The sequence below is a fragment of the Rhagoletis zephyria genome, unplaced genomic scaffold (genome assembly GCF_001687245.7).
Source record: "Rhagoletis zephyria isolate East Lansing unplaced genomic scaffold, Rhagoletis_zephyria_1.1 Rzeph_scaffold_01401, whole genome shotgun sequence".
NCBI classification, from domain to species: domain Eukaryota; kingdom Metazoa; phylum Arthropoda; class Insecta; order Diptera; family Tephritidae; genus Rhagoletis; species Rhagoletis zephyria.
This window is the reverse complement of record NW_016158485.1, coordinates 9888-80597: the sequence shown is the minus strand read 5'-3', so window position 1 is coordinate 80597 and position 70710 is coordinate 9888. Positions and strand designations below refer to the sequence as shown.

At 34.0% G+C, this 70710-nt stretch overlaps 8 protein-coding genes and 1 long non-coding RNA gene across 14 annotated transcripts in view; 6 read left to right on the top strand and 3 right to left on the bottom strand.

Moving 5' to 3' along the window:
• Positions 1 to 5467, top strand: part of LOC108363874 (protein late bloomer) — a 9144-nt gene extending 3677 nt beyond the window's left edge. For all 4 annotated transcript variants that reach the window (XM_017617388.1, XM_017617391.1, XM_017617390.1 and 1 more), the window contains exons 3-6: positions 4152 to 4310; positions 4385 to 4540; positions 4631 to 4828; positions 4909 to 5467. In XM_017617388.1, the coding sequence (XP_017472877.1) occupies positions 4152 to 4310; positions 4385 to 4540; positions 4631 to 4828; positions 4909 to 4980 (585 nt within the window). In that variant the 3' untranslated portion in view covers positions 4981 to 5467. The remainder of the gene's footprint in view (positions 1 to 4151; positions 4311 to 4384; positions 4541 to 4630; positions 4829 to 4908) is intronic.
• A 9289-nt stretch (positions 5468 to 14756) lies between these two features.
• lbm (late bloomer) lies at positions 14757 to 25795 on the top strand. The gene is made up of 4 exons (XM_017617392.1): positions 14757 to 15538; positions 23989 to 24147; positions 25067 to 25402; positions 25476 to 25795. The coding sequence occupies exons 1-4, from the start codon at positions 15479 to 15481 to the stop codon at positions 25545 to 25547; spliced, it is 627 nt and encodes a 208-aa protein (XP_017472881.1). The 5' UTR covers positions 14757 to 15478; the 3' UTR covers positions 25548 to 25795.
• A 9886-nt stretch (positions 25796 to 35681) lies between these two features.
• Tsp42En (Tetraspanin 42En) lies at positions 35682 to 39069 on the top strand. Its single transcript, XM_017617385.1, has 5 exons — positions 35682 to 36273; positions 36353 to 36526; positions 37726 to 37881; positions 37981 to 38175; positions 38800 to 39069. Exons 1-5 carry the CDS (start codon positions 36214 to 36216, stop codon positions 38878 to 38880), a joined length of 666 nt encoding a protein of 221 aa, XP_017472874.1. The 5' UTR covers positions 35682 to 36213; the 3' UTR covers positions 38881 to 39069.
• A 2156-nt stretch (positions 39070 to 41225) lies between these two features.
• Positions 41226 to 47859, top strand: LOC108363870 (protein late bloomer-like). The gene is made up of 5 exons (XM_017617384.1): positions 41226 to 41596; positions 46275 to 46448; positions 46523 to 46678; positions 46781 to 46978; positions 47547 to 47859. Exons 1-5 carry the CDS (start codon positions 41525 to 41527, stop codon positions 47616 to 47618), a joined length of 672 nt encoding a protein of 223 aa, XP_017472873.1. The 5' UTR covers positions 41226 to 41524; the 3' UTR covers positions 47619 to 47859.
• A 1768-nt stretch (positions 47860 to 49627) lies between these two features.
• Positions 49628 to 50243, top strand: LOC108363873 (uncharacterized). Its single transcript, XM_017617386.1, has 2 exons — positions 49628 to 49875; positions 49948 to 50243. Exons 1-2 carry the CDS (start codon positions 49789 to 49791, stop codon positions 50209 to 50211), a joined length of 351 nt encoding a protein of 116 aa, XP_017472875.1. The 5' UTR covers positions 49628 to 49788; the 3' UTR covers positions 50212 to 50243.
• A 2240-nt stretch (positions 50244 to 52483) lies between these two features.
• On the bottom strand, positions 52484 to 55289 carry LOC108363869 (uncharacterized). Its single transcript, XM_017617383.1, has 5 exons — positions 55039 to 55289; positions 54865 to 54978; positions 54550 to 54776; positions 52747 to 52857; positions 52484 to 52680 (listed from the first exon to the last, which is right to left on the bottom strand). The coding sequence occupies exons 1-5, from the start codon at positions 55150 to 55152 to the stop codon at positions 52512 to 52514; spliced, it is 735 nt and encodes a 244-aa protein (XP_017472872.1). The 5' UTR covers positions 55153 to 55289; the 3' UTR covers positions 52484 to 52511.
• Positions 55290 to 59377: 4088 nt separating this feature from the next.
• LOC108363885 (uncharacterized) lies at positions 59378 to 61825 on the bottom strand. The gene is made up of 5 exons (XM_017617408.1): positions 61811 to 61825; positions 61653 to 61766; positions 61311 to 61588; positions 59909 to 60019; positions 59378 to 59840 (listed from the first exon to the last, which is right to left on the bottom strand). Exons 1-5 carry the CDS (start codon positions 61823 to 61825, stop codon positions 59672 to 59674), a joined length of 687 nt encoding a protein of 228 aa, XP_017472897.1. The 3' UTR covers positions 59378 to 59671.
• Positions 61826 to 62468: 643 nt separating this feature from the next.
• Tfb1 (transcription factor B1) lies at positions 62469 to 65560 on the bottom strand. Of its 3 annotated transcripts, none has more exons than XM_017617380.1 (6): positions 65452 to 65560; positions 64915 to 65181; positions 64509 to 64847; positions 63449 to 64441; positions 63200 to 63375; positions 62469 to 63117 (listed from the first exon to the last, which is right to left on the bottom strand). In XM_017617380.1, the coding sequence occupies exons 2-6, from the start codon at positions 65066 to 65068 to the stop codon at positions 62992 to 62994; spliced, it is 1788 nt and encodes a 595-aa protein (XP_017472869.1). In that variant the 5' UTR covers positions 65069 to 65181; positions 65452 to 65560; the 3' UTR covers positions 62469 to 62991. The 3 variants fall into 3 exon arrangements, with proteins under 3 accessions (XP_017472869.1, XP_017472870.1, XP_017472871.1); XM_017617381.1 differs by having other exon boundaries at positions 62861 to 63117; positions 65448 to 65531; XM_017617382.1 differs by lacking the exon at positions 65452 to 65560 and having other exon boundaries at positions 62861 to 63117; positions 64509 to 64842; positions 64915 to 65002.
• Positions 65561 to 69755: 4195 nt separating this feature from the next.
• LOC108363867 (uncharacterized) overlaps positions 69756 to 70710 on the top strand; it is a 1725-nt gene continuing 770 nt past the window's right edge. The window contains exon 1 of the long non-coding RNA XR_001847667.1: positions 69756 to 70710. This exon is cut by the window's right edge and continues 31 nt beyond it. This is a non-coding gene — a long non-coding RNA (uncharacterized LOC108363867).

Sequence of the window (70710 nt, the reverse complement as noted above, 5' to 3'; positions counted from 1 at the left end):
GGCTCGATATGTATGTATGTGTGCGCTGATAAATTTTTAAGCTCAACAAAATACTTACTCGCATATAAATCATAGATACTTGCTCAGTAAAATGTATGCCCACTACCCTGCTGATTCATTTATTTAGTTAATATTTTTAAAACTAACACACAATTTTCATATTTTCAACATTCATATTTACATTTATACGTATGTATTATGTATAGCCGCCTGCCCCCCATCTATTTTACAAACCAAACGACCTACCCCACACATGAGTGAAGCGACACGACATGGCCCAAAGTCATTAAGACCTTGGCGCGTTATATGTGCGCCTGTTTATGCATAAGTTGATGTATGTAGGCTCCCATAGCAAACATTTGTGGTGTTATTAACTTACTTAACTGAAGTGGAAATGATATCATCTGGATTAACTAACTACAAACATACTTATATACATATGTACTTATGTCTTTCTAGTAAACGCTAACCTAGCATAAAAGTCAATGGGCTTCCATCCCTGCGAGCTTAATCTGCAGTTTATAGTTGGCTTAGTTCAGCTATAACTTTTTAATATTTCTTTTCATTTTTGTGTGCATCTCTTTTCAATTCAGTTTTTTTTTAGTCTCAATTTCTTGTTGTTCCTGCGGTTACTGTCAACATCTTCTTGCGTATAGCCATGTCGATCATGTTGGTTACCTATGGCGTTAACTTCATTAACACCATTAGCTGTTGCTGTCATTTTGCCTCAAGTAATAAAATATAGGCATAAATATGTTTATGTGCATTGTGCGCATAGGTACATACATACAAACATATGTATGTATGTACGCACATTAGGGGGCTCTATTTTTGTTAATTGTTTTAGAGTAATTAAATTTATACCATATCCGGCCTTGGAGGCCAAGAGGTCAAAATGGAGGCTGGACTAAAAGAAGAACCTTAATTACACTTTTAACTAGTAGTAGGCATCTTTTAGGAAGCTAAAGCTTTTAGTGTATATATTTACAGCTTTGTACCGTACTATGGAGACATTCTTCAGGGCTGCAGTCGTCATATACGATATCGCATTACTCGTCAAGTAAAAACACATTTTTCGGATCATGACATACGTGAACGTACTTTTTATCCCATTCAGCTTATACGACTGACGGTATCACGTAATTGTCTTTCGTATGGTTTTCGATGCGTGAACGGATGTTACGATTCGAGCCCAATTTTCTGAACTAATTTGCACTCGGATATATGTCTCAGTCGATTTATTGACTCTGTTGTTAACTTTTGTGGTTATTAAAGAGCTTCGGTGATAGAATTTTAGTATTCGAATCAGCCAAAGCAGTTACTCGGTTCAGGTGAAATGTAAATTTATGCACTTACATAAGTGTTAATGTGCAAAAATAGCGCGAATTTGGTGGAAAATTTTCTATACATTCACTCTTTTATGTTGAAAAACTAAGTCTGCAGAAATACATACATACATACATAAATCGCTTTGCAGGTATTTAACTACCGCGGTATGCCGCGGTGGTAGTCACTTCTATTTTGATCCCATGAGTCAAGGTATGAGTACTACATCTCAAAAATTGAAATTATTTGTTGCCAACGAAATAAATTTTCAGCTACGCGTAATAACCCGAGTACCTACACTTTTTTTCTAAGTCATTTCATATTCCCAGCATTGTTTAGATCACAGCCGGCAAATAGCTACTTATTAAGAATGAAACGAATATTAAAGCGTATGGCACGCCAATCAACAATAAAGGCGCCGCCGCAGCCACTCATTTCTCAATCAGAAATATAAGCTTCAATTAAACCTTAGAAACTTGAATGCTGCCAACAGATTCTTGAATCAATTACACCGTTTATAGTAGTTTATAAAGCTAATAAAGTATGAGCATTGCTAAGCTTGATTATCTCAGCGGTATGAGACAATCTCAAGCATGCAATGAAGTGAGTGGCGCGCGCGTGTGTGAATTAATTTTCGACGACGCCACAGAGGGCTGCTGATTCACTGATTCATGCAACACACGGCAAGAGCAGAGGCTTGGCCAAAGACATTTGAGCTGGACGCAAGCAAGTTTCCATGTTTGCGGCGCGCTTAGGCTGGACAATACACTGGCTGACTGAGTGACGTGACTAATCGAGCAACTAATGTGATTGCACACGACTGTACAATGTCCGACTATTGCCTAACTGCCGCGCTCATATTAAGTTACATGTAATGTGCACGCAAGATGTTATATGTATTTTTGAAAAATAAAGTAAAATAGCAAAAAAGAAAAAATGGCGACATATTGCCAAGTTTGCGCTTACATGTGCCAAATTAAAATACCAAGCGACAGTGTGGGGGTTGTTGAAGCAGGGCTGTATGTACATATGTATGTTATCTTTATTTGGGGGCGTATGTCAGGCATTTGTTATAATTGTAAGCAGACAATGTGATAATTGCAATGACGATATTGAATAATTGATTATGCATAAATACATAGTAATGAGTACACTTAGTTATGGACAGGCAATTAGGCAGGCGTAGAAGTTTTAGAAAACATGCGTACATACATATGTACATATGTATGTATGTACATTAGATTACATTAAAAAAAAAAAAAAAAAAAAACGACCGGAATACTCGTAAAACTTCCTTAGCAGAAGGTGTTTTTGGTGAGCTTTAATTCACTGACATTAGAGTGGTACGTTAGTGTGATAAAAACAGAGATCTGGTGGGTAAGCACTAGAACGGCGTATTTGAGATCAATGAACTTTGGCAGACAGGTTTTGTCTCCTCGAGAAAAAACATTAATATCTATGTACGTACATACATATATTATATTTTACGACCCGAGTGTAAATGCCGAAGATATGACGTAAAATCTTAAAAAGCGACCCCTACGTTCAACCAAAAAACATATTTTTTCCCCAAATTTCGTTGCAAGATTTGTACATTAGGGTGCAACACTCGCCATAAAAAAAAATCGGTACAGTTTTTTCATCGGAAATATACAATTTATTATAGTTATAATACTTCCGCCTAAATATTTCGGAAACATTTGAAATTTACTTGAGCTGAACTTATTTCAAAATATGTACCAACAAATTTAGTTTTTAAAAATATTTTTTTCCAAAAAATTAGCTCATATAGTAAAAGAATTTAAGCTTAAAAGATCTGTATAAAATGTTTAAAAATTTTATCAGCGGAATCAAAATAATGCGAGTGTGGGAGGTATTTTCAAATCAATCTAGCGTTAATTTTTTTTTAATATTTTTTTCGGTGATCCACCCTAATGTACCCACATATGTAAATGCGCGTTTCAAATGCGGAGGCGTAATTTCAGTTCATGCAACCAGCAACTCTCAAACATACTTTTGTAGTTTGTAATTTTCCAGGAATCTTTATTTTATGACTTCGCACGTTAGCAAAAAAAATTCAAATTCAAATTTAAAGAAAGCTGTCACATCATCTATTTTACTAGGAATCTAATTATGAATAATTCTATACATCAAGCGTGAAAGCCAAAGGCCTATTAACTACTTAAGATGCTGAGAGTGCTTTGTGAATACAAAAGAAATAACACTTTGCTAAATGAGCTTGGGTGTATTCAAAAGTATGTTAAATTATGATTACCTAATACATAATCATAATGACTAATAATTAAAGCATGCTTTTTTTATGAAAAACGTTTAATGATTAAATGCCATTATTTGCATCTTTTTAATAAGTAATAATTAATTACTTTCAAAAAAAAAAAAAATTTTTATTAAATTACTAATTTATTATTTTTTGATTACTTTGAATTATTTTTGATGTTTTTAATTACATATATGGTTAATATAATTATTTAATTATTTTAAATTATTTTTGATTTTTTTTTAGTTGCATGATTAATATAATTATTTGATTATCTTTTATTATTTTCAATTATTTTTGGTTTTGTTTTAAGTTTTATGATTTATTTCAACTTGTGAATATTACATTGCCATAATACACATACCTATGTCTATAGGCAAGATCTGCTCCAATGTTTCCTCTACAAAATTCTTTCTGAAAGAATTATTGAATAGCGAAGACAGTTGACTATGTCTGTGTGAAATCATACCTTCATTATGATCCTTGTTTTAAACGTGCTAATGAAATCAAATTCAAAATTAATCAAACAATTTTTCACTATTTCCAGATCCTGGGTATCTTGGTGATACTTTTCGGTGGCCTCGGTTGGGGTGCAATGCCACAGAGTTATGCCATTGGCATAATTTGTTTGGGTGGTGTCATTTTGTTTATATCCTTTTTCGGCTGCTTTGGCACAATACGCGAATCGACGCGCCTACTATGGACGGTAACTAATTTTATTTAAAATAATTTTCTGAAAAGAACAAGAAAATTAATTTTCAAATTCCTCTTTTTTTTCAGTATGCTATTTGTCTGCTTGTACTACTTGTCCTCATTGTTGTTTTCATTTGCCTGAGTTCGCGTGATGTCTTCAAACGTTACGCTATGGAGGGTGTAGAGGCGCAATGGCGTAAGGAGTTGATGCAGCCGGGCTCCATGGACACCGTACAGATGGTGGTAAGTGTTGATTAAGTATTGTATTTTGAGTCAAATTAAGGACCGGATTTGGAAATTACATTGTAATGTTTTTTGCTTCGCACTCAAAAGTACGCCTGTTGTGGCCTCAACTCAGCTGAAGACTACATACGCATTGCGCGCGCACCACCGGCAAGCTGTTGCAACGATGGCAACTGCATCAATCCTTTGAATCTCCATCTAACTGGTTGTCTGCCGAAAGTGGAGGAAGCTTTCGTTGATGAGGCAATCCTAACAACCTACTATGAATATGGTCTATTGGGCTTTGATGTGAGTGCGAAAGCTTTTGTGATGTTAGAATTTTAGTTTTAATCAACTTATACATATTTTTGTATTTGTAATATTTACAGTTTCTCATTCTGCTTTTGACCGTCATACTGGCAATCCACTACCAAAATCGTAAAAGGAGATTTAGCTATTAAATTTTTTTTTGGTAAAATTTGAGAGGCTTTAAAACTTTTTTTAGTCGCGGCGTGTAAGCTTTCAAGTGTGCAGCTTTTATTTTATTAATGGCAAACGATTTTATTATTATTAAATATTTTTAATTTATTGCAATTAAAGTTTTATAAAAAACACAATCAACTTTAGTATCTATGTAAGTTTCGTCAGCCTTAGTGCATATGTAGCTTTCATTGAATGCTGTTACGCAATGTCACGTGTACCTCCATGTAAATCGAATAATTGTTTTATTGTAATTAGATATATATACATATATACTTATATATACATATACATACTCGTATTTAGTTAATTCTATAAATGAAGTTAAAACGTAGATATATTTATTGAACACTAACTTTAATTTGCATTAAGTAAAAGAAAGAAGTGTATTATTGTAAAAAAATGCATGGACGTGGGAATGACTTTGGTACTTACTTAAAACAAATAAAAGACAAAAGTTGTAAAAGTGTGTTTCGGTAATTATTGCGGATCTCATTTAGAGGTCTGCACACATATGTGGCGAGAAAGTAGTGAATTCGACTTACATTTTTTTGAATGATTACATTAATCGAAATTTGTTCAGAGCTTTCGCCAAAGCTTTAATTTTTCAAAGCTTTCCAACTACCACATTTGTAAAGCCTGTTCTTGAAACTACAAGAAATTGTTGATTTATCTCGTATTTAGAATGGTAAGATCCTCGCTGGAACACAAAATTATGGTTTCTTATACTTAGATCAAAAATTTTGTAGGGGTTACTTTGCCCACTTTGGCCATACTCTCAGGCAAATGGGTTAGAAGTCAGTCTAGCGTACACCCGTGGAAAATATTAATATATAGATTTATATATGTAGATGGCATTTAAAGGTCTAGGAAATAACAAATCTCGATTCTCCACAAATTTCTGTAGTAGCTATTTAGAGGAGAATGAGGACCTAACTTCTTAATTGCTAAGGATTCGTAGCTGAAAATAAACCTAGTATAAGTAAAATTCATGAAACTCGGTTTGTAAACTTTGAAGAGGCTTTAAGTATTTTTTCGCAGGCTTAAAAGCCGTTCTACCCTTTGAGTCCTTGTCAGCTTTTTTGAAGCAGATGGAAACGAAGACTAGTTGGTGTATTTGGTTTGATTTATTTCGTTAATAATTTCGACCTTGTCAAAATTACGAAACTATTCCCTCGAATCTTTTTCGTCTAGTAATTTGTAAGTTAATTTTACACATGTTGCCTAATTACATCTTTGGCTGAGATAAGATCTTGATTTTTCGTTTGAATTATTACAAAAAGATAAAAAGGTATGATAAAGATATCTACATATATATGTACACAGATGGAATGGTAAAACGAAGGTCACTACATCAGCTACAGTAGAAACTCGATTCTTACACGCAATGAAAACCGCGCTCGGTGCAAGTTTCGAAGTTACAAACAAATGTTTTTTTTTTGTTTAATATTTGCAATATTTTTCAAGTAAAAATTAAAAAAATTAGTAAGTTCTGTATAAGGTTTAAAGTATGACTTATGTGGTTTTAATGAAAGCATGAACCATATTTTTTATAAAAAAATATTAATAAAATTTTAACTTGAAAAACATTGCAAATATTAAAGAAAAAACTCCATGCACTCACTTTTGATTGCCATTGTAAGCTCTGATACAAATTCCTCTTGGACAAAAGTGACACAACTCAAAATTAGACGTTCTTCCGAGACTACGAAAAACTATTTCTTAGCACATGCCAATCATATGGACAACGAAGACTTTACCTAAGGTTATTTCAACAAATTACGACAAGAACTTGCTCCAGCTTTCGCTAAAAGGTAAAAAAAAGCTCTGCGACATTTTTGGTGCATAATTTAAAAAACGCCAAATTTTGAGTTGTATCGCTTTTGAAGATCTTGTGGGATATGTATCAAGATATAAACTTTATCCTGTGGAGACGGCCAGTAAGGAAGCGATGCTTTGCTTTGCCCATTCCAGGCAAATACTTAAAGCTGATGCAACCTTCTATGCATGTTATCCAAAATATTATTTTATTTTTGCCTCACACATTATCTAGCCTCCAACAGCCGTACTTTACTACTCATATTTGTAATTGTTTTTTTTTTTTTTAAGGTTTTAATTAGAAATATTTTGTTTGGTCATTATCAGACATTCTGTGCAAAAATCATAATTAATGAAAAACAGCATTACAATATCAGCATAGTTTTCTACAGTCGTACTACAAAATTAGAACCTAATGATAAAGAATGATTCATTTTGGTGGCGATCAATTTTTAAATGTTAAAGCAAATATGTATTCAAAGAAATCGGTTCAGTTAAAAGCTTGCGTTCATATCTGTGAATATTTTAAAGAACAACTTAAGTCGAGATTTGCCGTTTTCGATTTTAATCGCTATAAATACCTATAGTTTATGATGTCTTTTCGACACAAGTTTAATAAAAATTTAAAAATTAAAAAAATAAATAAATTAAGTTATTTCACCCTCAAACTAAAACTTATAAATTTACATACATATGTTACATATGTTTTGGTTGTGAAAAAACCGCGTCAATCACCCTAATTGGAGTGTATGTATGTATGTGATATGCGATATTCTCGTGGATAGTAACATTAGATATTTTATGAATAATTAAGAGCTGAGAACTCCAAAATGGAATACAGTGGACACTCAGAATTCTTAAGTTCGAAAACCATAATTGTCCAGAAAGCTTTAGCAACTTTTTCCTTGCATGTAGCTTTCAAAACTCTTAGGGCTGGTTTCTCCAACTCAACTTAACTTAGTTAAGCCAATTTTCTTGACTTAGTCAAGAAGAAGCTGTGTAAAACGTAGGCTAACTTTTGACTTAAGTCCGAAAAGTGGCTAAACTAAGTAAAGTTGAGTTGGAGAAACCAGCCCTTAAGGTTTGACTTACGTAAGTTTTCTGAATACTTCTTGAATGAAATGAAGAAAGCAATTAATAAAAGAAATGAAATATATGTAAAGGTGGTTTAATTGATATTGAGGGAAAACAACAAAAAATTACAAGCATCGGAGGTAGAAGTGATAGTTTTTTCGGTTCAAAATTTGGCATTTTTGGAATTAGGCACTAAAAACGTACACAGAGCTTTTATTTATTTACCTTTCAGCAAAAGCTGGAGCAAACTTTTGTGTTGCCCATATAATTAGCATGTGCTACGAAATAGTTTTCTGCATTTTCTGACAAGCCTGTAGTTTAGAGTTGTGTCACTTTTGAAGATCGTGTTCGATATGTATGTACATATGTATTTCCGCCACTATTCACTTCACTAAATATGTTTACCGATAAAATGTGACCAAAAAATTCTAAAGGCCACCAACCTTAATATTGCACAGATTTATGCTTTAACAAACGTTTGAGTGAAACCATATACACACATGTTTGCTTCTGTAAATAAGTAAGTGTAAATATCGCACACGATCTTCAAAAGTGACACAATTCAAAATTTGGCATTTTTGAAATTAGACATAGTTTTTCGCTTTTTCTGACAAACGTGTAATTTTGAGTTGTGTCACTTTTGAAGATCGTGTGCGATATGTATCCGCATTAATTTTTACGCTATCTTCTAATTACTTCATTAGGCCGTCTAATGACACCTTCCAACTTTTATTAATGACTTTTCATGGCCTTCATAAATTTTTTCATATGCCATAATTTGCGTGATAATGGAGAATGGTATATTTACATATGTATATTTATTTATGTTTGCGAGTGTAAATATGTATAGTGTAGTACATACATACATACATATCAAAATTACTAATTTGTGATTCATTAATTAAAAAAGCTCATTTGAGTGCTTTCTGCGTATAGCTTTTTCCTTTAGATGCTTTTAATTAACTTTTCATTCCATTCAGTGTTGCCGGTTTTGCGCTTTTCATATCGAAATTGATAGGATTCCTCTTGTTTGGCTGGTAGTTTAAGGGCCAGTTTCTCAATGTTTGGTTAACACTAACTGCAGGTTAAACATCGTTATCGCCATGATGGACTCCATAGCATATAACGGAGTTGAAAACCTCGGTAACGATCTTTAACCTGTTCTAAAAACCCCTATCTCAACATATTTTTAATATATTTTCAGCTGAGATAGGGCGTTTTCGAACCAAATTCAGAGATAGGGCGTTCTTCAACCAAATTCTTAAGTAGGGCGTTATTGAACAGTTTTCTGACATAGGGCATTTTTGAACTGGCTGCCGAGATAGGTCGATCTTCCACTCAGGTGCGTTTTCTGAAAGTTTGAGTCATACTTGTCGGTACTTTGATGTCTTATACTATGTTTACGTTGAGCCATTAACTTTTTTTTGGCAATTTTGGAGTTTAATGCTAAACTCCACTCTTAAGCTCGAAGTTTACCATAGAAACAATTTTCGCTAAACTCTCCTTAAACACCACTTTTATTTGGAGTTTATAGGAATGCAACCCTTTTTTTTACTGAATTTGGTTTGTGTCTTTGATAATCCAAACCTGAAATCAACTTGCCGACAGTTAAGCTGCAGTGCGCGCGAGTGACGAAAGCAGCCACAGTAGCATGCTGAAATACTTAAACGCTGTCTGTATATGCAGAATTTTGTCGATTACTGGAGCCCTCAGTGTCGCTTACTACAGTGTTGCCACTCTTCAATGCCTTTTCATAAACTTACCTTTTCAACTACAATTTTTCGTGTTATAATAGATCTGTAGCTAAATATAGACTACTTAGTTTTCAACAAAAAACCTTATTCAAAAGGAAATTTCAAATATCTTACACGTAATTTGAATAGGAAATTATAACTTTTTTAACATGTGCAAAACTGACGATGTGGCAACCATCTATAGAAGGAAGAAATCAGCTGACAGGAAAAATCTAAATTCCGCAGACAACTACAGAAAAATTCTGCGGTGTTGAGTTTTCATTTACATGGCGCTCTGGTAAGACAGATCGTAGTCAGCTGATTCGGGTTTATGTACCGGTAGCTTTATGTTCTTAACTAATTTCAGCTTTAGCCTGCTCCCGTACTGCAGTATTTAAGCAGAAATAGTCCCAGGTCGTTCCGTGCACATAAGCTCAGACTATCAGAAATCTAGCTAAGCAAAAACCAAAAAATGTGGCTCGATAGAACTTTTTATGCTAATTTCAACCCTATCAAAATTATCTGGCGGAAGAAGATATCAATGGATAAAGTTAAATTTTTTGATTTTTTTAAGTATTAATATCTTCTCAAACTACCAGCAAAAAACAAAAGCAATAGCTGTTTCACTAAACAGAGATTGTTTGAAAAATAAGCTTCGCATTGAATTTATACTTCTTTGAGTGAGAAGATGGTGAATTTGGAAGACATAGATTTAGTATTTTCCTTAACTCAAGGCTTTACACGCCTACAAAACGTGACCTATTGATTGATGGCTGGACTGCCATATCTAACAAAAGTCGGATAACATGATGAGTTAAAACATAGAATAAATTTAAAAAAGTAAGAATAAAGTTGATTGAATTCCATGGGGCGGACCAAATTCTTTAGCTCTCAGGGGTGTTTACACTTTATTTTTGGTAGGTTTGCAAATCTTTTGGTAGTTATTTTGGTGGGAAAATTATATGTCTGAGCGGCAACACTGATTCAATTACAAAAATTTGCGCATATGTGTGGGTGTAGAACAGCGGTATTGTTGTATGGCACGCGGCCAATGTAGTTTCTAACATATGGTTCCCGTTGTTTATTGTTATTGTTTTTTTTTTTTGTTTAGTTGTTTTGCTGCTATGATTGCTTTTTTCTGCAGCTGCATCTCCATATAGTGGCTATTGAACTCGTTTATTTGGATCTTTATTGCTGCGCTCATCGAATTTTGTTTATAAGTTTCACTTTCGATTTCATTAACTTATTTTCATTCGTTTTAAAAAGCTTTCAAATAAAATATGAAATATAAGACATATGTACATACACATCCTATGTACATTTACATAGACGTATGTATATTTACACATGTACATTAGGATGCTTCAATAAAAAAGAGTTCCGTTTTTTCCACCGGAATTCCAAAATTTTTAATATTTCGCCAAAATATTTCGGAAAAATATTAGGAATTTGTGCAGACCTTTTGACCTAAAGCTCTTCTCTCATATTAGATAATTTTTTGTAAAAAAATATTTTTTAAACAAATTTTATTTTTATGTATATTAAAAACTCGATTTTTGCAGGAATTATTATTATTGTTGCGGATAGGGCATGGTGCCTTTAAGGTATTGTACATATATAAATACATGGATTTCTATGTATGTATGCAACATATGTACAATTTTTTGTCCCCATAAACATTTACCCTTTTAGAAAAAATATCAGTTATGCTAAAATTGTATCACCCAACTTGTATAGAATACAATATACTTAGTTGAAAATAAATCTTCCATAACATCGTTTTGAAGCCTACAACAGTAACCGCAGGAATTTCCTGTATGTAAATTAATATCTCAAACTGCATTTGCCTCTGGGCTTTTTTAAACTGAATTTTACTACACCAACGCTTGTTTGCCGCTTAAAATTGTAGAAACGTATTTTTATTTGTCTCTACATCTATGTATGTAGTTAGTACACTAGGGTGGTCGATTTGATTTTTTAAACATTTTCCATAAAATTTTTTTAAACGCGGTGCATGTTTCAAGCTCTACCTTTTGATTTTTTTTAACTTTCAAAAGCAAAAAGTTTTGTTTTTCTTTACGAATATGAATAGGAATACGTAGGAGATCGTTAGGTTAGGCCGGCCAGTCCGTAAAGGTCTTAGATGTGCCAGAAGAACAGGTGATAAAAGGAAAGAAAATTTGTCTATTAACATTTTTTCTAACTTTTTCCTCAAAAGACGTGTGGAGCTTAAGCCTGTTTACAGTTTTTATACGATTTAGTTTGTCTAGTTTTTTTTTTTTTTAACTAGTTTTGGAATGTCTATTGAATGACCAATGACCCTAGTGAATATATGTATGCACATTTTTGTTTACATGTTCATTAGAACATCCATTAAAATATTTTATGTAAATTTTTCTTAATCACAGTTTCGAAGAAATTCTGACTTAACTTCCGCCTCGTTCTGAAAGTTTACTCTGTACAAAAACTAAACCAATTTTCTTAATTATCACTAAATGTACGTTAGTACTGCAATATGACCCAGTCATTACAAGGCATAACAGATATCAAGTCAAGTCATGCGATCGCTGTCACATCGCCTTGTTCCAACAATCCATTCACTTATTATCATTTTATCTTAGCTCACATTGTGATATATGAAAAAAAAAAATATTTTTAAATAGTCAGGTAAAGAATTTGAGTAAATCACATCACATCATGTCAAAACGCATCACATCAATTTATATCAGTAATAGCTCACGTATGTATATGTCTCGTATTTTGTAAGGAGGTGATTTTAAGGTAGTCGAAATAACAAATATATACTGTAAATTTTGAAGTGTTCTACAATTTACGACATTATGGGAACACAATTCATATTATTCAGAAGAAATAATATCATACAGGAGTCATATCATTTCATCGTTTCACATAATATTGGCTATATTTATTCCTGCAAAATGGTATGGCAAGGACTAATTACACTCGATTACATCCTCGAACTTCGTCATGCTAATTTAAAAGCTTAAAAAAATAAAATTAAGTAAAAGGTCATTTTGGATACCTATTCCACCTTGTGAACCAAAATAATGCACTGAATTTTTTTTTAATAATTTTTGGAATTAATCCTATCTGTGAATCACAGTTTTACTATATATATTTGGCACGGAGTAATAGTGGAAAAATTTAGGGAAATGATATCACATAAAGATACACATCACATTATTTCATTTCATTGTATATCACACCAAACAAAAATATACATCGTGCGACAAAAGTCTACGTACAGATAATTTTTCGATATCGGGCAGTATGCAAATCTCAAGAGAAGCAAAAACTCCATATAAAATGACGTACAAGAAATTACTAAGAAATTTTCTTTTGTAAAATTTAAGGCCGTACGCAGTTCTTAAGAAATTTGCTGTTTTCTGTTTTCAGCACAAATATATGCCCGTTCCACTATTTCTTGAGGAAAGAATGATGCAACAGACTGTGAAGTATCAGATGTCAAAATTCCTTGGACACACACACACACGAAATAATGGCGATTTTTTTCTTGACCGTTTTCTTGAGAAATACATACTGGCCTTATGAAGGCAAGGTTTTTACCGCACTCTTTGAAAACTGCAGATAAAGTAAATATTGAAATATGGCTGGCAAAAGAAAGAGTTTTAAGAAGGCTTACAGTCGAAAATATATTTGTGAGAGGTTTCCACCCACTGGATAATTTTGATTTAATTGATAAGATAAATTTAATATTGCAAAGGGATTTAGGAAAGTTTATTGTCAAAAATATTTTTGAGGAGGGTTGCCACGTGTTTGTAAAATTTTATTAAATTATTAAATTGATAAGATAAAAGTAATATTACAAAACGGGTATCAAACCAAAGAGGTTTAAGAAAGTTTACTGCCGAAAATATTTTTGTAGCGGTTTGCCACCTATTAGAAAAATTGTTTTAAAGTAAAGTGATAACATAAGGTAAGTACTGAATTGATACACCTTTGAAGAAAGTGTTAAAAGGTTATAAATTAAATTTCCACGGTTAAATACATTCGAAAATATTTCTCCTAACACCCGTATTCATAAGAAATAAAGTACACATGTTTCATAGATCGAAAACTCTATTTTATTTTTTATGTATGAAGCCATAAGAGTTTTGGGAGGGAGTAAAAGCCGAACAATTTTGAATATATAGTCTTGTAGCCCATTAAAGTGCAAGTTTTAAGTTGCTATTGGCAAGTTTTTTTTTGTTGACATTGTTATTTAGCTTTATACTACGCCCCATAAACACAAAATGACACTGTTATGTACAGGTGAGATGATATCAAGTCGCATCATGGCATCACAATCACATCGTATGATTTCACTTAATCTTACTGCCTCTCATAGTTGACATCATCGCTCATGCCATCACATTGTGAATAGGCAAGACATTAGGTTGAGGGAATCAGATATGAATGTCACACATAAATCATATCATTCAATATCAGAACATATTATATAAAATCACACCGATTTATGTACTCAAGTCGCGATGAATTGTGCACATCTCAATATCTTTTTTTAAGTACAAGTTTTTAGAGCTACTGTAAAGTATTTCCTGCTGGGTCTTCTCAAAAGCGTAATTGAACCGGTCTCATAGCAACCTTTGTATTAAAAACAATAACAAAAACTTAAAGACGAAACCAATAACAAATGTACATACATATGCAGCATAAATATGTATAACTACACATTTGTACGTACAATCATACATAAGTACAAATTTATTCCATAGAAAGATTCAAAGCAGCTGTGAGCATAATTAACTAAACGCTATTCCCCGCTATAGCTTAGCCCCTACAATGAAGGTGTTGCCCAACACGATGAGCAAGCGGTGTGCATTAACCAAAAAAAAAAAGGCGGCATCTGGTCAGAGTCACAAAGCCAAAGTGACGTCATCGTTATACGCATGGAAGTATGTAATCGTAATATACCCACCCTAGCGAGGAGCCACTGGCGACTTCGATGCTGACAGCGACAACGCAGCCGCATTGCTTTTAGAAAAAAATTAAGTTCGGCGACAAGTGCCATAGGGAAATCAACAACAATGCGACGAACAGCGAAGTGACAAACAACAGCGACGCCGACTTCAGTGAAGCAAATTCGTGAGCTTTTCTGTCAGTCTGCAGTTGAACGTGTAACGTGAAAGTTTTAAGATATTTTTTACAAGTGTGGAGGAAAAAGTAGCGAAGAGATAAGTGAAAACTACCCTCGAGTGGTAAAAAAAAATAATATAATGTTTTTACTAATTTTTTATAAAATATTTTTATAAATGCGAAATAAAAATATTAAATTTTTCACGTAAAATATACAACAAATAAACCTAAAAACTTAAATAAATAGTGCATAAATTATTGGAAGACCGCTTGTGTGTTGTTTTGTATATCGTCGCACACAGCTAATGAAGAGATTGCCAAAAACGCCTACGCAATCGTCAAGTTAATTTCATTTCCACCGGACGTCTGCTGGCAATTATTGCAGAAAAAAAAAAATAAAAAAAAACAAAACAAAAAATCAAAAAAATATTAATTGAAAATATTAGCGGTGAATTTTATGAGATTCTTCATTGAACAAACAAACATATTTGCGTTATTTGCTGCATAATTTTGTAGACAGCAAGTGGCGTTGTAAACAATTTTGCTGTAGTGACGTTGGAGAATTCAAAAATTTTATTGCCAGTATTTATGAGAAATTAACAGCTGTTAACTGCTTGCAGTGAGGGCATAAATACAAAGTGTGCTGGAAAACCGACGAAAAAAATTTGAAAACACAAAAATAGAGACTAACTAAAAATATTGAAACCACCTCAAGATACAAAAAAAAAACGTAAAAATGGGTTGTGCTACTACCACCGTAAAAATATCTTCAATTCTCTTCAATACCCTTTTGGCGGTAAGTTTACAATTATTTGCTTTCATGTTGTTTTTTTCCTTTCCTTGACTGGTGAGATACTGCTTGTCATTGTGCGTTGGTGGTGGTTGTTATGATGTCATGGTCACTTCAATGAATACAGCGAAAAAAAAATAAAAAATAAAAAAATAAGTAAAAAATGTGTGAATGGAAAAGACAACATTGAAATTTTTAGTCAATACTGCGTAAACCAGTATGCGATTGGTTATGGAGTTATTAAATGTTTGTGTGTCATACTTGCGCGTTTTTTGCTATTAAGTTAGTACTAAAGTTTGAAAGAAAGGTACTAAGGCCTTAGCCATACTAAAGGCTGGCTTTCACTATGACATTTGTCGTCAAATAAGTGAAAACACATTTATAGACTCTACAAGGTGTTGTATAGGTCGTATATTCGTAACATTACTAACATATATGTAGTTGTGAAACCTTGCCATCTACAACTATACGACAATATACATACAACACGTTGTGACCTTTAAACCTGAAATGTCTAAACGAGGAAAGCCGCCTATCGAAAAATATTTTAAAGAGCAAAATATTTATACGAGCAATAGAAGCCAAATCAACAAATATTTAGAATTTTTGCATGTCTGTCCGTCTGTCTGTCTATATGTATGTTTGTACGCGCATCAATTGAAAACTAATGCATGAAATTGAATGGAGTGGTCAGCGATGTATTGCTAGAGGTCTAACTTAAAATATAAAAAGAAGAAAAATTAGAGAGTTACCACCTTTTTGAAAAAATCAGTTTAAGTAAATTGACAAAATAAAGTAAATATGTATTGCAATATGGCTGTCAAAAGGAATAGGTTTAAGACGGCTTAAATCCGAAAATACTTTTGTGGAAGGTTGCCACCTGTTTGAAAATTTTTATTAAATTTAATTGATAAGATAAATTAAAAATTGCAATATGGGTATGAAACTGAAAAGGTTTATTTTTGAGGAGAGTTGCCACCTGTTTAAAATTTTTTATTTAATTAAATTGATAAAATAAATGAAATACCTATTGCAATGCGGGTATCATGGGCCTATAACATCTTCTTTTGGTACTTAGAAACATCGGACCAAAGTTTTAATAACATTTCATGTTCATACAAGGCATAAGAATAGAAACAAGTAAATTTCGCGTTTTAAATATAAAAGATTGAGAAGTGAAAAATGATTTTTTTCAGTCAGTTTCCATATTAAATTCGATAAAATTATAAATTTTGTACATAAATATTTTAACAAAATAATATAAAATAAAATCCGCAACTTGTAACTGTTGTTTCTGGAAGTGGTTGCCGAAAGTGGCAAAAAGGTCTTTCTGACTGTTCACACGTGGAAATAAAACTTCTATTTTTTCAATTTGACTGCGAACTGCGTGGAAAAGTTGGAAATATTGCCACGTCTGACATGCTCTTACGTAAGTTCCAGCATTAAATAATATATACAATAACGGTTTCAAATACAGATATGATAAGTTCAATAAGTTATGTATGTATATCACAGTGGCGGATTCAGCGGGGAGGTTTTTGGGTGTTAAATTACGTGTCAGTCAGTGACGCACCCACGGGGGTGTTTTAGCACCCAAATAAGTGGAATCAGAAGTTCCTCCCTTATATCTTTGAGCGCTATTTTATATCAAATATTATACTTATATTTATATTTTACATGAACTCCTATGCATATCAAAGGTTTACCTGAGCAAAAGGTTAAAATGCTTAAAAACTTTAACAAAAAATCACCTCACATTTTTATAGCGTCACATTCATTTAGTTTCAAGGCCCCGCTTTGTATCTGACTTAGTTATAAATACATACATATATATGAGTTGAGTGTTTGCATAATAAAAAAATTTTAAATAAATTAGCATAAAATTGTAGATGAATCACGTTGTTGTGTTTTTTCACTAAAGATCTTCAAATACATAAATATACTATGTACCAGGGATGAAAAAGTAGGTACAATTGTACCTTTTTCCGACGTTTGATGGTACATAGGTACAGTCACTAGATTTTAGGTACTATCATCTTTTGATCAGATGCATTGATGCAGTTTTTTTCCTTTACCGTGCTAATATATTTACTTGTAGGTACGGGAGAAGTTTCGCTTTCATTTTGAAGAATAAACAATTCTAGATAAAAGTGGTCAAAAGGAAGACATAAAAAAACCATTATCTTAAACATTTTACATTGCATTTAGAGCAGGCACTACGAAAAATTAACACTTTACTTAGCTTCGTAATTTTTTCTATTAATTTTAACGCTTATTTTCACTAAGTCAAATTCAGTGGCATTTGCGGTCAAATGAGTGAAATGGGACTAAAAACTGGCTTTGGTTTGATTTAGATCAGAATAGGCCTCCATTGTCAAATGGGACTAAAAAATGGTCTTTGGTTTGATTTAGATCAGAATAGGCCTTCAGGCGTGTACATGCGCTGCTAAGGCGGCTATTTGTAAGTTTTTGGCCCATAATATCATCGATAAAGGAAAGAAAGTCAAAAAATTTTGTTGTCAAAATATTACATTGTGAAAACTAGCCTTTATTCATCCATACAGCCCAGTGACTAGGATGTCTTCAAATTTCATATTTTTAGATGAGAACTACAGCTATTTGACCCATACTCGCTTTTTGATTTCTGGAAATATATTTAAAATGCTTTCGATGTTACTTACGGCACATTGATTATATTCTCTAGATTTGCTGCACCTATTAAAAGGAATCGGATAAATTAGCAGACTTCCTGTTGTTTTATAAAAAGCTGGATAAAGAAGTATACTTCACAAAGTGTGTTTTTTGTCTTTTTCGCCAATATTTTTCAGTAGTCAAAATTAGACAAAAACAATGCTTCTCCGATTTCCATTAGACTATAGTCTATAGATATAGGCTCATGTTTAAAGTACATATATCTTTTGTGTTAATGTTTTAAATAAAATTTATAAAAAAAACTACAAATGAATGATGTAACTTTTTTTATGTACAATCTGTCTCATTTAGGTACATTTATTTTGTGATATTTGGTACAATCTGAAATTTCCATTTTTCATCCCTGCTATGTACATATGTGCATTTGTACTGCATGTACATTAGACTGTGCCACTTTACAAGCAAGTAAAAAGAGTTAGCTGTACTGTAGATCCCTGAGTCGAGAGTACTATTTTTGAGGATAATTTCGAAAATCTTTTTTTTCTGGCCGAATAATCCAAAAACTTCCCCCGCAAAAGGTTAGTAATTTTTGGCCAGTTTATTTGCTGACATTAGGGTGTTACGTTAGGGTGGTAAAAACTGAGATCTAATGGGTCGAACAGGGCACTTGAGGTTATAAAATATTGTTGCAAAATTAGCAGAAACATCGATGCATCACACTGTACGATCCGACTGTAAATGCCGAAAATGCGATGAAAAATGTAAAAAGGTGTCCCCCACGTTTATCTTAACAATTTTTTTCTTCGAAATTGCCTTGCAAAAATATTTCCGACTCGTTTTTTTCTGATACGGTCTAATGTAAACACATATTATATGTATCCAAACATACATGCTTATAAAAATTTTTGTTTTCAATGATTTTGCGGTAATATTATTCGGTATAATCTGATGTGATTTTTTTTCACAATGTGTTCATTGTCTCATTGGCGGGTATTCTAAATAATGCATAGTTTTGTATTTCTGTACCTACTGTTACACTGTTAACTGTTGCTGTGGTTGCTGTACTTCGATGAAGCATACCACATATGTACATATATTGAAGCACCCCTGCAGGAAATGTATTCAACTATAAGCTAACTTTAAGTAGATTAGAAAGGAGCTAAAAGTCACTATTATTTGTAGATTTTCTTTGACGAAAGCTAACTATATTTCTATGGCGACGGCCGCGAAATAGTCAAGGATGGTTACGTCTGTATTAGATGTAGCCAAGGGTGGTTACCCCTGCATTTGATGTAACTGACTTGTAACTAACTACTTTTGGACATAAAATATCAATAGGAAAAACAAACTATTTTTATTTTTTATTTTTTTTTATTGCATTTCATATTTGTTTACATATTCTGCTGTAGGTGGTCCCATATTCGAACTCCGTCAGACATAACTTCAAAATGAAATGAAAAAAAAAGCATTTGCGAAGTGCAGGATATTTAAATAGCAACGTGTTTAAAGAAAACAGTCTCCTGCATTACTTGTCAACAAGTTTCAAGTTAGCTTTTTGTAGCTAACTTTCTAGTTATATATTTTATAGAAATCATGCAAAAAAGCTAACTACAAGTGGGTTATTTTATATCAATTGATAATTTTTTTCTGCAGTGGCATATGTACATGTTTTACATACATATATGTAGCTAACTATCTATGCATATACATATGTGCATAGACAAACAATCAAACGTATTCACTCAAAATCCGTCACAACAAACTAACCACCCAAGTCACTTGTTAATGTCAGCCTGTATAAACCAACATGTTAACTACACCACCGTTGACCTATTTACCGCTTCGAGCCGGTATAATGTGTCCAAGTAAATAAAAAAAAAAAAATATGAAAATGTTGACTTTGGCGCCTCCCATTCCATGAACTTACTGAACACTCCCGTACATACATACATATATTGTTTTTCTATGTGTTTTAGCCGTATTACTCTCTTCATCGTTCTACGGATATGCTTCCCTATTGCGCAGTTATCCATTATATTCGATCCATGGAAAATTCATTGCTATAGATACATATGTATGCACATTAGGGTGGTCCAAAAACAGTAAAGTCGGAATTGTAATGGAAATAATGATTTTTAATCACCATCTATACCATTTCTACGAAAAATTGTTTTTTCCATATAAAATATGTACATGGAAAACTTTTAGCGCTTTGAGCGACCTCTAAATATATTTTTGATTTCAAAATAAAAAAATAAGGGTATACTTTTTTTTGGTATAGAACTATCCTAAGGGGTGAGAGCATAAATTTCCGACTTTCCTGTTTCCCCCCACATGCAATTTTGGACCACCCTAATGTACATACATATCTGTATGTATTCATATATCTATGCGTGTTTGAGGAAAATTCCGCCATGCCAGTTAACTAAATGAATTTTCTTGTTGAATTTCCTTTGTAAAAAAATTAAATTTCATATTGCTTTTCACACGCTCTCTTTAAATTCATACATTTATTATTAACAAGCATTTTCAATTGCTCTAATTTGCAGTTATTTTAAGTACTCGTATGAATTGTGCAGCTGCTTCCATTTTGTTTGTGCCTGTAGTATTTATTAGGGCAATGTGTTGGCTTTCTTGTCGACATTTTTAATTAAGCTTTCTTTGTTCAAAAGAAATTTAATAATATAATAGCTCGTAAAAGCCTTTTCTTATACGTGTGTATGTTCATAAATATATGTACATATGTATGTAAAAGTGTAGGGTTAAACATTTCTTGCAATAATTTGATCGCATACATGTAGAGCTTTGGTGAATTAAGGTGACGATATGTAGTTAGAAGCATGGTAATGAAAAAAGAAGTAAATTGTTTCTTATTGAATGTCATTCATAACCTTAAAGCTGGTACATATTCAGTAAGTCAGTCTTATTCCAGTCACTAAATTTGAGACAGTAACAGGACAATTCTGGCAACTGTCTTTCAATTCCCCACAGTCTCTCGAAAGACAAAACTCTTCCCCAAGACAATTGTAAATTCTGGCAACTATCTTGAAAGCTCTTTACTGTCTTTCGAAAGGCTAATTGAAAAATCTGCTAACGAGGAGGTCTTAGCTTTATGCTGTTCGCCTTTGAGCAATAAGCTTTTTAAAAATTAAATGAAATAAATAAAATATATATATTTTTCTTTTTAAAACAATAAAATTTAATAAATAAAAAAATTCAACTAGAAAAGGGAAACAATTTTATTAAAAAAGGAAATAAAACTTCAATTAGATTAAAAACATTTTTATTAGCAAAAACAAAATAACAACAATTAACAAAAATGAATGAGTTTCCATAAATTAAAGTAATTAAAAAAAATATATTTTTCGTTTTGAAAACAATAAAACTAAAAATTAAACGAAAATGAAATTAACAAAAGAATAACAAATTGAATTAAAAAAAAAAAATAAATAAAATAACGTTCTAAAAAGTAAATGAAATTAAGAGAAAATATTTTTCTTTTTTACACAATAAAAGATAACAAGTAATTTTTAAGCAAACAACTAAATCGACTTCAATTCTCACATAAAAATTTGAGATTATCGTTAGTTTTGTCACGATCCAATGATCGGATTTAAGCCAAATTAGTATGGGAGGCAACACCTTTCCTTTAAAAAAAGAATTATAGAAATCGGTTATCGCGGTCCAAAGTTATGCGGTAACATATATAAAAAAAAATATTCCGAGGAATTGATAACCTTCCTTTTTTGTGAAGTCGGTTAATAATTAAAAGAAAATTAAGTAAATAAGTTCCAAAAAAAAATTTTTGAAAAAAGATAAAAAACTTAGTTCATAAAAATTAACTGAAAAAAATATTCTTCTTAAATCATAACAAAACATTAAATAAAAAACTTAGAAAAGAAAAAAATACATTAAATAAGTTTCTAAAAATTAAATTAAATTTTAAAATATTTTTTTTTATTTATCTTTTTTTAACCAAAAAATACATTAACTAAGTTTCTAAAAATTAAATTAAATTATTTTTTAAATTTAAGTTAATTTTTGAAACTTATTTAATGTATTTTTTTCTTTTTTAAAAATAAAAAATTGGAAAAGTTATATTAAAAATGAAAAAATGTAGACTAAGAAAAAGAAAAGTAATCCGCTTCTCCAGAACTCGAACCCGAATTTGTCGATCGGTACGCCTGTACTTTGCCCACTCCGCCATTGCGGTAAATGGCAGACAAGTGCTCTCTCTCAGAGTAGCTTTTCACCACGAGTGGTAAATGAGACAGCCGAGTGAGCAAAGCACTAGCATGTCATTCGAGAGATCCGAGGTCGAATGCTGGCGCAGCGGATTTTTAAATTATTTATTTTTATTTAACTTGTATTCTTTTATAATTTTATTTTCCTAATTTTTTTATTTTATTGGTTTAAAAAAATATATTTTTAAAATTTCAATATTTTGACACATGCTGCAAGTAAATGTCAACCCTGCGATGAAATATGAATATTAGGTATGCTTCCGTACAACTCATTATCCCCTCACCCACATGCAAGTTACAGACCGTTTTCGAATTTTTCGATATATTTGCAGCGTGCAAGTAGCACGTGTGGTCCTAAAGTAAAATTCATCACATACTTACTGCCGGTTTCGCAAAAGCAATTTAAGCAATCTTACGTAAAAACAATTCTGAAAGCAGTTTATAAGCAAACTTAATCCGATACATCAAATTAGTTGACAAGTTAGTTGGCTGGTTGGTAGTCATTTGATTGAGTGCCGAATAAACATTTAAGTAGAGTTTAAATGCCGCAAACTTAAATCAATTTAGGGCCCCAACGAAAAAATATAACTTAACTTAATGACACTACCCCAAATTTGAATAAAACAACCTTGTATGTCGCACTCACATTTAATTGAATTCTTTTTCCATCTTCGGTGGCCGCTATAAAATATCGAACGTGCTTTTCTTTTTTTATTTCTCGAAAGATCTTACCACGTCAACGTAACAATGTGGATGATAGAACTAATCAGCTATTAAATCCGCAAAACAATGAATTGAATAAAAAATTAAATGCGTGCGCGCTAGTTTAAAAACTAGTTCAGCAAGTAGAGCGAGCAAAAAATTATGTCACATACAGCGCTGGTCATATCTATAGCACCCCCATTTCAAAGTGATATTGTTTGCCACTTATGTTTAATTATTTATTTTTGAGAATTTTCAATTAAAATGTAGTTAATTTCTAACAAAACTCATTTAAACCCAAGTTTTAAACTTTTTAAAAGACCGCAAAAAGTGCAATAAATTTTCACCCAAATTTCAAACTTTTTTCGCAGAAGTGCTAGAATTGCTTGAGACTTGCACATTATTAGACTAAAATTGAATGGGCTATAAATCTGTATACTCACAAAAATTCTAGCTCTTCTAAGAAACAAGTTTGAAATTTGAATGAAAATGTGTAGCAGTTTTTTGCGGTATTTTAAAAAGTTTAAAACTTGGGTTTATATGAGTTTTGTTAGAGAATGAACTGTATTTTAATTGAAAACTCTTAAAAATAAATAATTAAACATAAGTGGCAAACAATATCACTTTGAAATGGAGGTGCTATTATATTGGCCAATACTGTATTTAAGAAACAAAGATATTCATTTACATTTTTGTATATTTTTTAGCATAGAAACAAATAAAATATTAAAGCCATTAACATGACATACCACTCACTACGCATGTATTCAGAGCGTTATCGAATATATATTTTTTTAAATTTTAATTTTAAACTTACATTCAATCAAATTAAGCTAATTTTATTTTTTTTCCTTACAGCTTTTTGCCATTGCCGCCATTGTATTGATCGCCGTTTATCCTGGGGCAGTACCAGATGACTGGGATACAGCGGCCTTTATCATATTTGGATTGGTCATTTTATTCGCTATCATCGGTTGCGTGGCGGCGTTGCGCGAGTCTATCTGCCTCACTGTGACAGTAAGTAAAAAAAAAAAATTGTGTTTGGATCCCACGCGCGACTGAAGCGATAATTATTCTTCATACTACACTTATGTATAGCTCACCATATTATATGAGTAGTTTTCTGCATAATAATGAAAAATTATCTTAATCTCAATTGTAATCGTAATCTTAATCTGAAGCTATCTCAGTCCCAATCTCAACCTCAATATCTTAATCTCAATCTTTAACTTAATTTTAATCTAAATCGTAGTCTTAACCTCAATCTTTGAATCCTTAACTTAATCTTCATCTTAGTATTAACTTAACTTAACTTAACTTAATCTTAATCTTAGTATTAATCTTAATCTCAATGTCAATTTTAGCCTCAATCTAATCTTAGTATAAATCTTAGTCTTAATACTAATCTTAATCCTAATCGTAATTTTAATCTTATTCATCATTTTAATCTTAATCGTAATTTTAAACTAATCGTCATCTTATTCTTAATTTAAATCTAAATCTTAATCCTTATCCCAATTCCAATTTTACCCTCAACTTAAATTTGATCAAATCGAAAAGTTAATCTTAATCTTAATCGGAATCTGAATCTTAATCTCAATCGCAATCGTAGCCCCGACCTCAATCTGAATATCAATCGAAATCTTAATGTAAATTTTAGTGTAAATCTTAATCCACAATATATTAGTCTTAAGCTAAATCGCAATCTTCATCTTAATACCAATTCCAATCTCAATCTTAGAATTAACCTCAATTTGAATCTCAATAGAAATCTTAATCTTAGTGTAAATCTTAGTATTAATGTTAATCTTAATCTTCTTAATATAAATAGAGCCCAACAAACCCTGCCATCCGATCGCAAAGTTTCACTTAAAAAAAATATTATTAAATTATCAAAAATTCCCTGGGTTAAAATTTAAATGTTGTCTCATTTCAGTGCGCTGTTTTCTTGTTGCTGCTAGCTATTCTACAAATCGCTGTCACCATTATCATTCTTAATGACCGTCAAACGCAAAGTGGCATTGCCATAGTGGAAGATGCTTGGGATCACGACAAGATCGAGGCCTTGCAAGCGAAATATGAATGTTGCGGCAAAGATAGTTCACAAGATTACATTTTGCTGAATCGTCAAATACCGCTCAGCTGCTATGAGGATCAAACTGAGGATGCCAATAAAATGTACACCGAAGGTTGCAGCGCCAAATTGCAGCGATACTATGACAGTGAGACAGCGAGTATTGCCACTGTCTCGTGGGTGGTTACGGCTCTTGAGGTGAGCAAGAATTTTTGGTTATACAATTGAAAATATATGTATGTATAAAACTATATTTTATTTATTTCGACAGATACTCGGCTTCTTATTAGCCGTCTTTTTAGTCATCAATTTCCGTAACAAACAGCGTCGTATGCAGTTCTAGAGCTGCATTGTTGGCCGTCGTTCAGTACAAATTTATGCTTAACGTCTCGAATAATGTTGAATGCTATGCTGCGGAAAAAAATACTCGTACTCTGTCTGCTTGATGTAGTAGTTATTCATGGAACATACCTTTTCATTTGTGCAATTATTGTAATTTATTTGTTGTATATGTATTTATTATGTCTATTTGATATTTACTGAAGTCACCGCAGCGAAGCGTAATCGATTAAAGTCAAAGTGAGTTTAAGATAATATTTATGTTGGGGTGTTCTTCTGCTTCTAATAGGGACTACGAAATGTACTATCTTTGTAAAGTACACGAATGGCTTTCACCCAGATACATAGAAGATGTTGAACAAAGATGAGAAAGCTTCAGGGACATTTCCTAGAGTTATTAACTCTCAAACCAGCAGCTTTGAAATAGTGATCCGAAATGGTTGGGAATTTTTTGCATAACTTGGGCATGATAAATAGACTCAATGTCGTCATCTATGTATATACCATTTTGTCGCTTCGTTTGACTTTCAGGTGAGATAAAAGAAACAGTGCCTCCAGGCACTGTTATCGGTTAAAGCAAAAAGTTTAACAGAACAACGGAATCTAGAAAAATGTATTACTTTTTTGTGTCATACTCCAAAAAGCAAATTTTTTGCCGCAGATCAGTTAAATGTAAATTGCATACTTCGCAAATATATTGAGTTTACGACTTTTTACAAAATTTGCCACTTTCTCCAGCCATTTAGGAAGTTGATTGTTACCGTTGAAACGAACGTTATCAACAGGATATACAGATTCTTTGCCAACACTCACAGCTGCAGGTAACGATTCATCTTGTTGAGTAGAAGGTTGACTTGTTGAAGATGGGCGACCAACCGAACGCGTCTGAGTGTAGTTCACAAGACCTGCAGCGACCTATTCTCAGAATTCAGGTATCAATGAAATGATAAGGAAGGTGGTCATTGCATCCATCTTCATCTCGTAACGACAAGAATTTTTTATCGCTTCAAACCGTTTCAATGGCATTATTTTGCGAATGGGTTCGAATGCATTCTTGATCAAATAGCTCTCTGAATTCGGGTAGCGATAAACCGACACGTATAAATGAATGCCAATGTACAGGCAGGTATCATCGACATTCGTATTGAATCCTGATATCCTGATTTATATCCTGAATTAGAGCACACCGGTTCGTCTCTTGAACAATAGTTTTAATTACGTCTTTAGAGAAAAAATATAGAAATAATTGCGACGGCGTTGAGAGCGCTTCTATATGCTCAGGTAATAAAGCGGAGCCACGAAATGCCACCTCATTTATATGAAGTTTAAGGTTTGTTTTGCGCCAGATCACTTTGCTGAGTTCAGCAGAATCTTTGTTTATTGATTCAATGCCTGCAATAAAAAATCCAAACGATCAGTACTTAAAAAAACAATTTCCAAAGATGGGAGAGAAATTCTTACTTCCATTAAAACCACCATTGGTTGGTACAACTGCTGGACCGGTAGCTTCGGCTATTGGTAATGGCGAACCGACTCTTGTTTTGAACTGGAGTGACAGTCAATTCCATGAAAGTCGATGGAATCGCATCGGTCGATGAAATGATTTCTTCACCGACAGTGACAGTCTCTTTGATTGCAGAAGTGTTCAATGAATCGTTGGCTGCATCGGTGATAAACAACTCCAATCCCGAAGGCACTGCAATATGAAATGTTCGTCATCTGGACTTATTTCCTCTGGCTGGTAGTTTCGATAAATAGAGACATTTTCGTTGCTTGAATCTTCTTCACTACTAGTCTCCACAGAATCAATAAATTCAAGGATTTCTTCTCCTGATAACTTCGACAATTTCACACGCGACATCATGAGACGATTTTCATATATTGTTATTTACACACTTTATGAAAAACAGGTGAAAAATTTATAAAAATTATTTGCATTACCGGGAAAAAGCACCATAAATAAAACGCAATAGAAAAATAAAAATTAGGTTTTTCGCTATAGAACATAAAATCCAACTATTTTCAACACCGTAGTTATTAAATCATACAGCCTATGACTAACTCTTTACGGGAATTAAATTCTTGAGTTAAAAGATCGTCTCCAAAATAAAAATTTGCGATGCTGAAAATCAGAAATTTCTTAATACGAAAATGCGACCTCATCTACCTATTCACAAAAAAACGGATTACAAACGGCCCGTCGCATTACATTCTAATTTGAGAAAGAAATGTCATCAGAAATATGATCAAGAGCGTTGAACTCACTTGCGTAATGAAAAATTATGTATTCATATGCAAAATGTGATTTTTGTGATCCTTGCCTTGAGGCACTCTTAACGGTTAGAGGGTTAAGGCTTTACCAATTGGGTCTGGTCGATGTTGGCAGTTTATGGCGATCATGTTGTTTTGGAGCGTCTGCAAGTTAAACGACTGAGTAACGTGTCCAAATGAAAAAAGGAACTGTATTATCAAAATAAGTGGTTGCTTTACTTCAGTCACGATCGTTCTTTAAAGTCGACTGTCCAAAATTTCATTGCCAAATTTTAGTCTGAAAGAAGGAAGCATCCAAGGCGCGCACAATATTCGGCCATTCACAGCAGTATAGGATCTAAAGGGCCCAGAAGAAACTTAATTTTTGGAAGTTTGTTTCATTTATTTCTGCTTTTTTTAATTTAATTTTTTATTAAAAATATCGTTGTTATATTTCAATTAATTTATGGAGACTTATTTTTTTCTTCTTTTAATAATTATTTTTTTCTATTTTTAGTGTTTAATTTTCTTTAAATTTTTAAATTGTTTGTTCAAAAAAGAAACATTTTTTTTTTTTAATTCTTAGAATTTTATTTTCTTCTTTAAATTTAATTTGGATATCTTGTTTTAATGTAATTTTCGTAATTTTTTTTTTATTTTACTGATCTAAAAAAGAAAAATATGTTTGCTGTATGTAATTTAATTTTTAGAATACTTTTTAATTTCTAGAAAATTTTTCTCCTTCTTCTTTATTGGCGCTGTAACCGCCTAAGCGATTTTGGCCGAGTCCAAAACAGCCCGCCAGTCATTTCTCTTCTGTGCCAACTGACGCCAATTGGAAATGCCAAGTGAAGCCAAGTTCTTTTCCACCTGGTCTTTCCAACGCAGAGGAGGCCTTCCTCTTCCTATGTTACCAGCATCGTGGCCCGCGTTGAATACTTTTAGAGCAGGAGCGTTTCTGTCCATTCGAACGGAGCCGCTGAATTTTAATTCGCTGCGCTATGTCTATATCGTTGTAAAGTTCATACAGCTCACCGTTAAATCGTCTGCGGTATTCGCCATCGCCAACGCGTCCGCTTCATCAGACNGGTCTTTCCAACGCAGAGGAGGCCTTCCTCTTCCTATGTTACCAGCATCGTGGCCCGCGTTGAATACTTTTAGAGCAGGAGCGTTTCTGTCCATTCGAACGGAGCCGCTGAATTTTAATTCGCTGCGCTATGTCTATATCGTTGTAAAGTTCATACAGCTCACCGTTAAATCGTCTGCGGTATTCGCCATCGCCAACGCGTCCGCTTCATCAGACGGTTTCATTGTCCATGCCTCCGCGCCATACACCAGCACAGGCATGATGAGTGACTTATAGAGTGTGATCTTTGTACGACGAGAGATCTTTTAATTAGTCTTTCGAAAGACAGTACAGAGCTTTTAAGATAGTTGCCAGAGTTGACTTTTGTCTTTCGGAAGAGTGTGGTGAGTTGAAAGGCAGTTGCCGAACTGCCCTGTAAATCTGTTTAATGTAAACAAAAGGTCGTTTTGCGAAAAATCATATGTGTTTAGCTTGAAACAAAGGCGATATGGTTTATGATTTTCTCAATTTAGCATTATTAACTGCCCGGTACATGAACCCATTAATGTGGCGTATACGCCCACGCCTTTTTACATTGAAACCGGTGACGTTTTAGTGTGGTTTTTTGCAGATTTTTACTTAGCAAACCCACGCAAGTACGATTTTAGATTAAATTTATGTATTTTGGGTGCAAAAAAATGTGTAAGTAAATTTGAATAGTCGCAGAGTTTATAAACAAACAAACAAATCAGTCAACACTGTCGCCTAAAGCACATGAGAAATACCTGAATTGAGTAGGAGAAGAGAAATGCTAAATTTTCCACTGTTTAATGATTGAGATTGATTTTGTTTATTTTTTCTCCTAGGCAGGGCCATCAGTAGAAAATGCGGGTCCTTTAGTAAATACCTGTTTGATTTTCAAAAGGATTTCCAAAGATGCGCTCCCTACATATGTATGTATGTACATGATTTCTTGATTAAAAAACTTTATATTAGGAGACAACTGTTTCTGCTATACTGTTGTACAACACAACTAATTCGGTTTAATTTTAGTCAAAATGCGTTCTGAAATTTAATAAGAATGTAACTATGATTTCAGAATATTGTTGTTAACTACAAGGAGAAACTGATGACGATGAATTTAGAAAAAGGATAATAGTAGGAGATCCGACAAGGGTACGACCTTCACCCATATGTTTAATGGATGCAATTTAACGTGTTGGGAAATATTTCGCGAGTGGGTTGGCTAAAACAATCCTGGCCATGATATTTTTAATTAAATATTCAAAAATTATTATTTTTTTTTTGATTTTGCACTTATTTGTTAAATTTTATACAAAATAGATTTCATCCATTAAACAGATGGGTGAAGGTCGTGCCCTTGTCGGGTCTTAGACTTAAAGTAAACATTTTTTAATTGTATCGCCAAAGATTGTATTTTCTGATGAAAAGTTTAATACCTCAGTGGGCTCTCAACCGAGTTTTGTAGATAGGCTTTCGCTTTACTCGTTATTAAATATACTCGTTGAATCATTTCAGAACTAGTATCGTTGCTGTACAAAATAGTGCGGAAAAACAACACCAAAGTCGAAAGAAGTTATACATTCGGTTTTCTGGGAAAAACACACAGATCCGTTAAGTTTTTAACCGCCTTCCGAGGAGGAGGTTATCAGTTCGTCGGAATATTCTTTTTTTTTACGTATGTTGCCGCACAACTTTGGACCACGTCAACCGATTTCGATAATTCTTTTTGCATCGGAAAGGTAGTGTCTCAGATCTGGGTTAGATCCGATGATTGGATCATGAGTTATATATAAACATACATACAATATATATATAAATATATATATTTTTATACGAGAATTGAAGTCGGTTTTTTTTTTTGCTAAAAATTACTTGTTTTAAATTCTTGTTGTTTAAGACGGATAATATGCGCCTTGGATGCATTTATTAAATGAAAGGAGAATCCGAATAAACTCATAAAGGCTTTCTGTGTTTACATACATACATAATTCGTTCTTTTACATCATGCATTAAACGAGTTCATGAAAATTTTGCCCTTAGCTAAGTACATATATAAAGGGAAACCAAAATAATAAATATTTTCTCTTCCTTAAAAACAAAATCCAAACTTAATCCAGAAATGCAAGAAATTATTCGCAATCAATCAAACGAGAATTTTCTGGTGCCAGCGATGTCACTTGTTGCTGTCACTTGCAAAGGATAAACCTGCCTACCGGTGTAAATAATTGCCGTTGGAACTGAGTACATAAAATAAACAAAATATAAAGATTTGTTTATACAACAATAGGCAGATGTAGTTGCTAAGTTCGCAAGTGGAAATACATACATATGTTTTTTGCACAACTTGCCACAAGCAAACTAGTTCACCGTATGCAAGTACTTCACCTCGGTATGGATGTGTATATGTATGTACTCAGTCTCGTTGTATTGAAAACAGTCACCAGCTACTTGTTGATTATACAATGCATCTGTTGGCGAGCGCGATGACGCACGTTCACCTTGAACTTTTGCTTTGTGCGCTTGGTTATGTGTGGTCATACGTTGCTAAATATGTACGAGCAAGTGTAGATAGATGCTCATCTTTATGAATGGCCCACATAAATTGTAAACAGCATCGCATTGTCGCAACGCTGATCAAGTGATGAACAGAAAGAAGCCAGTCAGACAGACGGCGGGCGCATGGTCTCCATGTTCTAAATTGAATTAAATTCAAATAAATTGTTGTAGTTATAATTAGGCATTTTATTGTATGTCTTTGTGCGCTTTTATTGACTGTTGCGCGGGCGGGAGATGTTACAGCTTGCGTGGCTAGTGGCCATGTGAAAGCTATTTAATAGAGATTAAATATATATTTATAAAAAGAGAACTATAAGTGCATAAGTGCTAGTTAACAAATGAATGTTGCAGTGGCAAGAAATCTGACTAATTAGTCATATTAGAATTATAATTCGTTATGAAATTACATGTACATATGTACGTACATACAGGAGAAAAAAATCTAACAGGAAAATGTGCTGAGCTTATTCAAACTCATTATCCTTCTTTTAGCAGCAATAAGTACCTGAAGTGATGTTAAGTCGTACCACATATTTGTCTCTTTACTAACCTAAGGATCTCTTTTGACGGTCAACAGTTCACTACCGGCCAGAATAGCTTTGCAACTTTGAATTTCGCGAGTTTCATCCAACGCTCGTTGAGATAATTTCAAGTCCATCTGTCGGTCGATCTATATGGTCATAAGAATCCATAACCATAACTAAACAAATTCGGAAGTACTGCTGGAAAATTGGTGGAAATTTTTTAATCAGACCGATTTTGAACAGAAACTCCCTGGTAGTGTCAAACAGCTTTTTCGAAGTTCGAGTTTCCTCCTCCCAAGTTTTCGGGGAAAATTCTACTCCCTGGTAGTTAATTGTTGGAGAATATTAAGAATTAGGCTGAATACCTTCCCCGTCACTACCATTCGAAATATAGATACGTTAATAAATTTACACTGAATTCCTGAACCGAAGCAGATGGAGCAGTCCAATAATCCCAACTACGTTCGGATGCCAATTTCAAGTAAGGCTGAACTACCTGCACATTTTAATAAAGTACGTTTCGTAATTATAGCACATCAATGAAATCGTTGTTCTGTCGCCATATAAATTGCACTGGGAAGTTAATAAATTCAAACTCTCCCTTCCAGTCCCCGATAAAAGAATTTCATTATACAACTTAATGATACCCCTATTCTGCTGCAGTGATTTTCGTTGCATAATTATAGGACAACTAAAATTTTGTGTAAAAATGGGCAAGAGAAATTTTGAAGACGTATAATTAGAACAGTTTCGAAATCTTTAAGATTAGACTTTACAAAGGTGGAATTATAAGAACAATGAAATTTTTGACAAATATTTATAGCAGGAGTTGTACGTAAATAATTAAATTAAATATGATGACGAAGATAAGAAGAAATTGCCTCCATTTGGTTCAAATAAGTGACGGAACTTCACAAAATATAGAAGCCTTAGGGAACTATCTTAAGGAACTGTCTTAGTTTTGACATGAACAAAGAAACTTGTCTCATTTTAGTAACAATTCGAAAGATTTCTTTGAGTCTAACTTAACTTAAATTAATACTAATATACCTGAAATTGTTTTTCTACAGACTATAACTTCAAATTGAAAAAATGGTTGAAAGGAGTACCTTTTGAATGATGCATTGTATCGCACATAACTCAAGTAATAATATCCTACTAATATTATAAATGTGAAAATTTGCGAGTGAGTATATTTGTTGCTCCTTCATGCTAAATCGGCTTGAAGTATTTAAATGAAATGTGGTACACAATTACGAGAATTGCTAACTTTTCAAAAGTTAAAATCAATTAAAATAAGTTAAATAAAACATCACAAGATTGTGTGGGTGTCAAACGAAAGGGACTCTAAATTGATTTACTTTGAAATAACTTTGAGTAGGGTTGCCATCTGTTCAAAGTATTCACATCAATTTAATTAACAAGTTAAATGCAATATATTTATCTGCATATCAACCTAGAGAGGTTTAGAAAAGCTTCATTTCGAAAATACTTTTTGAGAGTGTTGACACCGGCTTTGGAGTTTAAAATTAATTTAATCGACAAGTTGAACGAAATATTTTATATGTGAATCAAATAAACCAACAGAGGTCTAAGGAAGCTTAAATTCGAAAATATTTCTGAAGAGGGTTGCCACCTTTTTGGAAATTAAAGACAAGTTAAAGTAAATATTTTTAAATGGATATCAAACGAGAGCGATTTCAGAGAGGTTTATTTCGGAAATATTTTTGACAAAGGGTGCAACCTGGTTAAAAAATCAAAATCCACTTCTTTGACAAGAAAAATGAAACCTTTAATATGGATGTCAAACGTGTAAGGTTGACGAAAGGTTTATTTCAAAAATATTTTTGAAAACGGTTGTCGCCTGTTTAGAAATTAAAAATTAATTTTATTAAGTAAACTGAAATATTTTAATAAGGGTGTCGAATGAATAAGCTTTATTTCTAAAGATAAGTTGAAGCTTTATTTTTAAAATATTTTTGAAGGGTTGCAGTAGTTTAAAAGTTCCAGTTTTAATTAATGAGAGATTAAATGAAACATTACAGTGCGGGTATCTAAAGGAAGAGCATAAAGAAAAATTGTTTCCAAAATATTTTGAAGAAGAACTCTAAGTATTTTAAAAATAAAATTTTACTTAGTCATTTAGTTAATAGATCGTACTAAGTAAGTACCATTATTTATACTAAATTTGTTTGAAAGAATGGTTTTGGTTATGGTGATGTAAGGGTAGGTTTTCAAACCCATTGCGCCGCGACCAAATTTGATCAATTGTGCACCCTATTTCAACTTTAGTTGTTTAGTATACACAAGAATTGTATTAAGGCCTGCTGCGAAATCTGCATTGGGTCGATATCGCTGAGCATATAGTCTTTTAAAAATCTGGCACAGCGGTGAGCTAGTGTTGGGCAGGTGGTAATGAGGTGTTCCATTGATTCCTCTTCTTCACCACAGAACCTGCAGATGTCTGTACAACAGAGGTCAAGCATATACATATACTTGTTGCACATATAGTGGCCTGTTCAGTGTGCTCCACACAGTGTTTTTAGGTTTTTCCTTCTTAGCTTGTGCGCTGATTGAGCTCTTTTTTCACTGAACCAAAGGAATTTCTAACTTATCCCAATAGCTAGCAGTGCAGGATATTACCCTCTTGTTGAGGTCCTTCTTAATATCACTTTTAGCTTGGAAAAAATTCTATAAGAGAGTTGTCACATTCCTAAAATTTATTCTTTCAACTTTTTCCGTTTATATTCAAATTTTTTCCATTAAAGTTAGATAAAAAAAAATTTAGCGGTGATATGAAACCAAAATTATATTCTTATATTTAAAGGCCACCTACGAAAGATAGGTCGTTCTTTATGCTGAAACGGATAAATTAGCTAAAATTTAACACAATAATTCCCAGGAAAGGCAAATATTGCGTCTCTATAGCATTCGTTACAACAGACAGAGGTGCAGCTGTAACCCTTAACAGCTTAAATATCACAGTATATTTCATAAGAAAATGTTTTAAATGCATTTCAATTATTAATAGCTTTCGAAAACGCAACAATTTCCATGTATGTTTCAATTTATGTATGTTGGAAAAGTCTCCTCGAAAATTTAACTTCCTTATCTTTTGCTGTAGGACAGCTCAACTATTATTGAAAAATCACAAAAATAAATTAAATTGTGTGTTTTAGCTTTACTTGTCCTTAAATTTCTTAGTATTAATTAAATCGGCCAGATTTTTAAAATATCCCATGCTTCACGTATCTCATTTGAAATACTTGCGAGTTCGCCATGCGCAACTGCCATGAAAATATCATAGAAAGAAAAATAAAAATATTTTGATAGCAGTATGTATTAGAGTAAAGCAAACCAAAAAAAAAAAGCTCGCTGGCGAAGGCACCACCAGCAAGGCAAATATGACATCCACCAAATGGCTTAAAGCTTAAACTATGACATCATCTAGCAAAGCAAAAATATTTATCCCTAATGCATAAGCATGTGTTTGTAAACACTTGTATGTACATAGAGGTGTGTATTCGTGAAAGGACATCAACAACAACTATCGAAAGGAAATACGAGGACAACGAAAACAACAAAAGGCAATCATGGTATGTATGAATGTAAGTTGGGTCAGCATTGAAAATAAGGGCTTGACTGGAGCCCGTTGAGTGGGTGTGTTGGCCGACACGAAAATGCGTAGTTACTCAGTTGATTGCATGACTTGAGTGGACTGGCGGTTGGAGTATGGGCTTTGTACATTCATATGTACATACATACATAGACAAGTATAGTCAATAATGGAGCAGTTGAGCGACGTGTTGACGAATTTGACGGTTTAGTTATATGCCAACAGCAGTTTGTTAAGGAAGTGTATTGCACGCAGAAAAAAGTGTTAAAATAAAAATAAAGTGGACAAATATATAAGCAAAAAAAAAAAAAATGAATGGATTAAAGACGTACAGTTGTATTCGTTATGTCGAATGAGAAGCTTAAAACAGGGGAATAGCTTGCCATTTAATGAAGCTATAAGAGCGCCGAAAAATGGACAAATTTAATTGTAGAGCAATACACATAGTAGGCACGCATAATATATTGATTTTAAGAAGACAATAAACTTTTAATTTAACTATAAAAATTCGTAAATTTAATTAATCGAAGGGCGCTTTAGCGCGGTTAGTGAAAGTGTTCAAACGAAAGCAAACGCAGTTAGTGAAGTTTAAGAAAACAATTTTACATTCCATATTATTTATAACCAATTAATAATGGCTCTAAAAATGTCCATATTAAAAGTTATTTTGGCATTTGTCAACACAATGCTGCCGGTGCGTATGAGTAACTTTCAAAGCTTACAAATATAATTGTTTACACGTGTAAATATTTGTTTTTTCGTTTGCGCGACAGCTGCTGGGCATCGGACTGATTGCGCTTTCTGTTTACGACCTAAACACTTCGACGCCTGGCACAATGCAACACATTTCGATCGTAATACAAATATTTATTGGCTCGTTTGTGGTACTCACCTCATTTCTGGGCTGTTTTGGATTGTGCCGCGAATCGTTGGGTCTCACGTGGAGTGTAAGTAAATGTTATTATTTCAAATATAGAATTATTCGATGAAAATGAAATGAGCTTTTTTTTATTTTAAAAATTATTTTACTAGAAAAAAACTTTCAGATAATTTTTGGGTTGCAATGCAGTTCTAGATTAAGCAGTGCTTAGTAGGACCTTTAACCTTGAACCGTTTTAGGAGACTAATTTTTATAGTAAAAGTGTTGCCATGGCTAAATTAAATTGTTGTTATAAATAGTAAAACCAATTTGAATAATAGGTATATAGCTACAGTTATCGCTTACAGTTAACGGTATAGGATTAGTTACTATTATTTTACATATATTTTATATACATATATTTATCACTATTTATTTGGCTTTTCTTTTAAACATCGTTACTGGTATACTATAGAATTACTTACTGTAATCAATTCCCTGTTAAAGATATCGACTTTTTTCTCGTTATCGTTATCGATATACATAGTACACCAATATTATTATCAATATCCTTCAGGCTATCGTTATCGGTATACATAGCTATAGTTATAATTATTGTTATCGATTTAGTTATTGTTATCGTTATCGATTTTCATATATAGTTACTTATATTGTTGCGAGAAAACTTCTAGCTATTAGTATAGTTATAAATAGATACCATTATTGTTATTGACTTCCTCGTGATTATCGTTATACATTAGTGCGGGTAGACTTTTTTTACTTTACGCGTAAAGCATATAGATTTATGACCAAGTGGATACGCGTTGTGCGATGCGAATAAAATATGTAGCTGCCAGCGATCAATTGCACAAATTCCTATATGGTTATGCTAATCACTGCACTATAAACACCTCCTAGGTCATAAACCTAGCCTAATAGCAGCCGCCCCAGGCAAACAATGGCTAGCAACCGAGTGTAATTTTCCATGGAAAAGATCCTGCAGCCGCCAAATGCCTAAGCGGCTAAGTCTATTTTTTTTTAATTGTTCAGGAGAAACAAAAAATTGATGTACTTTCGCATTATCTGTCATTGTGCATCAAAAACTAAATTAAAAAAAAAACTGGACTCGGCACCTTTTCACCTTTAGATAGCGATACGTGAATATAAAGAAAATTAAATTTTTTATTTATGAATTTTTGTAGTCTTAAAACACGGCTTGTATGAAATTGCTAATACGCAAATATTTTCACATCTTCTACATATGTTCTTTTCTCTACCACTTTACAGTACGTAAGTTGCATGTTAATATTAGTCACATTTCAAATTTATTTGATTGTTGTGGCTGGCATCACTGACTACGTGCAGAATACGACCGATCACTTTGATACGCTGTGGAGCAATGTGACCGTAAATGCAGCCGAAATTGCACAAATTGAGCAACAGGTTAGTCGCATTATAATAGAATGTACTTATTTGGTTGTAATTAAAGTACAAACATGGCTGTTCATTACTTGCATGCATTATTTGTTCTTTACCTTCCAGTATGAATGCTGTGGCAAATCGGGTACCATAGACTATTTGCAACTGGACAAGCGTATACCAAAAAACTGTTATCGTAACTTTTCTGGCGCCGAGAATGATCTGTTCACAGAGAGCTGTTTAAAGTTATTGCAGGAGATGGCACGTAAAAGTGATAGTACAGGGTTGGCAATTAAGTTGACCTTATTCGGGTTTGAGGTGAGTACTTCAGATGGGAATCTTAATATTAATTTTTTTTTTTTTTCAAGTGCAGTGAAACATCGATCTAACGAACCTTGATAAAACGAAAAACTCAATGCAGCCAAAGTTTTTTCGAGTTACCTGAAAAGATGTCGTGGCTACGAAATTTTTAATACAAAAATGCTTCATAAATATGACGAAGTTTTGAGCATAAAAACATTCGGAAAAATTGACGGTTTAAGTCTCGTCAGTAAAAGCCTCTATACAACGAAGCGTCGACTCAAAAAGCCTGAATATGTTGAGGGTTAGAGTCCCATTATAAAAAACTAAGCTATACCTACATATAACGAAATTTTAACAAAGTGTTGAACTTTTCTTTGATATTCTTTAAATATAACGAAGCATTTGTCCAACACGTCCAATATCGTTATATCGAGCTGTCACTGTACAGAGAGAGACTGTTGTCAGAAATTATTGATATAATATGAACTTATACCGAATTTCCACTAGACATTGAAATGAAAAAAATTCGTGCTATTTCACTTTGTTTTTTAACTTTTGGTATTCAATCTCCAGTGGAAATCCGGTTTGAGGTATTTTTGGTGAAGCTTTTTTTATACAAAAGTCCTTTCCTTTTCTCAGATACTTGGCTTATTCTTCTCCGGACTATTGGGCATTACTATACGCAACAAGCGAAGAAGAGACCAATTTATCGATCACTAGAAGTGTTAAAAAGTGCAAAAGCCTTTAGATATACATACATAAGTAAGTTTAAACAATGTTGCCTGAATAAACATTAGAAAATTATGCATGTAAGTTTAGGTGCTAAGTTACATTTATCGATAAGTATGTATTTTGTGCAACGCCTGTTATAATTATTTATTTTATATAAATTTACAACAAATTAAATGCAAGTCAATGTACAATGTTTTATCAAATAAGAAAACTTAAAACATACAAAAATAAATATAAATATATGTATGCATGTAGATCTCAACACGACAAGCGAAGTTGCTTTTATTCGAAGAAGTGTGGATAAGTAAGTATGATAAATATGCGGCGTATATATAAAAAGAAGAAACTTTCAAAGGAATTCAATGCCCTCCCCTTTGATATCATATCCTTAGAAAAGCCACACTAGTATTTAAATTATTTTATTTCATTTATTACCATCGGTTACAAAATTAAAATTTTATAACTAAACAAGGGTGCGCTAGCTAGCAGTGCTTTCGGCCTCATTATATTTAAATTAGAAATAGTTTTTAGAAAATCAGTAAAACTAAGTCAGCCGTCAGCACAAAACCGTTTAAGCTTAAAAAATTTGCATACAAATATTTAAAAAAAATTAAAAAAAATTTTGAACGGAATCGTAATGATAAGATTTTTGATGATGTTTTTAACTTTTTTCAAAGATTGGTATAGGAAAAACTTGAATAACTGAGCCTAAACTCTTCTGATTTAGACTTAAGAGGTGTCGGTGTCTCACCCTTTTTATTTTTTTGGTAATAAACTCATTCAAAGGATGAAAGAGAAAGGTAGGATGAACGAACGTCATTCAAAGTTGAATTAAGTTGTGTTGGTATTTGAAAAAAAAAATAACTGCGACACGAATGATATTTTTTTGGACAGAAATAAAAACAGTGTGAAAATACCTTTCTACCGAGATCCCATATGTCTAAATCAGAATAGTTTTGGCCCATTTATTTAAGTTTTTCGTAAATCAATCTTTGAAAAAAGTAAAAAAAACAGCATCAAAAATTTCATTCTTACGATTCCGTTGAAAAGATTTTAAAATATTTTTATGCAGATTTTTTAAGCTTAATCTCTTTTGTCATCTGAGGGGACTTTTTTCAAAAAGTTTTTTACAAAACTATTTTTATTCATAAAAAACTCCATTTTTGGAGGTATTTTCAAATCGGTCCAGCTCACTTAAATCTTAATATTTTTCCCAAATATTTTGGTGAACGTCTTAGAATATAATAATTTTTGTAATCCCGCCGGAAAAACTGCAACTTTTTTTGGTGATGCAGTCTAATGTACATACGTTAGGATGCCTAAAATTACCTCCAAAAAAAAATTTTTTTCAAACAAATTTTATTTATAAAGTACATATACATACGAGAGCGCAAAACACGTATTTTCCATAAGGTCGTTGACTTGATGGACGGTTCATCTAACTGTCGTTTAAGAAGTTTGTTGTTGAAATTACGATTTGTATGCATTGAAGCTCGGAGCTTAGAGTTTCGGGGGGACCAAATATCAGAATAGTGGCCAAAATGTTATGTATGATGATTAAGGCGGTTTTAAAAATGCATTTACAAGACGAAGGTATGTATCTCCAAAACCAGTCGCGATACCCTATAACATCACACTATTTCGTCCAAATTTGTAAATATTTACGCGTTTAATTTGTATAAGTGAGTCAATCGGTGTAATCTGTTATGTTATGCGAATTCTATACATACATGACAGAAGGCTTAACAAGTGTCAACATTTAAAAATAGAATAAGATTTTTGAAAATAAACTAAATTAAAAATATGCGTATGTTTTTGAAAACCAAATTTACATATTTCAAAAAATAAAATCATTGTGACTAAATTCGCTTACAAAGACCACAACAAAAGAATATCATAAATAATAACAAATCGCAAGAAAGAAAATGCAAAAATAAAATTAAAATTTTAAAATACTAAATGCGAGTAAAATTCAAATGCTAAATACATACATACATACATATATACGCACAATTGTCTTGCTGTCTGTATTTTTGCTTGCATTTAGCGTTCTAGTATGTATGTACTTGCGACCGCGAAAATTGGGCGGCTTATTTCATTTCCAAAGTAAATAAAACTTATACAGCTCTCACAGCTGGCTATTTTTGTTGGATAATAATTATCTAAGCCATGTACGAGTGACTCGTCAGCGAGTCCGTAATGCAAATTTTGGAAAAACTAAGCCAAAAAAAAATTTTGATGTCCATGCATACATACATACATACATAGAAATTATTTATTTATGTACATACATACGTGCCATCAACGGCAGACTCATTGGGCACACCCAAAGACACTCAAAATCTCACAAATTGGCACGTTTCTAACATTGATGGCATTTTATTGCTTGGATTTTTCGAAAATGCGAGTGTTTTGGAAGATTTCAAGTAGCTTTCGCGTTGACAGTTCGTCGTTTGTCTTTAAAGGTGTCGCAAGTGGTGCGCGATTTTGAATATTATTTTTGTGTTTAAAAAGAAAGCAAAAAGTTTTGATTTTTCAATACAAAGTCAAATATTAAAAATTGTTGAATTAGTGGAAAAATATATGTAATAAGTACACATAAAGGAATACCTATAATAAACGGAACTTAAATATGCCTTTGACCATGGCTTTTAGCAGACCGTGTTTGCAATGGACTGTTATTGCATTCAATACGACGAGTTTGGTGGGTTTCTAAATGCAAATAAATACTAAAAAAAAACAAAATCGCTTTTATTTAATTTTATCTGAAAAATTAATTCAGTAGAAAACTTCGAAAGAAAAGAATTGAAGAAAAAGAAAAGTGTGTGAAAATTTTTCACAAAAAGTGTAAATGAACTGAAAAAAATCGAAAGAGGTTTATGATCCAAAGGACATTATACGAGTATTTCATGTGCAAAACAACGTTGACCGACTGTAATTAAATAAATAAAAAAAAATTAAAATTTGAATAAATCGATTATTTCCCTAAAATGTGACGTCACTAGGACCGAATAAAAGCGCGATAGTGTTTTGATGGCGAAAAAAGACGCTTAAAAAAACTTTGGCGAAGAAAGACGCGTAAACATAGATTTATACCTGGCCAAGGACTGTCTCTTCAACATCATTCCCCAAAAACTCTATTTAAACGCGTTTTTCTACGCCGTTAACTTTGTATATTAAGCGTCTTTTTTCGTGAAATTTTTTTAAAATTTTTTTCGCGGTCAACTTTTGAGATCGCACCTTTATTCGTGTCTAGTGACGATGAATACTTACACTCATCTAATGACATCATAGTTTAATTAGACTTCCCCTGGAATATCATTTGAGTCGTGTGAAAGGACAATATCTGTGGAATAAAAAGAAAGCAGTAAAGCTTCGCAAATAGCGTATATGGCAATTTCAGTGCTTGTGTTTGGTCTTTCTTCTTGGTATGACACCCGTTAAGAGGGCATAAACGACCTCAGAGATGCATACTTGTATTACAAAAGCTTAAGCTTTAAGCTAAAACTCTCGCCATGTGAAGCTATATATCATAACATCATAATAGAGATTAGTTTACGAGACTATGTAGTTATTAAATTCCTTTTTTTATTGCTTCGGTTTAAGATTTTGAAAATTCAAAATGATGGATAAATATTGGATCTACGTTTTATCACAGAAAAGTTAAAATCGAATGTACATACGTACATGGCGTATGAGTTACCTAGACGAGATGAGAATGTTACTCATACGCCATGTGTGTACGTACGTTCGATTTTAAATTTTCCATGACAATAGTAACCCACCATTTTGAATTTTTTAAATCTGATTTCTGATTCATAATCAGAGACCTCTAGAACCCCCCATTGCAAAGTTTTAAACGAATTAATTTTAACCCTAAAGGCATTAGCATCCGTCTTGACCTAATAACTGACAACTGTTTTAACAAACTGAATGACAAATTTATTTCAATTCTTCTACGTTTAATTTGATGTATTATAAATTTACGAGTCTTTTGACACGATTTTTTCACCAATACAGTTAAATTAAAAATACATTTCATTGCATTTCAAAGTTCAGATTACCCTATGAAGACGTCTTAACCGACTCCAATCGATACCAACATTTATATGTGGGTCATTCCAAGGAAAACGACATACATTTTAAACTGCTTTAATTATCTCTATTTCAGTAGTAACCTCTTTTTAAATGACTGTATTTCATTAATGATTAATCTATTAAAAATAAAAAAAAATAATAATAAAAATGAGCTATAATTTTTGTTAATGGGAACTTTTATTTCATGCAAAATTACTTCACACCAGTCCCAAAAATGTCGCACCAGTCACAAATTTAAATAATTTTTAAATTTTTCTATGAAGATTATATAAGCCACACACACACAAAACAAAACATTTTTCATGAAAATTAAGTGTTTTGGCCAAAATTCATCTCTTAAAGGAACAAAGGTAAAATATAGTTATTTTCAGTGTCCCACCAGTAACATTCAGTCACAAAAATATATGTTGTATATGTTCCGACGACTTAGCGCTATAATTCGCAAATGCTCACATTCTGGAGTAAAATATCCCACCAGTCACAATGGAATGGCCCATTTGATATCTTTAGTGGGTATTAAATGCAAAAAGTATTTTCAATTTCGTGAAGGGCTTCTTTGGGTATTAGACGAAAAAAAAAAATAATTTAAATTTTTTGAATCGCTATAGAGAAATCTGTCACCAATCGGTACCAAAATTTATATGTGATATCTGTGATCGTGGTTCTACCGATTGAGGGGGTGATATTGAAATAAAATCCTTCATTTGATTTGTAAGGGCCACCCTAATGTACATAAGTAAATAGTTACATATAAAAAGGAATTTCAATACTAATGAAAATGGGCTAATCATTCGTTTCTCGATTAAAAAAAAGAGCCCATCGCAACTATAGCAAATATTTTTCTCATTTTATTATCAATTCATTAGTTTAATAGTTTTGACAACTAATTACTCATTCAATAAATAAATATCGAAAAATTTAAACCACGAACAACCTTGCACAGTTTTCTACCGCCAAGTCTAAAAACAATGGCGAGCGACACGTTTGGAAGCTAATAAAATTTTGCGCATCACAGCAATCAAAAACAAGTCAAACAATTTCTTGAAAAAATGTAACAATGTGTGATAAATACTAGACGTTAGCAGAAAATCGTGATGGAACCAACAATTTTCTGCGACTAAAGCACACACAGATGTACATAATTATGTTCATTAGTGTGCATCACTCTCCATAAAAAAAAAAAAATTCTATCGGAATTATAAAAATTATTTAATTCAAGTGGACTTTAATTTTATCTTTAAAGAAGTAGAGTTTTGGAGGTATGTATGCCTTAATATTTTTTCGAAATATTTTGGCGGAAGTCTTACTATATATAATAAATGTTACAATTCTAGTGGAAAAGCCACGTTTTTTCGAGGGGCTTCCTAATGTTCATATGTATATGTGAAATATACAAAAATATGTGCATATGTAATTGTGTACATACATACATACTGATATATTTCCATTAATTTTTTCTTCAACTGGGCAACTTGCCATTGTCTAGCTAAAAACATATTTTTCATTTTGTACTCCACGCACAATAAATGATGTGAAAAACATGAAAGAGCACTTTGGGACATACAAAAAAAAAAAAAACAAATGTGCTTATGATAAACGTAAAAGAGGGGCGTGATCCATGCATGAAGCTACATACATACATACACACATATGCCTAATTTACAATACCAACAAGAAGGCACTACATTCCATCATAAATATGAGTGTATCGTCAAGGATTAGATCATACCTGGTACTTATTTTTATGTATGTACATATAAGTAAATATTTCTAAATTTTTGACATAACTCAAAAATATTTATAAACAAAAATAATTAAATATAATGGAAATATTCCCTGGAATAAGCCGAATAAATTTTGATGATCCCAAAACTTATGATGAATTTGCAAAATTTGTACGACTGTACGATCAAAATAAAGGGAATAAGTATTTCAATGAATCTTGGTGGAGAAAGCCTAAAAACGGCAACAGTGTTTAACTTTTAACTTGTTACCTCTTTTTATATTTATGTAAATTTTTTTAAATATCTGTTTGAAGCACAGGGCACAAATCAGTAAGGTTTCCACAAAAAAATTCTGCCTGAACCTTTGAATTTGACATCTTGAATAACGGTGCACCTTGCAGATCAAATTAACCATAAAAACAAAAGAAGATTTTTGACTCAGTAGCGCCCTAATCATAGTGCAGCCCACGATCTAAGCGTTCTACAGTGGATTTAACTTAGGACTGTAAATCTAAGTAGGTCCATGACCGGTAGGCCGAGTATTCTATTTAGAGTAGTCGTTGGAATTGGTTATTAGCGCTCCCCTGATGCACAGTGCCACGATACGCTGAACTTTCTCTACCATCACAGTAAAGTATCACAATGAAGCATATCGTAAAGTACAAAATCACGTATCAACCAAATGCAAAACCGCGTATGTGAGGTTGAATAAATTAAAAAAGAAGTGTAAAAGAACTCGTATTTTAGAACGGTCCTCTTTTTTTATAAAGCAATCGCATTTCTGGCTGGTATATTTCAGGATGAATGGGTAAGGCTTGAGCCAATGTTTGGTTTTGTTCTTTAAACGACGATATGTAGTGTAACATCAATGCAAAAATCGTTGGAGCATGTGGTCCATTTGAGCCATGTTGATGAAGTACTTACGAAATGCTCCTCTATAATGCAGCAGCGGATTAACTCGCGTCTCTACACCAGCTTATTGCTTGTGTTTTAACGATCGTAATCACTACACGATGTTTATTGGGCTGTGTTGGCAAGAGATACGTACTCTATGGAGTAACCCCTCGGAGTAGTTGTGTGCTAATCTGATGTAATTCAGAGCTAGAGTATATGGTCTTGCCCTAGGACATCGCAATGTTAATTGGACCACATTTTATATACATATGCATTTCGGTTAATTTTGGAGTACTTCTTCGCCCTTAGGGAGTGTTCTTTACATGCGTGTATGGACTCGTCGCGAATTTTGCAGGAGTGTTACAGGCTTTTCTTACATTTCCATCGACATTGTGCTTCCAGAGCAATATAATAGTACCATACAAAACTACTCTCAGCTACCTTTTGTGGTTTTTTAAGGTAAATTAGATGTTACTTTCCATATATGTAGCTTCAATCGTTTCTCGCAACGGCACCTCGATTTGAACATAAATAGTGGAGCTTAAGATTTGTTAAACTTAAAAAAATTTTTTGGACTTTTGCATTCGAAAACTTCCAGCATTTAACTTCTTTCTTATACACACACAATTATAGCATTATTGAAGTCGTTTCATTCTACCCTTTTAGATTGTTGGCATCTTATCTGTGGTGGCCAGCGTTTATGAATTGGAAAAGTTTGCAGAAGGCTCGGCAGAGCATATGGAAAAGATTGTGCAATTGGCATCGGCTGGCCTACTGATACTCTCCGCATTCGTGGGTTGCTTGGGTGCCGTAAATGGTTCTGTTAGAATACTCTGCTGTGTAAGCACTGAAGAAAATGTATTTTTTATTGCACTAAATATTAATATTTTTTTAACTTACGCCTCACTAAATAGTTCGTCACCATGCTGATAGCAATGATAGCATCGCATATATGGAAATTGTGGCGCTACAGTGAACTCAAACAAATGACGGCCGCAGAGAAAAGCTTAACAGCAGCCTGGCTGACAGAGCTTGTGACACCAGGCGCTATGAATGAAATACAAGAATCGGTAAGAGCACTTCAAAGATACGCTAAATTTTATTGAAATACTATTTATAGGTATGTATGTGGATCGTACACATAGACACTAAATACGCTTCTATACTTTTAGTATGAATGCTGTGGAGTTCAAAGCAGTTTGGATTATTTAAAACTAAATGTAAAAATTCCACTCACCTGCTATCGCTCTGAGAATGGTTTGCGCAGCATTTTTGCCTATAATGAAGGTTGTTTAGTGGCACTAAAGCGCGCCTATTTGACTGTGTATCGCTATGAGCGGTTGGCGCATGCGCTACTTGTGTGCTTTGAGGTGAGTAGTCCTTTTTCTTATAAATTTACATATCGCACACCTAGATCTAAGTGCGATCAACTAAAAAAAAAAAATAAAAAGTTTGGGCGATTTTTTTTTGCATAAATCAATTCAGAGCACTTACATCCAATTAATGAAAATATTTTTTTTTTATGATTATATAATTAACTAAAAAACTAGAGTTATGCCTGTTTTTGTATTAATTACGTTGAATCTGTACGATCCACAAGCAGTTAAATGTCCCTCTTTGAATTTTGAGTTAGCTCACTTTAACTAGATCAGTGATGCGCAGAGAGAGCTTTTACTCTATACGCGTCTATACAAAATGTATGGAAAGCTTAAAAGAGCTTTGCCCGCGGGCAAGGCGATGCCCATCAGTGCTTTAGTAGATCAGTGATGGGCAGGGAGAGCTTTTACTCTGCACACGCTTATATGTATAGAAAGCTTAAAATAGCTTTGCCCGCGGGCAAGGCAGTGCCTATCAGTGCTTTAGATCTAGGTGTGCGATATGTTCAATTATATGTATATTTGTAGTAAATTTTAATTGATATTCACATTTATTTTTCAGGGCATAGGCATATTGTTAGCAATGCTGTTGATCTGCAAATTACTGACCAAATCGCGTAGATATAGTTATTAGTATTGCTAAGTTTGCATTTAAGATATTTAAATATATATGTTTTGTTAGGTAAGGGTAAATAAAAAAAAAATATTTTCTACTATTTATCGATTCTTGCACAGCATTAGGGTTGAGCTGAAATAGAACAAACACTAGCACCAGAATTTATAAAAAGTAAATAAGACTTTAGCTGCTTTATAAATCAAGAGTTGGCATGAAAATGTCGCTTTATAAAACTCTTTAAACCTATTTTATTTTTATGAATAAGACCATTAGTCTTTAATTGTAATTGAATTTTGTTTGCGCTTAGTAGGAGAAGATGTTCACATACTTACTTAGGGCCAGTTGTTCAATGTCTGGTTATCACTACCAATACACTATCGACGATTTCGACATCATGCATGTAACATGTGATCGATAAAGCAGTCGTCTTTCTTAACCAGAGCTTCTACCTCCGATTTGTGCTAATCAGATATTGAACAACTGGCCCTTAAGCGTATTGCAGATCAAAGGAGCTTTGTCCATATGAACTCAAAGGGGGATGATTATATATTTAACCCCTGCCATGGCGTAGGACTCGTTAATTAAGTGGTTGGGGTGTTCAAAATCTATTTCTTTTCTTTTTAAAATTTTGCATTCCATATTTTATTTTCCAAAATATTTTGGGTTTTCTAGGAATTTAAATATGTTTTTGGACTTTCCTGGATTTTTTTTTAACTTTTGGGGATTCGAAATCTTATTTTTTGGTACTTTAAAGTACTTACTATGGACTTTTCTGGATTCTTCTGGAATGTCTCGGAACTTTGGGTTCGGGGATTTGGGGGTTTTCCCAAAATTTTTAGGTATGTTTCGTTTTTTATTTTTCGATCGCCAAAAAAACTGTCCTGTTTTTGATGACCCTATATTGGGTCCATATTTTCAAATTTGCGGTATTTTTTGGGACTTTTCGGGTTAATTCGTGTGTTATTTTGCGTGATTTTTCAGAATATTTTCGAAAACGTTCGGGCACTTTAGTAGTTTTCTTAAGAATTTTCGGTGAAGTTTTTCGGTATTTCTGGAAATACTTAATTGGTGCTATATTTTCTGAAAAATTTCGGAATGTTTCCGGGTATTTAGGGATTTTTCAGGATTTTTTTTTTTAGATTCCTCGTGTTTTATTTTCCCAGAACTTTTGGGATTTTTTTGTTGGGAATTTTGTTCCGAATTTTTTTCGGCACACTTCGCTTTTTTTCGATTCACCAAAAGCTGTCCCGTTTTCAATGACCAAAAAATTATGGCCATATTTTAAACTTTTTTGGCGCTTTTGGAATTTTTCGGGACTTTACTGGCTTTTTGGAGACTTTTTAGGATATCTCGAGTTTTATTTTTCGCACTATTTTGCCATTACTTCGGGGTCTTCCGGGATATTGTACACATTTTTTGGGACTTTTCTGAATATTTTTTGGGACTTTTGGGGATACTTAGTGTTTTATTTCTCGCCCTCACTATTGGGATTTTTTCGAAACTTTTCGGGAACGTTCAACTGTGAACATATATCTCAATCTTAGCCTTAAAATTCTTAAAAAATAAAATGTAAAAATCACCCGTTATTTTCTGCACAAAAAGAGCAAACGGTAGAATTTGCTCAAATTTTTATTAATATAATCGGTATTTCTTTTTTAAAATACTAAAAGTAAAAAGTTAACGGCATAACGTTTGGTCTCTGAAATGTGCAGTACGTGAGCTTCTGAAACTACCCTGCAGGAAATGGAGCTAGTTTGCAGCTAAATTTTAAATACTGGTTTTTTCTCTGCATCAGGTGTCAACGTTCGTGGGTAAGCGCGTCTGCGTGATTTTACAACTCACCTAAAGTTCATTTTTTCATAGCTAATTGAAAGTGAGGCATTTCCCGAAAACTTTTATCAATTGATAGTTTTTTCTGCGGGGTATGGATGTATGTATGCATGCGTATAATGTATATAGTAGTGGTTAAGTGGTTTGAAAAATATCAAATAAACGTTATATGTATCTCAGGGCTTTTATAACTTAATGACGCGTAGCTAATGACACAATATACAGCATTAGTGCATACATACATATTTATGTACATAAAAATAACAGTGTACGCACAAATTTGGCATCAGAACTCACTTTCAAACTCAATGCTGTTGCATTCCTTTCCATCGAAATTTGTGAATGCCAAAATTTTGTAATGAATTTTTGTAAACCGGTGCTTTTGTTGTTCTTAATGTTTGCAGCGATTGAAGGCAGATTCGAAGATTTTGTAATCAAAAACCAAGTAAGTAGGGGGGTGAGCTCAGTCCATTCATATGTAAGTACTCACATAAATTAATATTTGTCTACTTCTAAGAATGATTTAAAACGTTTTGGCGACTACAATGACATAAATGATGAAGACTATGAAATTGATGAAGATTCCGTGATCAATTTGGAACTACTACGCCAATTGTACAAGACTGAACCGGGTATTATGGACTTGCTTAGAGACGGTTCGCTAGAAGAAATACCCGCAGATTTTATGCAGAAATTACAGCAATACTATGCACAGGTGGAGCCTTGGAATTGCGAAAATGATGAAAATTCTCATGGTATGAATGTTTATGATATTTTGTGAGACTCAATAAATTGTGTATGAAAATGCAGCAGCAATCAGGAATTTTTCATTTGGAACAGGCGGGCGGAAGAAATTAGCAATTGAGTAAGTAATGAAGTGTCATTCCAACTTGAATGAAAATGCAAATATGTAGTAGAGTTGTCTTAATGAATGGAATATGCTTTTTTAAGCGCAACAAATCGCGCCAGGTGGTGAGCTAGTTTCTTTTATACTCCAATCGAAAAGAAGTAGTCAAAGCTTAACAAAGCTATTTGGGTCAATGGGATTCTTTATTTTTCATTTCGAGCGCAGAGTTGTGAGTAATTCGAAATTTGTGTGTACTTTTATAATTTTCATATATTTACTTATCATGATTTTTGGCATTTAGCTGTAAAGTAAAAATGTAAATAAAACGGTAATCGATTTTCAACTATTCGACCCACATAAATTATGTGAATATTAGAGAGGGTATTAAGCTAAAATCAAAACAGATAAAAAAAATATAACGACATAAGTCATCAACACAAAAGGCACTAATTGACATTCTTTGTGAAAGAATTTTATTTCCGTAAGTTTGCTCTCAGATATATTCCTCTAACAAAATTCAAAGCCTTATTATTTAAATTGATTGACAGCTATAGAAAAGTCGGAAAACCATTTAATGCAGCTGGTAATTTAAAAAGTTGTTTACAGCTTTTGTTAAATTTCAAATTCGTCAGTTAGTATTATTATCATGATCCAAAAAATGCAAAAATTGAGTTAAGCATGCAGAAATTACCGCTACCTCTTCTTCTATGTTGTGTAAAAATTTCACAGCTGTATCGATTACCAGTAGCTCACTAGAACAAAATATGTATTCATTTCAAAACTTCAAAGCCGTTTTTGGCGAGTTTTGCTTTTTTGAGTTATGACACTATTGAAGTAAATGAGCGATATATATGAACAGCTAATTGATTTAGTGTTTATGTAAACCTGAAAGTCCGAAAAAGAAAATATACGAAAATTGCACATGCAATTTTTCCCGAACCGATTTTCGATTTAATATTTTCCTTCATCTCCAATATAACGGTTGTGATCTCAATAATAAAAGACACGATTTAAACGTTAAAAATGGATTTTTGTTTTTCTGATCACATTTAACAGTTATTTTATGATTTTTATTTTTTCAAAAAATGTTTAATTGTTTTTTAATGAAATTTTTTTCCGTTTAACCATTACTCGTATTTTAAGCATTAATTTTTAGATAATGCAGGTTTTAAATCGGCCATAAAAATTCAGTCTCCATTAAAACGGTTAAAAGTGAACGAACCAAATTAAAATCCAAATTAAAGATAATTTTTTTTTTTTATCGAGAAAAATAAGGATTAAATTTGACCGAAAAAATTAAAATCCGAATATGACGATTATTCCTGATCGAAGAAAAATGACATTAAAAAAATTACGATTTTAAAGAAAAATATTGATATTTAACGGTTATTTTTGGACCCTCCAGTTCATCGATGCCTCCCAGTCATTACTAAGGGAAATATTCAGTCAGTTTCTGATGGTGGCTTCCATAGTCGAAAATGGTAGTCCTAAATGCTTAATACCTATGAACTCCGCACGTGACTTATTGACCCCTCACTCTCTCTGCTGCCTTAATCCTAATTACCCGCTTATCGTGCATTGAACAAATCCAAATTACCAACACAAAATCTAAACCATGCCTTAGAGCCGAGTTGCACCCGAAAAGGTCGCCAACAAAAGCTCAGCACCTTCTTTGCGTACAATAAGCAGAATGCTAGCTGGAGCGGGCGATTTGAAGCCGTTAAAAGATTTAAAATCGCGTCTTACGACATCTTCATACGCCACGGTCCTGGCAAAAAACCATTGGTATTTTGAAACTGTGCTTCTTACATTCTACCCATCTTCTAGGGAGCATGCGAAATCTGGGCTCGAATCGTAACATCCGTTCACGGATCGAAAACGATACGAAAGAAAATTACGTGATACGTCAGGCAGTGTAAGCTGAATGGGACAAAGAGTACGTTCACGTAAGTCATAATCCGAAAAATGTTTTTTACGTGACGAGTGGTACGCTATCGTATGTGACGATTCGAGCCCTGCTCTCAAGAGATTACGTGTCTTTTGAAGCGAATGAAGAACTGGCATAACTTTTGCGCTGCTCGACCAGGCCATGAGCCATCGTCCGGAACAAATGCAATAGTAGTTGGTAGAAGCAATATCAGACGAGTTTCAAAAATTTGGTTTGTTCCCGCTTTGTATAGAAACAAAAAAAATCAATTAGTTACGCTTCTATTTGAACTTTATTTTTTTCCACTCTATTGACTGCCCATTAAATCATCGATAATATCACCCAGTGGCGCTGAAATTAAATCCAATGGATTCTCCTCGCAATCAGCCGCATAGTGTTCACAAAAGTCATGAGTTCCATCTAATTCGGCTTGATAGTAAGAAAGTGGAAGATTTTCATTTGCAGATGTGCTAGGACTGAAAATTTTAAGTGGAAATGGTTATAACAGTACTTTGTTTTTTTTTTAATCAAAAATTACTTACGAAAAAAATATATGAACTAATGTGCCTAGAACGCCGTTGACCTCACCAAGGCCTGAGGAATTCGTTTCACAGATTAAACGTAGTAGGCAAGGCTCTCCGCTGTAGCCACTTCTGTAAAATTGGAAATGTTTAATTAAGATTATTAAATTCTATAAAGTCATTGTTTTTCTTTAAGTGAATCATACAATTTCGGTTAAGTGGGTGTTATAAAATCCTAGGGCGTGAGAGCTTACAAATATCGACTTAACTTTTTCACATGCATTTTCGGGCCACCCTAATATTCATACAAAGCGTACAACAGAAGACATAAATCACAAACACCCTTAATAAACTTATCCGTTGTGTCGAATCTAATACGGCTCATTTGATACGACGCGCAACAGTGGCTTACAATTATTAGTGACTATTTCGTGCGTTAATAATTATTAACTCCTTGGTACTTTAGTATTTAGCACCTTTTTAGTATTTGGCAGCTCCGCAATACTTCAAAATCTATGACAGAAAATCTTTTCTGCGTCACAGGGATCCTTTTGACTGACAAAACGTACAGAACATGACGGGACGGCATCATAATGAAAACGTTGCCGCAAACAAAACGGCTCAATTTCATTGGTAAAAAATCAGCTGGTTTGAATTCGTTCCATACATTTTTGTTGTTGTTGTTGTTGTTTTGCCGCATAAGCGCGCGTTTTATATACAGTATGTTATAAATTAATAAACTTTTTAAAGTTTCATAAATTGCACCTTATTTACATAAAATTAAAAAAAGAACAGTTTTAACCGGCTTCAAAAAAGGCGGAGGTTACCAATTCGTCGGAATACGTTTTTTTTTTTAATATATGGTACCGCATAACTTTGGACCACGTGAATCGATTTCGATAATTCTGGTTTTTTATCGGAAAGATGGTACCTCAAGGGTCGTCCCGTAACCTGGTTTAGATTCGATTATTGGATCATGAAAAAACTAACGCTATTCCTTAATTTGTATATGAGACTTGAAGTCGGTTGTGTTTTTGCTTAGAAAGTAATTGTTTAATAAAAAGTTCTATTAACACAAGATGCGCTCAACTTTCAAAAGTAAAAATGGTAAATAAGAGTTTTAATGTTAATTTTTCTCGATTTCTGGTTTTTGTAGTGGACTTCTGACAATCGCTATGCTAAATTTTCGTCGCCAAAATTCTCTAAATGAAAAGCAGTGGGCCTAAAAGTATACTGAATGGAAAAGTAATAACTGTAATGTGTAATCAGGCAAATGTGGCAGTATGAGGGGCATGCAACCAGATGTTGCGTATTGTTAGGCGTACCTGCTTTGGAGATTTATGGCAATCAAAATTGGCGATAGCAAATGCTGGAATCCTGCTGCTGGTTTTCGATGGAGATGATTATTTCGAATACCGAAAAAATTAACTGAACTTGTATTTTTATTATGTAGCTCATTTTGGTGGAACGAATTCGAAGTTGGCAAGTTGGAAGTTGGTGGTTGAACCACAAAACCCACCCCTTGTGTGCGCTAATGGTTGCGGCAACGCATGCGTTGGCAATGTGGCGTGTTCTATTCAAAATCACAGAGTTAAAAGGCATCTCTGTGACGTAGAGAAGGTCAGCGTTATACAAGGTCGGGATTAATATCACTTAAAGCCTGATTATGGCCACTTAACTTAACTTAACGGAACGTAGAACTTTGAGAATGAAAATGAAACAGATTTAACCCATTTAACAGAATTTTTAAGAGTAAGATTTTTACATCAGAATCTCATTTTTGTGAAAGATAGATAAGAATAAGAATGCTTTTAATCTTCTTACCTTTCAAATTTATCTCTGAGTATATGGTAGAAGTGGGTCCGTGTTAGCAGCGAATTTACTGCACTTTTTCGTCTACGCCGACGCTGTGATTCTTCTTTACCATTGCTGGTTGCATTCACAGGTGGCATTGTTGTTGTTTTAGTGCAGTTACTACAACTATCATCTGACTGCGACATTTGGCGCGCAGCCTCAGATTGACTGAAAATGTCCTCATCCTCAATACCAGTCTAAGAAAACAAAAAATTTAATAGATGAAATTTCAAAACTTCAAAAAAAAAAATGCGTTTAATATATTTTTCCAGCTGTGTCACTAACCGCAATTGGTGGTATAGTGTAAGTGTAAGGTAAATTGTAGTTCGCTTCGAAATTGTATGAGATGAAAACATTCCGATGCGGCAACTCCAATGGCACTGCAATGGCGGCGAAAATCTGCGTTTAATAAAAATTTTTATTTTTTTATTAGAGTTCAAGCGCTTGAAGAACACTTACACCATAAGCTGAATTGGTGGGGAAAAATGCTGTGCCAACGCACAAGTTACAACAACATAACAAACTTATTATTCCTAAGCACAAAGTTGTAGTAATTCGCTGGAATAAAGCCATTTAAAAAATCTATGAACACTCTTTTTTGTTTACACGTTTCTCCAAAGCGCCTCGGCATGTATTCTCTGATAAATCAAACCATCAACTAATTTATTGTTTTTCATACTTCAACCGGAGAGCAATAAGCCACGCTTGTATGCGAGTCGAAAAGTCGAAAGTTGCTACTAATTAGAAATGTCAACAAACTCAATGCACAGGCAGCAACAATGTATCGTATCGGCGGTGTTTTGGAAAAACCTCGTAGCTCGAAAATCACTACTACTACCTCGTACCTCGTAAAATTAATTAAAATTGCGCCTTAAAATAATAAAATTCATTATATTTTATTCTAAATAAACTAAAAAGTTCTTTAAACTTAAATTTGGTTCAAAAATTTACTTAAAATTATTTTTGTTATTAATAGCGAGTTTCCTTTTGTTTGAGTTATGATGTTTTGACAAAAGTGCCGCCGATATGTAGCGACTGTTCTCAATACTTTGGCTAAGTGGTTCGCAGCAGTGTTTGATGGAGATACATATGATTCTTGGAAACTGGTTTCAACCTGCCCAACGCAAACCAGTTACATATATCACCGTGCCACAAAAACCAAAAAATTTCGAAATACACGAAGCGATCAATATACTCGCGAAACTATACGCCAAATATAGTAAAACTGCGTTTTTAGTTTGTCTCTCTGGCGTCAGGATTTTTTAAAAGGACTTTGCAGTTATGATGTAGTAGATATGATTAATTCCAAAGGACGAATAGGTATCGAAAATGTCCTTTTAATTAACTATATTTTTGTAAGCTTATACGGTTAGAAAGACGAAATTCTGGAATGTGGTCGAGTGTATATTAGTCCTTAAGTATAATTTTTCAAAAATATTTATAAATGTATTTCAAATTTTCAAATTTTAAAGGGAAGTAATCATATTTCACGTCATACGTCAGAGTGGCCCATGGTTGCCTGTAAAATTGACTGTCCACGGTGTATTTTCCCCATTTTTGTTAAATTTAGTTATGATTGCCATGAATGTTGATTACCAGCATTACTTTGCATTGAATTCATAATTACCCCTTTTTATCCATATAAAAATTAATGTGGTTATGTGTTTTTGATATGGGCGATTCCAGCGAAAAGTCTACCGCGTAAAAAAAATTAAAAGTTCGGCACCCTGAAATTGTGCATACGAAATAATGTATACGAAAAAACCCGAAATAATGCATAAAGGCACAGTTTCGGCTCAAAACCGAATGCATATGAGAAAATAGCGAAATTATGCATACATGCACAGTTTCGATTCAAACCCGAATTAATGCATATATGCACAGTTTCGGTCGAAAATCGAAATAATGCATATGGCAAAAAATAATGAATATATGCACGGTTTAGGTTGCAACCAGGGTTGCCACTTTGGTAAATTATTACCAAAATTGGTAGAAAAAATTCGGGTCGGTAAAAAGGTAAATTATTTCTCATTTTGGTAGATTTTTTTATATTATTCGTCCTCGCTTTATTTTTCGTAATTATCTTTTTATTTTAAATTTCTTTCTAAAAGTATAGTATGTATACTTAATTGCATTCATTTTCAAACGCATTAATGTTCACTTCGTCGTTAAAATTCGAACATATCGTGCCTAAATATTTTAAATGATTCTTTAAATAAAATTAAAAAATGAACAGGCACGTAATTACACACTTTGATTGTTCGAAAAAAATTCAAAGAAACAACGCCAGTTTTTAAAAATCACAATTGTTAAACGAAAAAAAAAAAACATAAAAGTACGGTGGCAAAAAGGATTTTAAATCAACGGGCATTTTTAGGTGCACATTGTTGGTTAAACTGAAACTCAATGGGTTAAAAAGCCGTAGACCCAAAAATGTTCTAAAAATTCAGAGAAAAAAGTTCGAATTTTTGGCGCAAATTTGTTGAATTCTAAATGTGGTACATATTAGTTCTGATCCAATACTTTTCGTGTAAAATCCTGTAATAATGTCAAACAGCAAAATTACTCTCTGAAGTGAGAGTAAAAAGTGAGTAACACCAAAAATTACGGGAACAAAATAAGCATTTTTCCTGTAAAAACGTCAACCAGTGATCGCTTGACACTTTTCATTACTTTACCAAAAGAAAAAATTCGGGTACAATCTTGCAACTTCATTCTCTACACGCCCCTCCAAAAATCGTTCTCATTTGCAGGATTTTAGAGGAGTTTGGACTACGGGATAATTTTTCCTGTAACTTCTTGCAAGTTCGTGTAAAAACGGAGTACTGGATTAGAGCCATTGTGATTTTTAGCTGAAAAACATTTTGAATATTAAAAAAATACCAATCAGCTTTTTGAGCCACTGTATTTGTTTATAACAACTCCGTTGTGGCCTTTAGTATCATCATTTTCGGTTTTAGTTGAATTAAACCGAAAATAAATGGCTAAATAAAAAGTTACTTAATACAAAACTTTTATCAAATAACTAAAAAAAACGAACAAATCTAGAGTTTTTATTAAAACAACTCAAAAATTTATTGGTAGATATTTTTCAGATTTGGTAGTTTGTTTTTTCAAACGGATGGTAAGTATTTATTTTCGTCAGTGGCAACCCTGGTTGCAACTCGAACTTACGCATATTTATTAAAAGAACCAAATTATGTATATATGTACATACATGCATATACTTGGAAAATTAACCTTGAACATTTCCAATATTACTACAAAAACTTTTATATAAATAGTCTTGCCCAATTCGCAGAGTTTTGAAATTTTGTAATCGAAGTCAAAATCCTCTTCAGTTTTTTTGTAACGTCACGCCAGCTCGTAAGTTTACTAATATCTTTAAATCGCTACTACCAACAGTTGTAATTTTTTACCGAATAAAGGGCCATTTAATTGCTATGCAAATCTAGAAAAACCTTTTTAAAATTTTGTCTTTTCAATTCTTTTTTTAACATTTTGTCATACGAGCGTCATGTATGTAACTCCAGTTTGGAAATACAAATATCCATTCGCAAATTCGTATATACGTATAAAATCCGTATATCCGGTTCACATTCGTTCATTTTGTTGTCGGAAAATTCGAATTGTCGGATGTTCAGAGAATCCGGATAGAACTCTCAGCCCTAATATTTATTTGAAGAATATGTACATTAGTTTTCTACCTTAGTTCTCTTCGGTTTACTATTCGCAAGTTCAGAATAATTAAGATCATTAGTTAGTAACATACTTCACTTTAAATAAAATGATAGATATGATTTTTTAGCCGTGGATTCGTTAAAAACGATGCTAACGTCATCTGTGGATCAACGGCACAGTTCTTGTTCTTTTACATATATACATATTTATATATTTCAGACCGTGCTGCCACCTTACATTTTTGATTTTTATGTTTTGAGAAACTAGTAAGCCAAGTCGCGAACTACGGCGACTTCTAACATTAATTGCCTAAATGTATGCTACAGGCATTTAAAAAGGTACATCACAACCCAATAAACATTTTTGTTAAATCTAAATTTGAGAATCAGTCCCAATTGAGAAATGTTGAATTCTTAACTTTTTCGCAAACGTGAGTGGAGCGGAACGAAATGAATTCCAGTTACTCTCTTTGAAATATTTGTATAGTGTTGCCAATGATACATGTAAAAAAAACACAGTTTTTTATAGGAAAGGAATTTTTATTTATGCAGTTTAACAGTTTTTTTAATAGCTTATTTATTCAGTTAGTTTAGCAAAGAAAAATACGGCTGATGTAAAAAATTAGTTGCATAGTTTGTTTTAAAATTAGACAAATTGCGAATAACAGAGCCATTTTGCGACTGATGTAGCAGACTACCGATGGACTTGGACATCTGTGGCATGTGGACACAGATGGAACGGAACGGAATGCTAACAATTTTTTTCTAAAATGTTTCTCAAACCGTTCCTGAATTGATAAACAATGTTAGAGAAAAATTTTCAAACGTTTGGGAAAATCGTATTGCTCAATTGGATTTTCAGCATTGTTTATCATTTGAAACTAAACATTTTCTCAAATTTTTCTCACATTGTTTGTGTTGTATTTCAGTTAGCATTATTGTACTCCTCATGAGCCTTATACGTGACATAATGTTTTTAAGCCTGCTCCATTTGTAACGAAGTTAAGCCAAGCGGTTTCCAATACCTTTGAAGCAGCTTGGCTATCACAGCAGACTGTTTTAATGTCCGCACATAATCTTCGTGGCCAGAGTTATGCCTAGATATTTCACTACTAAATACATGCCATCTATAAACAGGTATAAAATAAGAGAAATTTGCTAAGCGTACGTATGTACGTATATAAATATATGCAACCAACCAGCTCTTCACTTTGAAGAGCTTAGCGGGTACTCTGTCCACAAAGCACCTTTTTATTTTATTGCCGTGTTAATCTCATCTTGATCTAGTGGATTTATGTAAACTTCGTGATTTGAAAGGCGTTGAAAAATATGGATTTTAATTGAGAGCACATTAAAATATTTAATTGGCCTTTTCCCTGTTTTTTTTATTGTTTCAACTTTATTTTTCTCCTCTATTTACTACTCATAAAATCATCGATAATATCACCCAATCGCGCTGAAATCAAATGCAACGGATTCTCTTCGCATTCAGCCGCATAGTGTTCACAAAAGCCATGAGCACCGTCCACTTCGGCTTGATAGTAGGAAAGTGGCAGATTTTCGTACTCAGATGTGCTTGGACTGAAAATGATAAATTAAAGTGCTTTTAGCAGCAGCTAAATTGGGTTGTTGAAACAAAGTTTACTCACGAAAAGAGTATATGAACTAATGTGCCCAGTATGCCGTTGACCTCACCTATACTTGAGAAGTTTGTCTCGCAAATTAAACTTAGTAGGCAGGGTTCTCCATTGTAGCCGCTTCTGAAAAATGGAAAATATTTAAGTAAATTAATATAATAGGAGTATTCACACAATTAATAACATTATAGGTATTGACCAAATTGAGCAAGTGGCCTAACAACGACTGTTTTGCCAGAGTGCCAGGCCACTTGCTCAATGTTATTCATTATGTATGTAAATCGTATGTTTAGCCACATCATAAATATACACTTTTTTTTTTATGTTAAAAGAAAACTATGTTTAGTGAAACAGCTTAATCTACAAGCCTATGCATTATGTATGTATGTATGTACAAACAAACACATTGAACAGAAGATTTAAGCGACAAACTCGCTATAGAAAGTTCTTCGTAGCGCAGGCGAACTCATTTTTAACCGACTTCAAAAAAAGGAGGAGGTTATGAATTCGCCAGAATATTTTTTTTTTTGTTTAACTTTGAAGCACGTTAACCGATTTCTATAACTATTTTTCTTTTCTTTTTAAGGAAAGGTTTGGTTAGAATTGAAGTCCGTTTTGTTTTTTGCTTAAAAATTTACTTGTTATTATTAACTCTTTTCCTTACTATGTACGTAGGTGCAGACTAGCATTTGGAGTTAGGAATAAAAAGCCCATAGAAGTGCTAGCCTAATTTAAAAGCCTTCGAAGGTATGATCAGGTATGGGGTGAATAGTCATGACCAATAGACGACACAAGAGGCCGCGGAGTACATATTTGGCACATAATAATGATAAAAGATTGTTTGTGAAGAAACAAAAATGATAAATAGGGCATTTCGACTTATACTAAGGCAAAGATAGTACTTACAATACATAGATTTGCTACGAGCTTGCAGTAGCGTCATTGAAAGCATTAGTCGTATTTGCGTGCGTTAATAATTAGAGTGTTTACAGTACATAAGTAAACTTGCTTATATGTACATACGTATGTACATATATTAAAAATACCAAAAACCTAATTGATCATAATGTGGGCCAATATTCATCGTCGAGATTCACAGAGAAAGTGTGAACTGAGAAATTTACACTAATCTTTTTTAAGCAACAATTTTTAAGCAAAAAACAAAACTGACTTCAATTCTAATATACTAATTTAAGATTGTCGTTAATTTCATGATACAATGATCGGATGTAAACCAAATTAGTATGGGACCACCTCTGAGGTACCACCTTTCCTTTAAAAAAAGCATTATAGAAATTGGTTTACGTGGTTCAAATTTATGCGGTAACATACATAGAAAAAATATTTCGACAAATTGATAACCTCCTCCTTATTTTAAGTCGGTTAAAAATACTTCCATTTCTAGCCTACTTACTTTTTGAATAGATCACCGAGTATATGGTAGACGCGTGTGCGCGTTAGCAAGGAATTTATTGTACTCTTTCCCCTATGCTGATGCTGTGATTCTGCGCTCCCATTGTCGGTGGCATTCACCTTTGGCTTTGTTGTTGTTTTTGTAACAGTAGTGGTTGTTGGCGCTTTTATAGTTGTTGTTGTGGTTGGATCCGTGCAGTTAGCACAACTAGCTACTGACTGTGACATTTGGCGCGCAGCCTCAGGCAGATTGAAAATGTTATCATCTTCAATACCAGTCTGAAAAGAGGTTTTACTCACGAAATTATATGTTTAAACAACCAACACATTGGGTACTACTAACCGCAATCGGTGGTATACCCCATGTATCGGGTAAATTATAGTTGGCTTCAAAATTATATGACAGAAAGACATTACGATGCGGCAATTCCAATGGCACTGCAATGGCGAAAATAAGCTATATTTATAAAAAAAAAGTTACTTGGTGAGCATTCAACAAACGCGAGTAATATACATATCTAATCATAAATAGCTTCTGATACTTACACCAAGTACGGTATTGGTGGGAAAAAATAGAGTGCCAACACACAAGTTACAACAATATAACAAACTTAATATTATTAAGCACAAAGCTGTAATTCGCTGGAATAAAGCCATTTCAAAAATCTATAACTCGTTTTTTCGTTTTTTTTTTTTTTTAAATAACTAAAGAGCGCTTTCGCGTCTATTCACTTATAAATCAAAACTTCAACTAAATCTATCCTTCGACACACTGTTTGGACCGCTATACGTACGGAATTACTGCTTGAGAATAAATACTTATATTTACTTTTTCATTCTTCAATTTGGAAGCAGCAAGACGCGTTAATGTGCTTCTAATTATAAATGTCAACAAACTCAATTTAATAGAGGCACGATTCTTAGAAAATTATTTCAACCTTCCCAACGCAAAGCAATGAATTTTCTCCATACTTTGAATTATCAATCAAAGTTCAAAATTAACAGCACTCAGCATTTCACTTGCAACTTTAGCCATAGGGTTTTCTCGAATCCAAATGTATGTCGGGTTGTTGGAAAGATGAAGAATATTGGGGCGTTTTCTTGTTTAACATAGAACATCCAAAGGTAAATTTGCACATTCATGCTTCTGGCATAAGAGTGACGATATGTATGTATTTTTAATGTAGTTTTTAATTCTAATTATCTTTTATTTTATATCAATGTTAACGAACTATTTAGAACATAATATTCTTTTCATTTTTGTGTAATTAACACAGGTTTACAAAAAAAAAATCAGGTTTATTCAATGAATTTTACCCTACTTGGCCTTCAATTGATCACGAACCTGACGTGATGAAGGCTAAGGGAACCCGGTTTAGCATTCAGCATGCCGAACAACATACGGATATATAAGTTTGGTTTAATATGGATTAACTTTGTTTTGTAAACCTTTGTAATAATAGAACGAACAGAAAATTATGTTTGTATTAAATAACTGAACTGATAACTTATAAATTGTTTGAATAGGTGAAAGTAAACTATTTTAATGAGCTTTTAGCATTTATAATTATGTATATGTAGCGAGACTGCGTTGATTTTTAGGTATAGTTGACATTATTGCTGCTTTGTCGCTGCATACTGGTAACAACCAAAGCTGGCGCATGCAAATGAACTAACGGTTGCTACCTATGCTGGCGCATTTTGCGGTCCTGCCATGTAACAAATTTTGCATTTGCCGCCTGCAATAAACGATTCAAATGCTGCGTCAACGATGCACCCAATGGTGATAATTCATGCAATGCGCGACTCTGAAAAAAATGAAACAACATAAGCAAAATTTAGGTAAATAAAAATATAAATTCGACGATCATATGAGATCCAAGCAAATACCTCGAACGGCACAAGTTTGGCCATTTTGAAACGTTGGAGAGCCTCGTGCATGCGCATAGCCTTTTCCTCGGCTTCTGCGGTTGTTGGTGGGAAGCTATTCCAGAAATGTTTCAACAATTCTGACAATGATAAATATAGATTACGCAAGTCCTTTTCGAAGTCAGGTGGCACTAACTCTATATAGTACAAACAAAAGTAAATTAGAAGAATTTAATTCTAGTAAGCCATATATATTCAACAAGCACTTACGTCCAGCTGATTGGTCATGGAAGCCACGCATAAGCGCACCACCCGGACTCAGCTCGCCGAGCGCATTTACCGCTGCCGTTGAGCTAACCAAAACTTTATGCGGTGTACGCTGTGTCCAAGTTTCTGTGGCACGCATTAAATGATACTGCACTTCTTCCATGCGTCGCGGATCCTCTTGCATATCATAGCCAGTAATTGGCACTGGACCGTGTAAATAACGTTCCTCTTTTGCTAGTGACAGCTGTTGTGATTTCTTAGGTTTTTTATTGGCATCATTAGCATCAGCTGACTCTATTAGTGGATCACCAAGATCTTCAAAGTGTATTTTTTCCATAATACGTTGGCGTTTTGTTGGTCTAAGTGGACTTCCAGCGGCAGCATGGGCTGCGACATGATTATCAGCATCAGTCCCTTTGCCATCCTTTGAATGTTTTGATTTTTCAGTACCACCATTTGCAGTAGCATGCTCTGTGCTTCTTGCATCTTTAATTTTAGCAGGTCCATTGGCCGTTGAAGTAGAACTGCCAGCTACATCTGCGCAAGTTTTAAGCACCATTATGGAGTGCTGATTAAATCGCTTTATCATATTCTGGTGCACAATGTTGCCACTATTAGCTATATTGCGATTTCCATTAACACTGCCGAAACCTTCTTCTAGCGGCACATCTTCAAACTGTTTAAGATCGAGCAGCGGATCTCCGGCACCTTGTTGTACAGCAGCTTTTAACGTTTGATCATCAATTTTCCCGCATTCCGTAAATATGTCTTTAGAGCCCGCTGTAATACGATCACGATGAAAATAATGCGACTGGAAAAACTTTGTCCAAAATTCCGCCTCCGACAATTTGGCTGGTACATTTTCTTGGTGCTTTCGCTTTACAGCGGGATAGGTCTTAAAAATGCATAAGATTATGTCGGGTGTTAAATTATATTTCAGGCCGTTGCAACCATCCGTTTGTGGTTTGATATCAGCAAGAAAGGCACCAGATACACCTAATAATAAGTATGTGTTGTTGAAATCAAAAATGATATAGCAGCCATAAATGAATTTGATACTTACCAATATCTTGCTTTTTGTTAACATTTTTCATGGCATGCTCCTTGGCGTGTGTGGCCCAGAATTCTTCACTGGTGAGTACTTGTGTTATTACTAAATCCTTATAAAGTTGCAAAAGATTTGGATTTTCCGAAAGTATACGATTTTTCTCTTCCAATTCCTTATCCACTTTTCTTTTAAAGTTTGGCAACAGCTGCTGCAGCAGTTCTTTCACCTTATCACGGTCAGCCAGCATCGCCTGCTGGCCATCACGGTTGACGAAATGGAATGTGGAACTGTTACCGTCATGCAATACGACCTGAAGTTGCACCTTAGGCTTGCCTTCAGGTGATATTTTCTGCACTTTTAAGAAAAATACATTCAATCAAATATTTACTAGCTTTGCAGGGAAAACTAAAGAAGTATTTACTTTTGATATCGGCAAATCGATGCGACACTGCCACAGTATCGCGGTTCTCTGCCATCCAAGCAAGACGCTCGTTCATTACATAGAGCGTTCCGTCGCCCTTTTTGTAACGCACTTCCCCCATTTGCAATAGCACGTCCTCACTGCTAGTCGTCATGCTATCAGCTTTTTACAACACCGTCGATCTTGAATTTCGATTGTCCCCCGCACCCAAAGATGAATACAGACCAATTAGGATGTATCAGAAATAAGGAAGCTGTATTTGGTTGGCTATCATAAAGGAAAGTTTAGAAACATATTATGCCCAATCCATACACATATATAAAATCATTTCATAATATTGCGACAGTCAGGTGCTCCACGGTTCTGGTCATTGTACTTTGCAATCATATTTACATATTCAGCACCGTTTTCTCTTAAACCCATTCATTTTCATGGACGGTATATGTTCCAGTACCACTTCCATTACGAAATGATTCTATTAATTGTTTACTAAATACTGAATTATTAATTTTTTGCACAAAGCAAATACCAACCAACCTTTCCTGGCCCCACCGTCGCCATTTGCAAATTTCCGTAGCGCTACGAGCTGTCATCGCGCTGTCAAACCGTCCACCAACAACTGCACTGAAAAATAAGAATAGGGTTCCCTTGCGCACCCTCTACGGAGTAGCTAGCGGAGTATCTGAAACCAAAAAAGGAACTAAATTTGTTATGAAGGGATACTTGAACGATAAAACTTTGATTTGAATTGTACATATATCTGCACAGAGATGAGGTAATACAAATCATTTCCAGTTTTATATATATTTCTAGGTATATAATGGCATGCGTCTTCGGGGTTAACGCAATCACCTGAGAATTGTCAGGCACAGTTTGGTGTGTAGGCGCACCCTAGCTTGAAAATGCACTTTCATACAACTCTGTGTAGCGCTGCCGTACGTCTTTAAAACATTTGACACTTACAAGGCGACTACACTTTCAGTATTTCTTATTCAATGCATTTCCGCTGACAAACAGAAAATACTTTGGGCAGGATAATAGGTAAAATAAACACTCAGTAAGTCTATGCATCACGAGTAAGAGGAATATTTCCATCTTGATCGTGGTGTGACCTGATTTTTGGCGAAATAGTATAAGATTATAAGAATTTTGCATCACATTTAAAGAAATACGTGTTATTAATGTATTCTCCTGATAAGAAAAATTTAAATATTAAAGCGTTAGGGCCAATTTTAAATGAATATTTAAATGGCACTTAAATTTAATTGTGGATTGTTGTTTGAATGCCATTTAACTTTCGTTGGTTTTCAGATCAACTTTGTTTATAGGTTGTTTCCCTAACAATCCGGACCGGATCCAGTAATTAGAGAATAAGAGAAAAGCTTGCTCTCAAAAATGGAACATAATCCAGAAGCACGGGAACGAAAAAATCGCATTTCGTGCCCAGAATTTGAGATACAGCTTATTCGCGCTGCTTTTATTTATTTTTTCACTTAAATACAAACTCTTGGAAACAGAATTTTTGTTTCACAAACTAGATTTTGGGAATATAAAGATTGAAAATACATACACTATTCCTTAAAAGCACCAAGCTAATGCAACATGTAAACACAAAACAGCTGATATGCACTTTGACGCTTTATCCATTTTTACCTGGAGAAAGATGTTTCGGACAGGAAGAAGAAGACACTTACGATCCAATACGTTCCAATTTTCGCTCTCTATTACCCATTTTGTTGAGTACGGGAATGATTTCTAGGCTATTTTGGGCACCGGCGGGATCCCGCGATGCGTACGGGAAAGAACCTTATATATGCCAAACAATTTGCAGCACTGCTGCTTGTTTATTGAAATTGTTGTTGCATTTGCTTGTTTGTTTACATTTTGTGCTGAACAGCTGATTGTTTTTTGGTGGGATTGGTTAAACAACCTACCAATCAATCTTGGTTGTTTGGTACAAACACACGGTTGCATATCTTATATTTAAATAACCCATGATGCAATAAACGATATGAACTCATATGTTCCTCCAAGGCGCAATATCCACCACCTTTTATGGATGCGCCCTGATGTTCCTCATTAAAGTTGGACATTTGGAAAGAGGGTGTTCTACTTTTTCCTGTTCATTAACGTTTCTTCAGCATCCACAGAAGTCGTTGTAGGTAATGCTATGCCTTCTTGTGTGGTGGCCAACCTGTCAGTGCCCGGTATGAGTCGCTACTAGCCCCGCAACGTCAGGTCAGGGTTTTACTAATAACTGCCATCCCTAAATTGGCGCGTCAAGCGCCAAACAACTGTCAAAAATCCTCATGCCCATACAATTTGTATGAAGCATCCCACAATAACGCGGCGCTAACGCCGAGCAAATGGAATTTTCATTTTTGACAGGGCGTTACGTGTTGAAGTTGGATGCGGAACACGGAAAGAAAGAGAAAGGACAAAAAAGTGAAAGAGGAAACGAGAATAAAAACGAGAGGATCTGAGAAAACGTCAAAAATTACGACGCGTTGATTTGGGGATAGCGCGCGCTGACACTCGTCGACAATGGATAACGCAACGCTTAGCGCTCCAATTTAGGGACGGCAGTAAGTTGTGTATTCTCTTACTGCCATCCCTAAATTGGCGCGTCAAGCGCCAAACAACTGTCAAAAATCCTCATGCCCATACAATTTGTATGAAGCATCCCACAATAACGCGGCGCTAACGCCGAGCAAATGGAATTTTCATTTTTGACAGGGCGTTACGTGTTGAAGTTGGATGCGGAAGACGGAAAGAAAGAGAAAGGACAAAAAAGTGAAAGAGGAAACGAGAATAAAAACGAGAGGATCTGAGAAAACGTCAAAAATTACGACGCGTTGATTTGGGGATAGCGCGCGCTGACACTCGTCGACAATGGATAACGCAACGCTTAGCGCTCCAATTTAGGGACGGCAGTTAGGGTTGTATACGGGCCACATGAGTTAGGATATTCGGCAGCCTACCGCCGCGCTTAAGTATAATTCCACAAATAGTAGGCATGGGTAACACTGCGCCGCGTGGCGCAATTGCGTCAACACCGTAGCTGCAGCTGCTGCGCCAACACCAATATATTAAAAGCACCAGCGCCATTAACACCAAGAAACACATGAGACATACAAACAATTCGCCTTAATTCTTTGATAAATTAGAGGCACTTTTTCTTTGCTTTTGACGCCAGAAACTTATGTATCTTGGCAAATTTAAAGCTTTTACTCAAGAATTATGAGAATATAGTGGCATTTACTGCATTCTTAGCAGCTAAATTCGGTTGGCGGTACAAGCGTTGCTCAGCGCCGAAAATTGAAGAAATAATAGGTAAGACGCTACTAGGGGTACTCTGATGACACTCAGATGGCGCCGTGTTGAAATCAGTACCTACACTGTCCTATTGCGCTGAGTTAGTGTGCTGACACCACAGTTCACGCCGGCGTTATTGAGCTAGCGCCATAAAAATTGCGCTATTACCCGTGGCTAACAAATAGAACATAATAGTACCACTAAGTTTAAACGATTTTTTGGGTTGGCGGAAGTCCCCCTTTTTTTTTGTCAAAGATGTGCAACATTTCTTGTGCACATAAATCGGGCTCCGGTGTCTACAGTAGTTTTGCATATAGCTCCGTTCTGAGTAGGCGGGCTTTGAGAGAATATAACTAGTCTGTTCCAATAGCAGTCCGGTTTACAGGATTTAGTCAGAACTTAGGTCGGTGTTATGCAGAAATTTTGTTTGGCAAACTGCGTGCAATTGTTGTTGCAGCAAACTCGGAGAGAGCGAGTTTGGCGACTCTCACAGCAAACTAATTTTGTTTGGTCAAACTGCAGCAAATTCGGTGTTGTCATATACAAAAATTTTAAATTTTGCGCGTTATGTACATCTGAAATTCTCATTTCGTGTTGGCAATAGCCATGAAAACCATAATGAACGTGCAACCCTGTGCCAAACTCGACATAACCACCTCCGAGCAAACTAAGCAGCCGCCATTTAATTTGGCAAACAAAAGTTTGTCTGCATAACACCGACCTTACAGGAAGTCGTTCCTGTAAAGTGGGAACACATTTGAGAGAGTAACTGAGTAACTGTTCCTAGTAAGAAGTTACAGGATTCATAGCTGAAATACAATGCTGGCGAACGGCGAACTCACCACAGCGAAATTCGCGTTGTCAAAATTAGAACACCCGCAAGCATATGAAATTGAACACAGCCAAAGCGAAATGCGAAGTTCGCTTGGCGGCGTTTCATGGCGATAGATTTATTTCTATCGCCCTGCTGGGCGATGACAGCTGTGCGTGCCAAAGGTGGCCGTATTTCTTTTTTGCTTTCAAAGTTTTAAAAGAAAACAACCTAAACACGATTTTTTTTTGTTGTTTGAAAAATATAGTTGTGGATTCGTTAAATCTGGCTTGAAACAAATTATTTATAATAATCTTTCTTTGTTTTACATTTATATTTGTTATCATTTCCTCATTTCTAAATATGGTTTAGTTTTTTCCAAATATGGTCACCCAAATTATAAAGGCGACCAAATGGGATCAGCTGTTTTCNGAACCTTATATTTGTTAAAAAATGGAAGTAAACAACGAAATATTTGAATATGTATAGATTTTAATAATTATTTAGTGATATTTCAGCCAAATCAGTATAGTACCAATGACATGTAAACAAACTGTCTGACGTTTTTACAGGAAATAGTGCTTTTTGCACGATCCAGAAAAGAAAGGTCGCGCCATTCGCGGACCGCTAACCCTCTCTTCGTCGATTTGACAGCATCCACCTAATCGCTGACGTCATAAAATACTTTTGTTTACATTCCCTTCCAACNGTTTACGGGGCAAAGTCTTCTTTGCACTTTCGTAGTGCTTTGACGGCTTCACCTTGGAAACTTTATTACTTCTAATTGAGGAGCAGATAGTGGAGACAACTTAGGTTCACCATCACAGCTTTTCAGCCGCACACGCGGATACACGCTGTGTCGAGCACGGCTACAGATGGCTGCGGACGCCAGCAATGGAGTTCCTTCATTGCCGAACATACATACATACATACATATGTACATAGGTTCTTCAATTAATGAAGATTATCAAGAATGAAAACAAACCAAGTGAACCGAGTCACAACTCGAACCAGCCGCGCTTCAACGGTAATAGCAGCTCTTTGCTTCGCTTAACATATCTCACAATAATCGAGTTTCTTTCTTCATTCGAAATGTGAGTGAATTCTCTTCTCCTGCGACTAGAAGCGCAGTGGTTTAATGAGCATGTAATGGGGAAGCTGAAAGCTTTACGGAGTTTTTCAGCTGCTCAACAAGCGCATAGATACCAAAGCGCTTAGAGTGCAAGGGAACGGGGTTACTGCTTCTCGTTTGATGGAAGAGAGCTTTGATTTGTTGTTTGATTTGTTAAGTTCAGAGGCAGGGTGGAATATTTCATAATAGACGTCGTTGGCAAGGGGAGTGACTCAAAACCCGCTGCATTTTTCTGCTGATAACGGCAGTGCAATAGTCAAGGAGTGGGGGTTTAACTGTAGTTGGCTTTTGCCTTTGTTGCAATTGGAATAACTCATACTGAAGACCGGTTGGCAGGTGGATTAACGTCTCGGCGTTCCTTCACTTGTTTGGTGGGCTCAGTGTGAGTTAGGCTATTGCTGCCAATTCTCAGCTGCAACTGTTCTACCCTAGCCATGAACATGACTTTTGCACTCTGATATCCGCTCTAAAATGTGGCAAAACCAAACCCGTTGCATATGGAAGTGCTGCCTGACACTTTGTGTTTCGAATTTATCAT

Coding starts and splice junctions, on each gene's coding strand:
- lbm (XM_017617392.1), top strand. CDS start 15,479: ATGGGTTGTGCTACTACCACCGTAAAAATATCTTCAATTCTCTTCAAT. Junction 15,539..23,988: donor TCTTCAATACCCTTTTGGCG/GTAAGTTTACAA, acceptor TTTTCCTTACAG/CTTTTTGCCATTGCCGCCAT. Junction 25,403..25,475: donor GGGTGGTTACGGCTCTTGAG/GTGAGCAAGAAT, acceptor TTATTTCGACAG/ATACTCGGCTTCTTATTAGC.
- Tsp42En (XM_017617385.1), top strand. CDS start 36,214: ATGGCTCTAAAAATGTCCATATTAAAAGTTATTTTGGCATTTGTCAAC. Junction 36,274..36,352: donor TTGTCAACACAATGCTGCCG/GTGCGTATGAGT, acceptor TTTGCGCGACAG/CTGCTGGGCATCGGACTGAT. Junction 38,176..38,799: donor TGACCTTATTCGGGTTTGAG/GTGAGTACTTCA, acceptor TCCTTTTCTCAG/ATACTTGGCTTATTCTTCTC.
- LOC108363870 (XM_017617384.1), top strand. CDS start 41,525: ATGCCTTTGACCATGGCTTTTAGCAGACCGTGTTTGCAATGGACTGTT. Junction 46,449..46,522: donor CTGTTAGAATACTCTGCTGT/GTAAGCACTGAA, acceptor CTCACTAAATAG/TTCGTCACCATGCTGATAGC. Junction 46,679..46,780: donor TGAATGAAATACAAGAATCG/GTAAGAGCACTT, acceptor CTATACTTTTAG/TATGAATGCTGTGGAGTTCA.
- LOC108363873 (XM_017617386.1), top strand. CDS start 49,789: ATGAATTTTTGTAAACCGGTGCTTTTGTTGTTCTTAATGTTTGCAGCG. Junction 49,876..49,947: donor ATTTTGTAATCAAAAACCAA/GTAAGTAGGGGG, acceptor TCTACTTCTAAG/AATGATTTAAAACGTTTTGG.
- LOC108363869 (XM_017617383.1), bottom strand. CDS start 55,152: ATGGCTTTATTCCAGCGAATTACTACAACTTTGTGCTTAGGAATAATA. Junction 54,979..55,038: donor CCACCAATTCAGCTTATGGT/GTAAGTGTTCTT, acceptor TATTAAACGCAG/ATTTTCGCCGCCATTGCAGT. Junction 54,777..54,864: donor ACACTATACCACCAATTGCG/GTTAGTGACACA, acceptor TTGTTTTCTTAG/ACTGGTATTGAGGATGAGGA.
- LOC108363885 (XM_017617408.1), bottom strand. Junction 60,020..61,310: donor CTCGGTGATCTATTCAAAAA/GTAAGTAGGCTA, acceptor TCCATTTTTCAG/AAGCGGCTACAATGGAGAAC. Junction 59,841..59,908: donor TTAGTTCATATACTCTTTTC/GTGAGTAAACTT, acceptor TATCATTTTCAG/TCCAAGCACATCTGAGTACG.
- Tfb1 (XM_017617380.1), bottom strand. CDS start 65,068: ATGACGACTAGCAGTGAGGACGTGCTATTGCAAATGGGGGAAGTGCGT. Junction 64,442..64,508: donor TAACAAAAAGCAAGATATTG/GTAAGTATCAAA, acceptor ACTTATTATTAG/GTGTATCTGGTGCCTTTCTT. Junction 63,118..63,199: donor CCAAACTTGTGCCGTTCGAG/GTATTTGCTTGG, acceptor CATTTTTTTCAG/AGTCGCGCATTGCATGAATT.